The 72,089-nt window shown below is 38.9% G+C and overlaps 1 protein-coding gene across 7 annotated transcripts; it reads left to right on the top strand.

Annotated features, from left to right (window-relative positions):
- The first annotated feature begins 23,791 nt into the window (after window positions 1–23,791).
- Window positions 23,792–62,123, top strand: NAP1L1 (nucleosome assembly protein 1 like 1). Of its 7 annotated transcripts, none has more exons than XM_050748544.1 (16): window positions 23,792–24,156; window positions 34,755–34,791; window positions 40,001–40,086; window positions 41,511–41,613; window positions 48,704–48,845; window positions 49,104–49,184; window positions 52,079–52,207; window positions 53,165–53,236; window positions 54,373–54,512; window positions 54,936–55,081; window positions 55,176–55,195; window positions 57,692–57,814; window positions 58,546–58,575; window positions 59,081–59,131; window positions 59,857–59,900; window positions 60,609–62,123. In XM_050748544.1, exons 1-15 carry the CDS (start codon window positions 24,090–24,092, stop codon window positions 59,890–59,892), a joined length of 1,263 nt encoding a protein of 420 aa, XP_050604501.1. In that variant the 5' UTR covers window positions 23,792–24,089; the 3' UTR covers window positions 59,893–59,900; window positions 60,609–62,123. The 7 variants fall into 7 exon arrangements, with proteins under 7 accessions (XP_050604501.1, XP_050604500.1, XP_050604498.1 ...); XM_050748543.1 differs by having other exon boundaries at window positions 59,857–59,928; XM_050748545.1 differs by lacking the exon at window positions 23,792–24,156 and adding an exon at window positions 24,362–24,528 and having other exon boundaries at window positions 59,857–59,928.
- The last annotated feature ends 9,966 nt before the right edge of the window (window positions 62,124–72,089 follow it).

Below are 72,089 nucleotides of genomic sequence, written 5' to 3'. Positions count from 1 at the left end.
CAGGAAGACAGGAGAACAAAACCCTAATTCTGGCAGGAGCAGGACTTGAATTAGTGGGCTAAGCATAAGGAAGGAATTATTTCAGAGACAGAGAAACATTAAACACCAGTTGTAAGCAGTAAATTTTATCATTGAGGTGATGCCAATGTATAATCACTGTTAACAGTCTATCATCCAAGTCTAAGGCTCCTTGGATGTTTTTTGCCATAGTTGGTTACTCTTTGCAGAATTTACACATTTTGAGGGCGTTTTCTTTTAACCAGCTTGGGAGGTAGGGGCTGGGGGAGTTGCTGATGAGAAAAACAAAGACATGAGCCAAAACCAAATGTGCAAATAAGTGCAATGGGAATGATTGGATAGACTCACCTCTCAAGAAGACAGAAGAGAAACTATTGAGAAGTGGTTCTGGTAGACAATGCTCAAATGGCACAGGAAGTACTTGACTTTTTTTTTTTTTATGAAACAAAGTCTTGCTCTATCACCCAGGCTGAAGTGCAGTGGTGTGATCTCAGTTCATTGTAATCTCCACTTCTCAGGTTTGAGTGATCCTCCTATCTCAACCTCCCAAGTAGCTGGGGCTACAGGTGCATATCACCATTTCCAGATGGTTTTTGTAGAGATGGGATCTCCCTATGTTGCCCAGGCTGGTCTCGAACTCCTGGGCTCAAGTGATCTGCCCACCTCAGCTTCCCAAAGTGCTGTGATTACAGGCACGAGCCACTGTGCCCAGCCAGGAGTTACTTTAATGTGAACACTCCATAGGTATGCTGTGAGAAGTTATTAATTGACCTTGTGAGAAAAGCAGTGACTAATTCAGACTGTGCTTTGAAAATAATGGCTGGAAATCTTTTTGCTTCAAAGCAAGCAAAGCAAGAACACAGATTAATGAAAGAGTTTTGGCTATCTTGAAAATAGGAAAGAATAAATAAATAATAAATAAATAAATAAAAATAAATAAAAGAAAGAATAATAAATAAATAAAATGTTTTTAGCAGTTGGTACCATACTTTTGCTTCTAGTATTCTTGAAAACACATTTCTCTGACTTAATTTTAGATTATAGAAGCATTCAGCCAGGCACGGTGGCTCACACCTGTAATACCAGCACTTTGGGAGGCCGAGGCAGGTGGATCACCTGAGGTCAGGAGTTTGAGACCAGCCTGGCCAACATGGCGAAACCTTGTCATGGTGAAAAATTACCCGGGTGTGGTGCTGCGTGCCTGTAATCTCAGCTCCCTGGGAGGCTGAGGCGGGAGAATCACTGGAACCTGGGAGGCGGAGGCTGCAGTGAACCAAGATCCTGCCACGGCACTCCAGGTTGGGTGACAGAGTGAGACTCCATCTCAAAAAAAAAGCACTCACTAGTTAACCTTCCCAGGCATCTAACTCTCCTCCAGTTTAATCAATTAGTGATTATTAGATTATTAGAATTCCTGAATTTTTCTTAGATGAGATTGATTTTACCTTTGTTTCTGATGTTCAACTTTCACCACATTCTGATGATCTTGGCTCAGTGACCAATTACAAAGCCAAGAACATGTTCCGTCTATGAGATTTCTCTTTCTCTCTCTCTTTTCTTTTCTCCTTTCCTTTTCTCTTTCTCTCTCTCTCTCTTTTTCTTTCTCTTTCTCTTTCTTTCTCTTTCTTTCTTTCTTTCTGTCTCCTCTCTCTCTTTCTTCCCTCCCTCCCTCCTTCCCTCCCTCCCTCCCTCCCTTCCTTCCTTCCTTCCCTCCTTCCCCTTCCTTTCCCTTCTTTCCCTTCCTTCCTTTCTTTTCTTTTAAGACAGGGTCTCACTGTGTTGCCCAGGCTGAGTGTAGCAGCACAAACACAGCTCACTGCACACTCAACCTCCCAGTCTTGAGTGATCCTCCCACCTCAGCCTCCCAAGTAGCTGGGACTACAGGGACTATATGTACATGCCACCATACTTGATTAACTCTTTTGTGGTTTTTTTTTTTTTTTTTTAGAGATGGGGTTTTGCCATGTTGCCTAGGCTGATCTTAACCTCCTGGCCTCAAGTCCTCAAGTGACTGCCAGCTTTGGCCCCCCAAAGTGCTGGGATTATAGGCACAAGATCTTTTTTTTTTTTTTTTTTTTTTTTTTTTTTTTTTTTTTTTTTTTTTGAGATGGAGTCTCCCTCTGTCACCCAGACTGGAGTGCAGTATGGTGCAATCTCAGCTAACTGCAACCTCTGCCTCCCAGATTCAAGTGATTCTCCTGCCTCAGACTCCTGAGTGGCTGGGATTATAGGCGTGGGCCACCATGCCTGGCTAATTTTTGTATTTTTAGTAGAGACAGGGTTTTACCATGTTGGTTAGGCTGGTCTCGAACTCCTGACCTCATGATCTGCCCACCTTGGCCCCTCAAAGTTCTGGGATTGCAGGTATGAGCCACCATGCCCGGCATGCCCAGTGAGATTTTTAATTGTCCCTGGCTCTCTAGGTATTGGTCATTTGTACCTCACGTACCATGCTCAACCTGTTCATTACCGCAAGTCTTCATGACACCACCTGTTTTCTGCCTAGATGGATCATAAAAAGGTGTTAGGGCCTTTTTATAGTTTAAAGTCAAGTCTTATTGCTCAGCTCATACTTTCCTACTTACCCCCTCTCTTCTCTGCTTGCTCAAAAGTAGTAACAACAAAACCCATAGGTACTTCTCATTTTCCTCCACTCAAACATTGAGCTCGTTCAAGTCTCCAAGTCTGCTCCCAGATTCAGCTCCAGGACCCCAGTGAGGCCTCTAAACGTCCGTCTAATTCAGTTTTTATACAAGGGGTATTTTTCTCCAGCCTGTCCGAGGTGAGGGTGTCCAATTCTTTAACTTTCAATAGAACATATTAAGTCAGATAAAATCACAAACTTTAACACAATTATCACTTGCAAGGGCTCACAAACCTTCCTTGTTCAATTCTAAAGAGCTAAATAAAAATGCCTTCAATATATAAGGAGCACTCAAACTATAAATAGGATCCATTCCCAAGTATATATTGGTTGTTTAGAATGCTAAACACGTTTTTCTTTAAACAAAGATTTATTGAGAGCCTAATGTGTGCTAGTCACTTTTTCCATCAAAACAATAGAATGAGTATTATTTGGGTTCCAGGGCCAGCTGATTAAAGCCGTTTTACCTAACATGGAATTAAACTATACCACAAATTGTGCAACTCATATTTTTATTTTATTTTATTTTATTATTTTATTGAAGCAAGGTCTTGCTCTGTCACCCAGTCTGGAATGCAGTGGTGCTATCACAGTTAACTGCAGCATCAACCTCCAGGGCTCAAGTAGTCCTCCTACCTCAGCCTCCAGAGTAGCTGGGAATACAGGTGTGAGCTCCTACCACACTACCACCAACCCCCATGACAACTCTGCCTCCCACCCCCAGTGGCAAGTAATATCTTTGAGTCTTGGAAACAGCAGACTATGTGATAAGAAAGGAGGGAGAAGAAGGAGAAGAATAGAACTTTCTCTCCCTGTTGTGGCAACTTACTAGCCCTAGGACCATTGATTAGTAAATACTTATTTGGGTCTAGGTGCTATTCTAAATGCTTTATATAAGCAGCTGTTTAAACATATTAAGCATATGTTTTGGTTTGTGTTGTCATTCGTCTTCCTTCTGTACCCCTTCTCTACTCTTTGAGAGCCTCTCTGTAAGGTACAGGGCACACCTGTGGACCTGGGCACTCCCTCTGCCTCTTGCCCTGGCCAGTTCTACCCACCAAAGTGTTCCATGCTCTCAATGTCCTATTCTCCAACCTCTGCTCATCAAAATCCCCATTTCCTCAGTGTAGCTAATCTCAGGTGCTAGGAAGAAACTTTCCAGAGATGTATGTATGTATGTATGTATGTATGTATGTATGTATGTATGTATGTATTTGGAGATGCAGTCTCACTCTGTCGCCCAGGCTGGAGTGCAATGGCACGATCTCGGCTCACTGCAACCTCCGCCTCCTGGGTTCAAGTGATTCTCTTGCCTCAACCTCCGGAGTAGCTGGGATTCCAGGCACCCGCCACCATGCCTGGCTAATTTTTTTGTATTTATTTTTTAGTAGAGATGGGTTTCACCATGCTGGTCAGGCTGGTCTTGAGCTCCTGACCTCAGGTGATCTACCTGCCTCGGCCTTCCAAAGTGCTGGGATTACAAGCATCAGGCACTGTGCCCAGCTGAGATGCTTTTATTTTTAAAGAGGATACCTCAGAAATCAAATGCATTTCTTTTTCTTTCCTTTTTGAGACAGGGTCTCACTCTGTAGCACAGTGCAGTGACACAATCACAGCTCACTATAGCCTTGAACTCCTAAGCTCAAGCAATATTCTCGCCTCAGCCTCCCGAGTAGCTGGAGCTACAAGCATGTGCCACTATGCCCAGCTAAATTTTATTTTTAAAATTTTTTGGGCCGGGCTTGGTGGCTCAAGCCTGTAATCCCAGCACTTTGGGAGGCCGAGACGGGCAGATCACGAGGTCAGGAGATCGAGACCATCCTGGCTAACACAGTGAAACCCCGTCTCTACTAAAAATACAAAAGACTAGCCGGGCGAGGTGGCGGGCGCCTGTAGTCCCAGCTACTCGGGAGACTGAGGCAGGAGAATGGCGTAAACCTGGGAGGCGGAGCTTGCAGTGAGCTGAGATCCGGCCACTGTACTCCAACCTGGGCGGCAGAGCAAGACTCCGTCTCAAAAAAAAAAAAAAAAAAAAAAAAAAAAATTTTTTTGTAGAGACGGGATCTCGCTATGTTGCCCAGGTTGATATTGAACTCCTGACCTCAAGCAATCCTCCCACGTCAGCCTCCCAGAGTATTGGGATTATAGGCAAGAGCCACTGCACCCAGCATCAAATGCATTTCTGGTGGCATTCAGGCAGATGGATCTGGCAGTGAAGGACTGGCAAGGGAGTCCTGGTTACTGGGTGGAAGGGTTGATTCTTCTTAAGAGTCAGTCCTGGCCAGGTGTGATGACATGGACCTGTAATTCCAGCTACTCAGAAGGCTGAGGCGGGAGGATCGCTTGAGCCTGGAAGGTGCAGGCTGCAGTGAGCTATGATAGCACCACTGCATGCCAGCCTGGGTGACAGAGCAAGACCTCATCTGTATAAAAAACCAGTCAGTCCTTGGAGGCCACACCTCAGAGCCATTTCTATTTTTATAGCCTCTTCCCTTCTCCACTTTGAACATAAAGGAAGCACAGGGGGAAAGTACCAGCAAGGGTAAATTAGCACCCTCAGCTTCTCAAATTCTGTAGAACACAGCAAGGCAGGGGCAGCGAAGACAGTGTTGTGAAGGAGATGGAGTCGTCTTTGTGACCAGTTTCCTATTCTTGTTGTTAATGTGCTGACACCTGTATCTGCTGATTACTGACTGACCCATATGAAAATTAATTCACATTTACCCCATTTCAGGGGACCTATGGGAAAATAAAGTCTTTTTTTTTTTTTTTTTTTTTTTTTTTTTTGAGATAGGGTCTCACTCTGTCGCCCAGGCTGGAGTACAATGGTTACAATGGTGTAATGTCGGCTCACAGCAACCTCTGCCTCCTGGGTTCAAGCGATTCTCCTGCCTCAACCTCCTGAGTAGCTGGGATAACAGGCGTGCACCACCATGCCCAGCTAATTTTTTATTTTTAGTTTCACCATGTTGGCTAGGCTGGTCTCAAACTCCTGGCCTCAAGTGATACACCGGCCTCAGCCTCCCAAAGTGCTGGGATTACAGGTGCGAGCCGCCATGCCTGGCCAGAAAAGAAAGTCTTAAAATTAATTTCAACAAATTCTTAGTCCCTGATGGTATTTTTTTATATCAGCTTTTAATGATGACAATGGACTAAAGCTTTCAAAGGCAGGAACTGCTGGTTTATCTTCATCATCTTTTGAGTATAACTTTCTGATGTAAGAATTAATTATTTCACAAATCTTTGCTTGTCAATCTTAACTTCTACACAGGTTAAGACTCTATTAGTCTTTATCTTTTCCAAATTAATAATGTAGATGTCAAAAGAAAAGACATCTTTTTAACTCAATTTTCATTTTTATTATAGCAAAACTACTTTATATATTTAAGAGATGAATTTTTTAAATTATAGTCATACTGAAAGAAAAAAAATGAGAGCAAGAATACTTATTAGGTGCTCCCTTATAAGTAAAAGGGATATTTATGCCTCTTATTTATTTTAATTTTTTTCTAATATACTTACTATGAAATTATATACAATGAGATATAAGCATATAATAGAATTACCGACTGAATCACAAAGTTTGCTTCCAGAGGTTCTTTTTATTAACCAGTTCATTAAACCAGGCCTGTTTCCTGCACAGATCATGCTAACATTTATTTACCATTTGTGGCTCTTGTCACATTATGATCAATCATTTCTGTTATTTATGTACTTTTTCTCTCCCCTGTTAGACTGTGGGCTACCTGAGGAGATTTCTGTTATGTTTCACCATATTCTATATCCCCAGAGAGTTTATACTCCTGGCAAAAAATAGACCTCATAAATATAATAATCGTATGTTGAGTAAACAAATGATACCACTAAGCACCTGAGATAAGTTCACTGCGATAGCTGAACAATGAATTTGGCAAGGTTTCTAGGCAGTTAAGGATTAAGGAAAAACATATTGGTTTATGTAACTTTTCTTCTAACTAAAAACAGCATGTGCGTAGAGACGGTTTTTCTTGAACTAAACTCAAAGACATCGAGTAACAGAAATGACCACATCTGTGGTTTCGCAGGACAACCAAATGGCTATTCAAATGAATTATTTTATAGACCCTCTGTAAAAGTTTGTTACATTTAACTAATAAGAATGTTGTAGCAGATAACAAATTATGTGGCCCAGGTGCGTTGATAGCAGTTAACCAAGACCATTTAGTGTTTAATTGCTTAAGCTTTGAGTAAGAAAGATCTGGGTTTGCATCCTGGCTGTACCATTTAGAAGCTGTGTGATATGGGCAATTGACTCACTCCCTCTGAGCCTGTTTCCATGTCTGTCAACTGTGACACTAATCCCTAATCATAAATGTATGAATTAACGAGATAATTTGTGTTATCCTCCTAACAATAAGTAAATGCTCAAGTATTATTCGCCAGCAATATCGAAACAAAACTAGAGGAATTTGAAAGGATCAATAATAACCATAATGATAAATCAGTTTTTTCCAATCTCAAGTCCTTAAATAAGCATTATGTGAGTGGTATCTCTCAGTCAATTCTTAATTAAATTTTTCTGGTCAGTATGGGAAATGAAGAAATTTTATGTTGATAGCTAAGGAGAGAGTATGTTTTAGATACCACGTAGTAGGGAGCAAATTTGTTCTACTAGGAAAGAAAAATATCCAGACTTATCTTTTGATCCAAACAGGATTTTCATTCAATCAGAAGTACAGGCAGCAAGAGTGCTTGGGGATATAATCAAACCCTTTTATCAAAACTTAAACAAGGCTGGGAGCAGTTGCTTACACCTGTAATCCCAGCACTTTGGGAGGCCGAGGTAGTTGGATCACGAGGTGAGGAGCCAGCCAGTTCAAGACCAGCCAGTTTGAGATGAGCCTGGCCAACACGGTGAAACCCCATCTCTACTAAAATTACAAAAATTAGCAGGGCGTGGTGGTGCGCACCTGTAATCCCAGCTACTTGGGATGCTGAGGCAGAACTGCTTGAACCTGGGAGGCAGAGATTGCAATAGCTGAGATCTCGCCATTGCACTCTAGCATGGGCAACAGAGCAAGACTATCTCAGAAAAAAAAGAAAAAAAAAACCTTAAATAACTACTTGATTGACGTTCCAAATGCCACCTAACAAGAAAGAGCAGCAGAAAACTATGAAAACTATGTCATCCTGATGGACTGCCAGATGAGTCAAGTAAAAAAAATGCATCTCCCAAGGTGGTGAATAAATTGAGGTGCCTTTTAGATCTGCTTAAGGGCTCTGTTAAAATGTTGCAAACTTGGCTAGATACAGTGGCTCATGCCTGTAATCCCAGCACTTTGGGAGGCCAAGGTGGGTGAATCACCTGAAGTCAGGGGTTCGAGACCAGCCTGACCAACATGGTGAAACCCTGTCTCTACTAAAACACAACATTGGGCATGATGGTGCGTGTCTGTTATCCCAGCTATTTGGGAGGCTGAGGCAGGAGAATCACTTGAACCCTGGAGATGGAGGTTGCAGTGAGTCAAGATCACTCCATTGCACTCTAGCCTGGGCAACAAGAGCAAAACTCCATCTCAAAAAAAAAAAAAAAAAAAAAAAAAAATGGCCAGGCGTGCATGGTAATCCCAGCACTTTGGGAGGCTGAAGTAGGCGAATCACCTGAGGTCAGGAGTTCGAGACCAACCTGGCCAACATGGTGAAACCCCATCTCTACTGAAAATACAAAATTAGCCAGGCATGGTGGTACGCACCTGTAGTCTCAGCTACTCAAGAGGCTGAGGCAGGAGAATCGCCTGAACCTAGGAGGCGGAGGTTACAGTGAGCTGAGATTGTGCCACTGCACTCCAGCCTGGGCAACAGGAGTGAAACCCTGTCTCAGGAAAAAAAAAAAAAAAAAATGTTGCAAACTACCTACAGAGTACAACTCTTCAAGTTTGGGAGTAATGACCAGCAAGACATTTGTCAGCAACTCTTCAATGGGTCTGATTGTTTCTTAGGACAACATTTATTATAAGAAACCACAGAGGCTTGGACAGTGGTTTCGAATTTGAATGGCGGTGGGGTGAGGGGCAGGTCTCAGACCCATCAGAAATGGAATAGCCTATCACAGTAGACCATTAGTGGAGGGGAGAATTTCAGAAAGTTGGAATCTTTTGGCAAATCTAAAGTAACATTTCATTTTCATGGAGGACTAGTCTTCATTATTCTATTCCTTCTGCAGATCGAGATGTCACAGACAGGAGTACAGGAAGACAGGATCAAAAACATCAGCCAATAGCAAAGGAACCATTTATTATTACACAACCTGATTGAATATATATATTTTTTTCTTTTTTAAAAATTCTTTTTCCTTTTCTTGTTTTTAAAAATACATGGGGTCTCATCATGTTGCCCAGGCTGGTCTTGGACTCCTGAGCTCAGGTTATCCTCCCTCCTCGATCTCCTAAAGTGCTGGGATTACATCACTCCCTGGGGCATGTCCTCATCCGCACTTTTGAAGACTGTTAGCCACAAAGCCAGGCTATATAGTGGGAAAAGCAGTGAGGACATGGAGAAGGCATTATCAACTGTTAAAACCCAAGCTTAGGAGCATACACATCATTTCTACTCATGCTCTGTTGGCAAGAGCTTAGTAATACAGCCACAGCTCAATGTTCAGAAGACTGGGGACCGTATTGCAGGAAGGCAGCCACGTGCCCAGGAAGGAGAAGATAATGAATTTTGGTGGGTAAATAATAGTCTCTGCCAAGGGGTATTCTCCTTCCTGGACTGACTGGGCTTTATCCCTAGGGCAGAAGGAATGATATATCTGCTTGGGGAGTTTGGGGGAAAAAATGGGCAAGAAAGCCCAGTCCCTTCTTGGATTTCCTTTTCTTCAAACTTGCCTGTCCAGGTCTGCATTCTGATTTGCTGTAGGAGAGGGAGAGGCATGTGCCTGCCCAGGAGGGCTTTGTTAGTCAGAGGTGAAGTTCACTGCAGATACAAAGACAAGTTCTCCAACCTTTCTTATCTGTAAGAAAGGTGATATTCCATATGTCTGTCCCCTGAATCTCTTCTCCAATTGGTTTCAAACTCAGGCAGGAAAAATAGGTTTTATTTACCAGTTCCCTGGAACCCAACAAGTAAATAGAATCCTTCACCTTCTTTGCTCATGAAAGTATCCTACACTCATTGTAAAACTGTGTCTGAACCAGGTGAGGTGGCTTATGCCAACAATCCCATCATTTTGGGAAGCTGACATGTAAGGGTCGCTTGAGGCTGGGAGTTTGAGACTAGCCTGGGCAACATGGCAAAATCCATCTCTACAAAAAATTTAAAATATTAGCCAGGCTTGGTGGCTCAAGCCTGTAGTCCCAGCTACTTGGGAGGCTGAGGTGGAAGGATCGCTTGATCCTGGGGGTCCAGGATGCAGTGAGCCCTGATCATGCCATTGCACTGAAGCCTAGGTTACACAGTGAGACTCTGCTCAAAAAAAGAAAAACAAGGCTGAGGCAGTGGCTCACACCTGTAATCCCAGCACTTTGGGAGGCTGAGGCGGGTGGATCACCTGAGGTCCAAGACCAGCCTGGCCAACATGGTGAAACCCCATCTCTAGCAAAGATACAAAAATTAGCTGGGCATGGTGGCAAGTGCCTATAATCCCAGCTACTTGGGAAGCTGAGGCAGGAGAAATGCTTGAACCCAGGAGGCGGATGTTGCAGTGAGCCGAGATTGTGCCACTGCACTCCAGCCTGGGTGACAGTGAGGCTTGGTATCAAAAAAAAAAAAAAAAAAAAAGAAAAGAAAAGAAAAAAGAAAAACAAATTGTGTCTGAGCTAAGCTATAAATTATTATTATTATTTGAGATGAGGTCTGACTATGTTGCCGAGGCTGCTCTTTTAACTCTTGGGCTTAAGGGATCCTCATGCCTCAACCTCCTGAGAAGCTGGGACTATAGGCACATGCCACCTAAATCATTTTTGATATGTGAACCAAGTTTTACCTTGTAGATATGAAGAATTCTGCTTTGTATATAATTATGAACCTAATTATTGCTTTTCCATAAAAATTATAGTTTTTGTTATTGGTGATTCTGATGAAATTTGTTAACTATCCCAGAAGTTTCAAAACATCCTAAGAGCAAACGATACCAAAAAAGAACACCTGAAGAGATAACATAATAATTATAATGGTAATAAAATACCACTGAAGTTGGAAAAATGGAATTAAAACACTTCTTTTTGCTTGTTTGCTTCTGAGACAAAGTCTTGCTCTGTAGCCCAGGCTGGAGTGCAGTGGTGTGATCTCGGCTCACTGCAACCTCCACAAGTGATGCTCCTGCCTCAGTCTCCGAGTAGCTGGGACTACAGGCACCTGCCACACACTTGGCTAATTTTTCTGTATTTTTAGTAGAGACGGGTTTTCACCATGTTGGCCAGGCTGGTCTTGAACTCCCAACCTCAGGTGATCCGTCTGCCTCAGCCTCCCAAAGTGCTAGGATTATAGGTGTGAACCACCGCACCCAGCCCTCTTATTTTCTTCTTAATTTACACCTTTTCCATGAATAGCTCTCCTTTCTGCATGCACACTAAAGATTTCTGAATCTGTGCTTGCCCCACAAGTAATTTTCTTGAACCATACAGTCAAATTTCTAACTGCTGAACATTCTACAGCTAGCGAAAATGTAGCATGTCCAGAACAGGGCTCATTTTATACACTCTCCCAAATTGGAAGATTTCATATAAAAATATATTTTTCCAGTATCTCTTGAAAAATTGGAAAATGTGAGAATACTGTCCCCATGTAACAACAACTAAGGTTGGTAGCTGCCCCCTTTATTTATTTATTTATTTATTTATTTATTCATTTTATTTTTTTTTAGAGCCAGGGTCTTGCTCTCTCAGGCTAGAGTACAGTGGTGAGATCATAGCTGGGATTACAGGCGTCCACCACTGTGCCCTGCCCAGCTTCCCTCTTTAAACAAAGCCTGTGGTCTCCTGTTATTCATAATTCTTATTGCTCCCCACTGTCTTACACTTGGCTGACTTCACACAATACGTTTCTGGAATGGCCCCTATAGGTATTTGCGTCTGTAATCACCGATCTAGGCCATACTAGACCATCTGTTGAATTAATAAATTAATTAAAGTACAAATAGCATCTTTTCTGTGAAAGCTGGAATTTGGCCAGGCGCGGTGGCTCACACCTGTAATCCCAACACTTTGGGAGGCCAAGGCGGGTAGATCACCTGAGGTCAGGAGTTTGAGGACCAGACTGGCCAATATGGTGAAACCCCATCTCTACTAAAAATACAAAATTAGTCAGGCATGGTGGTGGGTGCCTGTTTTCCAGCTACTGGGGAGGCTGAGGCAGGAGAATCGCATGAACTCAGGAGGCAGAGGTTGCAGTGAGCTGAGATTGCACCACTGCCCTCCACCCTAGGTGACCACCCTGGGTGACACCCTGTATCAAAGAACACAGAAAAGAAAACTGGAGTTCCCTGATGTCATTGAACCCTGGATCCGGCAGTTGCTAAACTGATTGCAACTTTGTGTAAGTTACTCAACCTCTCTGTACCTCAGTTGCCTCATCTATAAAATAGAACAATACAGTAGTCTCCCTTTATCTGTGATTTCAGTTACTTGTGGTCAACTGCAGTCGGAAAATACTAAATAGAAAATTCCTGGCTGGGTGCGGTGGCTCAGGCCTATAATCCTAGCACTTTGGGAGTCCAAGGTGGGCAGATCACGAGGTCAGGAGCTCAAGACCAGCCTGACCAATGTGGTGAAACCCTGTCTCTACTAAAAATACAAAATTAGCCAGCATGGTTGGCACGCGCCTGTAATCCCAGCTACTAAGGAGGCTGAGGCAGGAGAATAGCTTGAACCCAGGAGGCTGAAGTTGCAGTGAGCCACGACTGCACCTAGGCAACAGAGCGAGACTCAATCTCAAAAAAAAAGAAAAAAAGAAAAGAAAATTCCAGAAAGAAACAACTCATAAATTTTAAATTGTGCATCATTCTGAATAGGATGATGAATTCTCATGCTTCCCCACCCTGTCCCACCCAAGATGTAAATCATCCCTTTGTCCAGCATATCCCCACTGTGGAGTCTGCCCTCCCCACTAGGCTGTAGCTTAATTGTAGTAGATTGTTGTGGTATTGCAGTGCTTTTGTTCTAGTATCCCTATTTGACTTAAATATGGCCCCAAAGTGCAAGAATAGTGATGCAATTCAGATATGCCAAAGAGAAGTTGTAAAATGAAAAGGTGAAAGTTTTCAAATTAATGAGTAAAAGAATCGTATGTTAAAAAAATGTTTGTTTTAGTAAGAATGAATCTAAACGTGAAATTCTGAAGAAGGAAAAAAGAATTTGTGCTTGTTTTGCTGTCGCACCTCAAACTACAAAAGTTTATCACAATGCATAACTGCTTAGTTAAGATGGAGAAGGCATTAAATGTATGGGGTTGAAAACATGAATAGAAAACATGTTGTGCCAGAAAGTTTTGAGGCTGTATAAAGACTTCAGCATGGGATCCCCTGAAGCAAGTGACATTTAGCCATTTACTATAAGTAATGCATAGTGTTTTTGTTTGTTTGTTTGTTTGTTTTTTAGACAGTCTCGCTCTGTCGCCCAGGCTGGAGTGCAGTGGCGCTGTCTCGGCTCATTGCAACCTCTGCCTCCTGGGTTCAAGCCATTCTCCTGCTGCAGACTCCTGAGTAGCTGGGATTATAGGTGTGCACCAACACAACTGGCTGATTTTTGTATTTTTAGTTGAGACGGGGTTTCATCATGTTGGTCAGGCTGATCTCGAACTCCTGACCTTGTGATCCTCCCACCTTGGTCTCCCAAAGTGCTGGGATTACAGGTGTGAGCCTCCGTGCCCGGCTGTTATTATTGTTAATCCCTTACTCTAATGTATAAATTAATTTATCAGAGGTATGTACACATAGGAAAAAACAGTATATATAGGGTTCGGTACTATTCATTGGTTTTAGGCATTCACTGAAGGTCTTGGAAGATTTCCCCCGCAGACAAGGGGGGATTACTGTAGTAGTTACTTCACAGGGTTGTTATGAGAGTTAAATGAGATAAAGCATACAGGCAATTTAGAACAGTGCTCAACAGATAGTTAATGGTAGCTGTTCTTGTATTGCTATAAAGAAAAACCTGGCCAGGTGCCGTGTCTCATGCCTGTAATACCAGCACTTTGGGAGGCCGAAGCAGGCAGATCATGAGGTCAAGAGATCAAGATCATCCTGGCCAACATGGTGAAACCCTATCTCTAATAAAAATCCAAACATACAAAAATTAGCCAGGCACGGTGGTGCGCGCTGTAGTCCCAGCTACTCGGGAGGCTGAGGCAGGAGAATCGCTTGCACCCCAGAGGCGGAGGTTGCAGTGAGCTGAGATCGTGTCACTGCACTCCAGCTTGGCGACAGAGTGAGACTCCATCTCAAAAATAAAGAAAAAAAAAAAAACCACCTGAGGCTGGTTTTATAAAGAAAAGAGGTTTAATTGTACACATGGTTCTGCAGGCTGTACAGGAAGCATAATGTTGGCAGAGTGGAGTGGGGGAGGTACCACAGTTTATAACAACCAGATCTCATGAGAAATCATTCCTCACTCACTATGGTGAGGACGGCCTCAAGCCACGAAGGATTCTATCCCATGACCCAAACATTTTCCACCAGGCCCCGCCTCCAACACTGGGAATTATATTTCAACATGAGATTTGAGCAGGGACAAATATCCAAACTATATCACACTGCCTCTAGGCTTCCTCAGTGGGCAAAGCTAGGAAATATATTAGCCTATGTATATGTACATCTTTATTGTCCATCTATTTATCATCCATCTATCATCTATCTATCTATAAACATGACTTCATTCATACTTCTATCTCTGACCCTAATCTAGCACCACATGGTTCATTCTAGCCTTCTCTCCTTGCTTATTTGTGACTTGTTCCCTGGTAGCAAGAGACCTGGCTCCCATTATCTACAATTATTTAGTCATTTGCCAGACCCTAGTGTTAGGAGTTGAATTGTTATCCTAAAATTCATACATTGAAATTCTAACCCCCAGTACCTCATAATGTGACCTTATTTGGAGATAGCATCTTTACAGAGATAATCAAGTTAAAATGAGGTAATTAGGATGGGCCCTAATCTGACTGATGTCCTTATACAAAAGGAAAATTCAAACAGACACACACATAGAGGGAGGCACAGGGAGAGGACAGCTATTTACAAGCCAGTGAGAGAGATCTGGAACAGATCCTTCCTCCACAGCCCTCAGAAGGGACCAACTCTGCCAACAACTTGATTTTGGATTTCCATCCTCCAGGACTATGAGAAAATACATCGTATTGCTTAAGCCACCCAGTTTGTTATGGTAGCCCTAGCAAACGAATAGAGGTATCTTAGGATACAGGGAAATTAGTTTCCAAATTGCTAATGCTTATTATCCCTTTGATAAATAAATTTATCAACTATAGTGCAATGCTTATGTGTAGCTCTTTTTGCCTTTAGCTTTATAGTGTCCAGTCAAAATACTGTTTTCAAAAGTCAACTCCTTTTTCACTCACCCCCTTGTGAGATTATATGTTTATAACTCAGTTAGATGAATTTGTCACAGTCTGCGTTTTATCCTAGTATTTCCCCAACATCTGGTTGACTTTCTGAGAAACTGAATATAGCAAATGGATTTTGCTCAATGTATGTAGTCATATATGCACTACCTATAGAATATAGAACAATTCCATTATCTTTAAAAAATCCCCCTACAACCCCTTTGGAGTCAACTCTGCACCTCTCACCCAACCCTTGGCAATCACTGATGTTTTCTCTCTTCATAGTTTTGCCTTTTACATATGCTGTAGAAAATGGAATTGTAACATATAGAGTTTTGAGTCTGACTTCTTTCACTTAGCAAAAATGCATTTGAGTTTCATCCATGTTGTTGAGTGAATTAATGCAGGACAGGTGAGCTCCAGAATTGAGGCTTAGCCCTGGAGGGTTCTTGGCTTTGCCCAGGAAAGAATTCAAGGGTGAGTGGCAGTGTTAAATAGCAACTTTTATTGAAGTGGCAGTGCACAGCAGCAGCAAATGTACTCCTCCTGCCAGAGCAGAGTTACCCCATAGGCAGTGTGCCAGAGTAGCAGCACAGAGGCACTTCTACAGTCCTATTTATACCCACTTTTAATTATATGTAAATTAAGAGGTGGTTATGCAGAAGTTTCTAGAATGAGGGTGGTAACTTTCAGGTCATTGCCATGGAAAGGGGTGGTAACTTTCAGGTGTTGCCATGGCAATGGTAAACTGACAAGCACACTGGTGGGCATGTCTTATGGAGAGGCGCTTCCACCTTAGACTTGTTTTAGCTAGTCCTCAATTTGATCCTAATGTCCAAGCCCTACCTTTGGAGCCAAGTCCTGCCTCCTACCTCAGAATCAGTAGCTTTTTTCTTTTCATTTCCATCATATGAATGCGCCAGTTTGCTTATTCACTCACCTGCAGAGGGAGATCTTGGCTGTTTCCTGGTTTTGCCAATTAGAAATAAAGTTGTATATGTGTGTGTGTTTGTGTGTGTACATAAATTTTCAATTCATTTGGATAACTACTCAGTAGAAAGATTACTGTGTCATATAGTAAATGTATATTCAACTTTATTTCATTTATTATTTATTAAAATTTTTTGTTCATTTTTGTTGTTGTTTTGTTTTGTTTTGAGACGGAGTCTTGCTCTGTCACCCAGGCTGGAGTGCAATTGCGTCATCTCAGCTCAGTGTGACTTCCACCTCCCAAGTTCAAGTGATTCTCTTGCCTCTCAGCCTCCTGAGTAGCTGGGATTACAGGTGCGGGTCACCACGCCAGGCTAATTTTCTATTTTTAGTAGAGATGGGGTTTTGCCATGTTGGCCAAGCTGATCTGGAACTCCTGACCTCAGGTGATCTACCTGCCTTAGCCTCCCAAAGTGCTGGGATTACAGGCGTGAGCCACTGTGCCTGCCAGCCTATTTTTAAATTTTTTTTTTTTTTTTTTTTTTTTGAGACGGAGTCTCGCTCTGTCGCCCAGGCTGGAGTGCAGTGGCCGGATCTCAGCTCACTGCAAGCTCCGCCTCCCGGGTTCGGGCCATTCTCCTGTCTCAGCCTCCTGAGTAGCTGGGACTACAGGCGGGTCCACCTCGCCCGGCTAGTTTTTTGTATTTTTTAGTAGAGATGGGGTTTTGCCGTGTTGGCCAAGATGGTCTCGAACTCCTGACCTAGTGATCTACCTGCCTTAGCCTCCCAAAGTGCTGGGATTACAGGCTTGAGCCACTGTGCGCTGCCAGCCTATTTTTAAATTTTTTTGAGACAGGGTCATGCTCTGTCACCCAGGCTGTAGAACAGTGGCACGACTGCTCACTGCAGCCTCGACCCCCCCCCCCGCCCCGGCATACACACACCCCCTCCCCCCGGCTCAAGTGAACATCCCATCTCAGTCTCCTGAGTAGCTGGGACTACCGGCATGCACCACCATGCCTGGCTAATTTTTAAATTTTTTGTAGAGACAAGATGTTGCTGCGTTGCCCAGGCTGGTCTGAAACTCCTAAGCTCAAGCGAAACTCCCACCTCAGCCTCCCACCTCAGCCTCCCACAGTGCTAGGATTACAGGCGTAAGCCACTAAAGAAACTGCCAAACAGTCTTCTGAAACGATTGAACCATTTTGCATTCCCACCAGCAGAGTTAAGAGTTCCTGTTGTTTTATGTCTTTGTCAGCATTTTGTACTGTTATATTTTTTAAAATTTAAGCAATTGTAATAGGTGTGTAAGAGTATCTCATTGTGGCTTTATTTTGCAACCGCTACATTTTAAAGATTCAATATTGCCATATTACATTCAATGTTCTGCTACATAATACTCCATGTTGTGCGTATAGGACATTTCACTCTCAATTGTCCCAGTAATGGACTCTGATCGTCTCCAAATTATACCATGTAATTTGTTTTATTTATTCATTATGATCTAAAATATATCAACATTTCTTTACTTTCTTTTTACCAGCAAATGGATGAGGGAAAATAATATCCTAACAAATACCCAAATAATATTCAAATGAAAACCCAGACAATGTCCAAACCATATCCAAAATCTTCTTGTGCAGATTAGTCAAATTTGTCTACTATAGACTCTATGATAAATGTAGAATTGATGTAATTGACTTCAAAAAAGGATTATTTACATAAAATATTGTGACTTCCTGATTGTTTTCAATAGGTTCTTTATTTCCTTTCTCCATCCTTCCCTTCCTTTCTTCCTTGAATCTTTCCTTTCATTTCATTTTTTCAAGCAAATAAATATTTACTGAAAGCCCTTCACAGCCAGTCACTGTTTAAACCAAGGGTATGTAAAAAACAATAACACTGCCCTGCAGCAGTTAACAGTCTAGAGTAGTGCATGTTGTGGGAGAAGGAAACATGGGCTCAGGAATGAATGAATACATATCTACATAAATACCCACATACAAGTGTTGTCCACAAACAGAAGGGTTTGCAGCCAGCTTTGTCTTGACGAGTCAGAGAACCTTCTCTGACTTGATTAGACTTACATTTTAGAGCAATAACTTTCGTAGATTGAAGTGGAATAACAGATTGGTATTAGGGAGACCAACTGTGAGGCTATTGCAAATGGTTTAGGGCAGAAATATTGAAGGCCCGCACAAAACAATGGCATATTTTCTTTTTTTTTTTGAGATGGAGTTTTGCTGTTGTTGCCCAGGCTGGCGTGCAATGGCACGATCTTGACTTACTGCAATCTCCGCCTCCCAGGTTCAATCAATTCTCCTGCCTCAGCTTCTCAAGTAGCTGGGATTACAGGCATGTGCCACCATGCCCAGCTACTTTTGTATTTTTAGTAGAGACAGGGTTTCTCCATGTTGGTCAGGCTGGTCTCGAACTCCCGACCACAGGTGATCCCCGCCCCCTGCCTCGGCCTCCCAAAGTGCTGGGATTACAGGCATGAGCCACTGCGCCCAGCCTAACAATGGCATATTTTCTACCTAAGTGGTCTATGTGTGAGAAACAAAATAAAATCTAGGAATGCAGAACATTGTGTGGCATATAAAAAAACAAAAAAACAAAAAACCCTGACCGTAACAAAAGGTCAACATACACTGCAATAATCCTGTCCAGGAAAAAAAAGAACTAAAATTTAAAAATAAATGAATGAATAAAAGGGCAACATAAAGGATCCTTGGGGTGATATAGCTGATCTGTATCTTCTTGGTGATAGATACACAAACCCACAAATGGTAATATTGTATAGAACTAAATCCATAAACACACAAATGGATACAAGTGAAACTGGGAAAATCTGAATAAGATGGTGGATTGTTACCATTATGGTAAACTGGGGAAAGTTTTCATGGATCTCTCTGTAGTTATTTCTCAAAACTTCATGTGAATCTATAATCATTTCAATAAAAAGTTCAGTTAAGTAATGACAGCAAAATAAAAATATTCTTAAACAAGGCAGGCACAGTGGCTCATGCCTGTAATCCCAACATTTTGGGAGGCTAAGGTGGGAGGACTGCCTGGGCAACATAGTGAGAGCCCCAAAATAAAAAAAAAATAGTCAGGCATGGTAGTGTACATCTGTAGTCCCAGCTACGTGGGAGGCTGAAGCGGGAGGATTACTTGAGCCAGGGAGGTCAAGCTGTAGTTGCACCACTGCACGCCAGCCTGCGTGACAGAGTGAGACCTTGTCTCCAAAAAAAAAAAAAAAAAACCAAAAAACAAAATACAGGTGCCGTGGCTCACTCCTGTAATCCCAGCACTTTGGGAGGCAAAGGAGGGAGGATCACCTGAGGTCAGGAGTTTGAGACTAGCCTGACCAACGTGGAGAAATCCCATCTCTACTAAAAATACAAAATTAGCCAGGCGTGGTGGCGCATGCCTGTAATCCCAGCTATTTGGGAGGCTGAGGCAGGAGAATTGCTTGAACCCCGGAGGTGGAGGTTGCAGTGAGCCGAGATCGTGCCATTGCACTCCAGCCTGGGCAGCAAGAGCAAAACTATGTCTCAAAGAAAAAAAAAGATTTTTTTAAACAAAAAAACTATTAATCCTTTTTTTTTGGATGTAGAGAGAAAAATTTAAGGCATCTTGTTCCTAATTTTCCACTTGGAATTTGATTACATTGCAGCTATAAATTAATTTGGGGAAAAGTAGGAAAAAATAAAAAAATCCAGATCTAACCAAGGTAACTGTTATTTAAATGTATCTTGTGCAGTTTTTAGATGATAATTATTATTAGTTCCTTTGGATGTTTTACCTACAGATTAATTCAGAGGGAAGAAAATAAATATTGAGTACTTAAAGGGCAAGTCATTGCTCTGGGAACTTACAGACATTTCTTTATTTTATGCTAATAAAGAGACAGGTTTTATTATAATTATTAATGCATTTTTCAGATAGGGAAGCTTGAAGATCAGAGTGGGTAAGTACTTTCACAAGGTCACAAAGTGTTGGAGGGAGCCTATACCTGTCTGATGTTAAGGCCTATGCTTTTTTCCTACTACATAGGGGCTGAAATACAGACACAAGCACAGGTGAAATACCATCTTTGTCATCAACTTTCTTGTTGATCTCTATAGTTCTTATCCAATATTGAGAAACGTTGACTATAATATTTTTATTGTAATTGGTGTGGATTATTGCAGCTCAGGAAAATGTCTTTTAAAAGTTGTGACTAGATAGCTTTTAATAAAATATTTCACAAAAAGTGTCAGATACTATCAGAAGGCTTTGGGGTACTTCCTTAAACCTTTAAATAAAACAAAAATAAAAACAAAACTTTGGTAAGAGGTTGAAAATGGTTACCTTTTATTGAGCATTCACTATATATGTCAGGCATTATGTTAAGCAACTTAAATGTGTTATTTAAAGTTTCACAGCTAAGCCAGGCACAGCAGCTCACACCTGTAATCCTAGCACTTTGGGAGGCCGAGGCAGGTGGATTGTCTAAGCTCAGGAGTTTGAGACCAGCCTGGGCATTGTGAAACCCCGTCTCAACTAAAATACAAAAAATTAGCAGAATGTGGTGGCACACACCTGCAGTCTCAGCTACTTGGGAGGCTGAGGCACAAGAATTGCTTGAATATGGGAGGCAGAGGTTGCAGTAAACCAAGATTGTGCCACTGCACCTCAGCCTGGGTGACACAGTGAGACTCTGTCTCCAAAAGTTTCACAACTGGGCAAGGTGGCTCAGGCCTGTAATCCCAGCACTTTGGGAGGCTGAAGTGGGAGGATCTCTTGAGTTCAGGAGTTCAAGACCAGCCTGGGTAATACACCAAGACCACTCTTGATTAAAAAAAAAAAAATTTTTTTTCTTTTTTTTTAAGTTTCACAACAACCTTGTGAGAAATACATGCTTATTTTCCTCATTTTACAGATGTGGAAAGTGAAACCTGGGATGGCTAAGTGACTTAGCCAACGTTACACAGTTATTAAGTGGTAGAAAAATAGGGACAAAACAGGCTGTTTGACTCCAGAGCCACACCTCTAAGCCTCTAGGCTACAATGCTATAAAAATCTACCAAATGAAAATCATGGGAGATAGAGAAAAAAGAAACTTTATTTTAGTATATACGCTGCCAAAGAGAGCATGAGAAAAGGAACCATAACAGAAAATTTGGCATTGCCCCAGATCAGTGACCAGGGTCACCATTTATTGCAATTAAATTAGATGAGTTAACTACATTGTGTGATTTGGGGGTATAAGAGGGGCCAATGTAAAAAGCTCAAAGGTGGCCAGGTGCAGTGGCTCACACCTGTAATCTCAGCACTTTGGGAGGCTGAGGCAGGCGGATCATTTGAGGTCAGGAGCTCGAAACTAGCCTGACCAACATGGTGAAACCCCATTTCTACTAAAAATACGAAAAAAATAGCTGGGCGTGGTTGTGCATGCCTGTAGTCACAGCTAATCAGGAGGCTGAGGCAGGACAATCGCTTGAAACCCGGAGGCAGAGGTTGCAGTGAGCCGAGATCGGTGCCACTGCACTCCAGCCTGGGCAACAGAAAGAGAATCCGTCTAAAAAAAAATAAAAAAGCTCAAAGGTATCTTCAAGTCAGTCACTTTCTATCCCTTTTCTCATTATATTTTCTTTATAGCTTTCACTTATCAATTATTTATTATTGATAAGTGAAATTGTTTTATTACTAATAAAATATTTTATTAGTAAAATTATTTTATTGCTAATCATTTGCCTCACCTCACTAGACCATAACTTCAATAAAATCAAGAACCTTGTCTTTCTTACTAAATGCTGTATTTCTACAGTCCAAAGTTGTGCCTGACATAAATATTTGTTGAATGAATGCATAAATGTCTGCCCTTCCCTGGACTTTAATTCAAAAGACTATATAAAAAAGGCATGCATTATTAGAAATATTTTATTGTTTTAGTTTCTTAGATTGGCTAGGATACACTGAAAAAAGAAAAGGAAGCTGGAGAAAAGGGGGAAAGAGCATATCCACTGGTAATGATAACACCTAAGTTATAGGGGTTGGCAGGGAGTGGTGGTGAAACCTAAAAAATCAAGAGCCTTCATGGGTGAAGTGCCAAAAATTGGTGAGGCTCTCTGGTGTAGGATAAAAACCATCACAAAAGCTAACTTCTCAATTTTGTCTCAGAAATTCTGCTACCATAAAGATTTATGGAAAGTGAAAGTTATTTAGTTCATTTTAATATGCTAATTACCTTGCATTGTGCAAAGCTTTGATTAAAATGCAACATTCCTGAAGTTCTCATTGAAATTAACGTGTCAAATTTATGTTCAAACTGAGCACTGATCTACATTGTTTATGTATAGTGGGTTCTTCCTGAAGATCCATTATTGATGCTATTACGCTCCTTGTTAGCATTACATCAGTGTTGAGAAGGGTGTATAGGAACAGGCTCTGAGAACAACAAAGGAATTGTATATGAAAAACTAAAATGAATGAATAAACAGAGGCATCTGCAGTGTAGAGTGGGAAAGGCAATTAATTTCAATGAGGTTCTGGAGCGCCAAGGAAAACATCGTATCCCCTCAAATGGAAGATACAGCTGTTAAATGTGTGGATTACAACAGGGCATTCTAGGCAGTTTGAAGTTTCAAGAAATGTAAGATTTAGAGAACAGGTTCTCAAACTTTGTAGTCTTAGGATTCCTTTACACTCCTTTAAAAGTTGAGGACCCCAAAGAACTTTTATGTGCATTATTGATACTGATACTTATGTCAGAAATTAAAAGTGAGAAATTTTAAGAGTATTTCATTTAAAAACAATAAAGCAATCAAATATTAACAAAAATAATTTTTTATATGAAAAATAGGCCCGGTGAGGTGGCTCACACCTGTAATCTCAGCACTTTGGGAGGCTGAGCCGGGCGGATCACGAGGTCAGGAGATCGAGACCATCGTGGCTAACACGGTGAAACCCTGTTTCTACTAAAAATACGAAAAATTAGCCAGGCGTGGTGGCGGGTGCCTGTAGTCCCAGCTACTTGGGAGGCTGAGGCAGGAGAATGGCTTGAACCCAGGAGGCGGAGCTTGCAGCGAGCCGTGATCGTGCTACTGCACTCCAGCCTGGGCGACAGAGCGAGACTCCCTCTCAAAAAAAAAAAAAAAAAGAAAAAAAAGAAAAAAGAAAAATAACTACCCCCTCTTGCCCCCAAATCGAGTTTTTGCAAATCTCTTTAACGTCTGGTTTAACCGCAGATGACTGGATTCTCCTATCTTCTTCTATTTTCAGTCTGTTTCCTTATCACATGTCACATAGCCTCCGGAAAACCCCACTGTACACTTGTGAGAGAATGAGAATGCAAAAGACAGTCTCGACATTAATATGGAAATAGTTTTGACCTTCCTCTTGAAAGGGTCTGGGGACCCTCAGACCATATTCTGAGAACAACTTTTTGAGTTAATGTTAGTCAATTCATCATCACTTGAAAATTAGTTATGAGGTTTTACAAGCCTGAGGATTTAATGCGATTTACTTTTTCAGAAAGATGAAACAACAGACATACTGCATGTCCTCATTACGACGCATCCAGAGAATGCACAAATATGCCATTTTCATCCGTCAAAAGAACTGAAGGGACTGTACATCAGGTACAAGTACGTGGCGGGGGGATGGGGAGCTAAGGATGACGAGCACCCCCTAAAGGCACGAAGACCCGCTGGCATAGTTCGAAGCAAAACAGGCAGAAGAGGCCGCCGAAGTGGTCTAGAGGAAAAAACTGTTTTTCTTAGGCGGGGAGGGAAAATAGTTACCGGGGGCCGGCGAGTTGCAGGAATTAGGCCCTGACAGGGAGCGCCCGCCGTCTAGGCTGCGGCGAGAGAGGGACCAGGCGACTAGCGCCCGCCCTCAGCATTCCCAGCACAACGCCGAAGGGGGCGGAGCGGGCCGGGCGCCGGGCACGCGGGCCAGGCCTTCCCCACAACTGATGGGGTTGAGATTTCCTTTCCGGCTCAGCGGGGAGAAAAGAGATGGTGGGGTGCTTAACAGAGAAGGTTAGACACCGGCGGGAACCAGAGGAGCCCAAGCGCGGCGCTGGGCCTCGGGGCTGCAGGAGTCCTAGGGTCTGCAGGAGTCCTCGGCTGCGGTATGGAGGTCGCCGGGGAAGAAGGACGGTTCAGTTGCTAGGCAACCCGGCCTGGACCCGCCTCTCGCTCGCGTTGCTGGGAGACTACAAGGCCGGGGGGAGGGCGGCGAGAGGGCCCTACGTGCTGACGCTAATTGTATATGAGCGCGAGCGGCGGGCTCTTGGGTCTTTTTTAGCGCCATCTGCTCGCGGCGCCGCCTCCTGCTCCTCCCGCCGCCGCTGCCGCCCTGAGTCACTGCCTGCGCAGCTCCGGCCGCCTGGCTCCCCATACTAGCCGCCGGTAACGGATGGGGGCCTGGAAGGGAAGGGGGAACGTAGTTTTCGCTGGGCGGCCTGCGCAGATGGGAGGGCCGGAGGGATAGAGGGACTGGGAGCGGGGAGTCGGGGCCGCTGGCCGCCCAGGGCCTCCGGGGTCGTCCTGTGAGGTCGGACAGGACCGCGGAGTCTGGACCCCGGAGTCTGAGAGGGGCCCTAGGGCCGACCAGCGCTTTTATCTGGGACGGCTGAGGCGACGTAGGGGTTGGCGCGGCCTGGCGGCGTGAGGTTCTCTGAGCTCCACCGTCTTCTCCGCGTGTACCGGAGCGAGGCCGCGGTGACGCCCGGGTGCCCTGAGAGTCGACTGCGCCGCGGGGACCGGGAGGCCCCCGGCGTACGGGCCGGGCCGAGTGCAGAGCCGGCCGCCTTTTCGACACCCCCCTGCTTTTCCCTCAAAATACCAGGAGGGAGGCCGCTGGGAGATGAAAGAACGGCGGAGGCTGCGAATTCCGACGGGAGGGAGGGGCTGTGGAGGACGAGGCCCCGAGGCGGGGAGGGGGCGGGGGAGACTGCGACGCTCCCGGGCTCTCCGCCCATTGGGGGCGGCCGCGCGGGGAGGGGAAACCCCCCGGCGGCTTCCCTCCACACGTGGTAATGGGCTTCGTGGCCACCAGCTGGGCCTGGTTGGAGACCCTTGCCCTCGGGCTATCCTTACTTTGAAAGTTGTGGAGACGGTGGAACGTGAAAAGGGAGAGTAAGCTAGTAAGCCCTGTCCCTGGGTTTCAAACTCTTCCCTGCTTCTCTTTGGTCTTAATCTTTTTATTGGTACCGGAGATTGTGGATGTTAGCTGATGAGGAAGGGCCTCCACTGCTAGTATTTTAAAAAGTTAACGCGTATATAGCGCTTATGTTAACTTATTAGCAAAAGGTTGTTGTTGTGTTTCCCAGGTACAGTTAGATGGGTGTCTTGATCAGGATTTTTTATTTGGGGGGTATTGACCCTAATCGATCTAAACCCCTAAACCAAGCTTGTCCAACCCGCGGCCCAGGACGGCTTTAAATGTGGCCCAACACAAATTCATAAGCTTCATTATTATTATTTTGAAAAAGCTCATCAACTAATGTATTTTACGTGTGGCCCAAGACAGTTCTAATGTGGCACAGGGAAGCCAAAAGATCAGACCACCCCTGCAAACGGTTCTTAGATGAAAATAAAAAGTTTGGCCCTTTGTGACTTTAATTGTTCTTGGCTTTCTTATAAATTAGTTCGTTTATTGAAATCACTAGAATAAGATACTTAAACTGTTTCCTTTTTAAGATAGGAGGTAGGATGGAATGAGGTGTTAGTATAAACTTAGCCAAGTTTGTAGCCTGCAACCTTGTCAATGAACCCCACTCCCCTAAAGATCTCGGGGATGGCAGTGTAGGGAGGCTGGGACTGAGGTCCTATCTTGGAAGGCTAGACTTTGAGAGTACAAAAAGGATGAACCAGGCACAGGATGTCCTCAAGGAGCCCCTATTTTAGACGGTCACTGATCAGTTCTGAAACAACTACATTTTAAAAATATCACTGCTAACATTTTAAGGTATCTCACTGCTGCAATTAAAAATTCACACTGCTTCCCTGGTTTCAGAAGAGCTGTAAAATGAAATTTGGCCTTTTGAAAATAGGTGGATTCAAAACATCTTTGGAAACGGGTATCTGGGTCCTCTTTTTTTGGTCAGCTTAAATTAATACTCACTTTGGAGTTAATGGAATTAACTCACTTAATATTTACTTTGGAAGTAATACACATGACCTGTGATTGAATAAGGGAAAAACCTTTTACGTATGGGTTACCATTTAAAAATCAAAGGGAAATAAATGACATTTACAGTTATTTTCAAGGCACTCTTGTGTTTCAAGCTTGTTCGAATTGCCCAAGTTTAAATAAATGGCCTAAATCTATAGTTTAGTTCTAAGAATACTATCCTTTGGAGAATATGTGGAACTAAACCCTAGTAGGTGGACTTGGACATCTTCTATCATAAAACCTGACTTTCATAGATTCTCCTTCCAAGTCAACATTATGTTAATAAATAGAAATTTAAAAGTTTTCAGTATACCGATTTGAATATTTTTCTAAATTTTATCTGCTAGAAAGTACCTGTTTTCATATTAGGCCCATTGATTTGCAGAATTATAAAGCTAATACCGAATATGGTAAATTACTGCACTTGGCCTTTAACGAGATTTTTGAAAAGAATACCTGTACCATGACGAGTGTAATCCAAAGTGCCATCTCTTTTTATTCAGCTTGCTCCTGTTGGCTCCTGGTAACTGAGTTGATTCTAAGTTGCTGAAAATATGTTAAAAACTAAGGGTCTTTTTGTAGAAGGGGCTACAGAAGCAGTATCTGTTGGACTTAAAAGGTCTGAAGATGTCAAAATACAGTATTTTATTTGTTTACTTCTTGGTTGTAAATTTGAAACGAAGGATTAGAATGAAACCTCATCAATATCAAAATATTAATGATCAGTGTATTCAGATCTTCAAGTTTAATCAAACCTGTAATTACTTGTGTTCTCAGTTTATTTTTTGGGTAACTATCTGGCACCTGTATGGACATGTATCTCATGAGCAAAAGAGGCAAATTGGTTGCTTAGATGTGAAATGTCAAATTGTGATGAGAGCTGTGAAGGAAGAAAAAGGTAAAGGGGGCATAGGGTAATACAACGTTTGCACGAAGGAACCTGTTATAATTGATGATTTTAAATTCCGTTTCAAACTGGTTTCATCTAAATAAGTTTTTGGGCAGTATAGGGGTTAGAAGGAGACTTGTTACTTTACACCTATCCATATGTAAGTTGTTTAGCTCAGTGACTGCAGAACATTAGAGTACATTACTGGGCTTGCCATAGAAATTGGCTTCTATACCTTTGGTTACCAACTCTGCCTTTTACTTCCTGCATATTTGTATACATTTTTACTTATTCAGAAGTTTTGTACATTTTGATTTTTATTGGGAAACAGGGTTATATATATTTTTTCCTTGTGGAGACAGGCTTTTGCTGTGTTGCCCTGACTGGTCTTAAATGCCTCAAGTCAAGTGATCTTGTCTTGGCTTCCCAAAGTGCTGAGTTTACAGGTGTGAGCCACCACACCTGTCTAGAGTTATAATTTTGGTCTTGGAATTACTTCCTGAAGAGGGTACAGAAGGGCATAACAGGGGTAAAAATAATGTGGTAGGCAACACTTACTGATTGATTATTCAGGCATTGTTTTAAATTCTGTGTGTATTATTAGCTCATTTAATGCACTTAGAGATAGGTAGCATCAACATTTTAACAAGGAAATAGGTATGGAGTGGTTAAATAACCCGTCCATGGTTATGTACGTGAGCAATGATAACTTATGATGAGATAATTTTTGTCCTGGTTTTGAAAGAATATTGACTTACACTGTTCTACTGTAAATCAGCATGAATAAAGAATTTATTTCTTGAAGTTATAGAGGCTGAGAAATCCAAGATCGAGGGGCCCCATGTGGTGAGCACCTTACTTGTGGGGACTCTGAAGGTTCCCAAGGCAGTGCAGGGTATCACATGGGGAGGGGGCTGAGTGTGCTAACTGGGTAGCTCGGATCTCCAGTTCCCCTGGTGGGAAACTGTGTAATTTATAAAGAAATACGTTAATCCACTAATGGATTAATTCATTTGTGAGGGTGGAACCCTCATGATCCAATCACTTCTTAAAGCCCCCACCTCTCAGTGCTGCCACATAGGGGATTAAATTTCAATATGAGTTTTAGAGGGGACAGATACTCAAACCATAGCAGCATGGAATTCAAAAGCACTCCACCTTGTATCTCGCTGTGCTCTAGGGAAAAGCTGTATAGCAGTTATGGTCATTAAGTCTTCTAACATAGAATTTGTTTACATATACAGTCATGCATGGTTAATAATGGGGATATGTTCTGGAGAAATGCATCATTAGGCCGTTTCATCCTTTTATGAATGTCATAGAATGTATTTACACAAACCTAGATGGTACAGCCTACTACACACCTAGGCTATATGGTATAGCCTGTTTGTTGTTCCTAGGCTACAAACCTGTGTAGCATGTTGCTGTGTTGAATACCATAGACAGTTTTAACTTTTTAAAAAATAAGTTAAAGTGTACTCTAACCACCAAAAGCATAGTAAATACATAAACCAATAAGTCATTTATTGCCCTTATCAAGTATTATGTACTGTACATAATTGTAAGTGCCATACTTTTATATGAATCAGCTCCATTATAATCTTATGGGACCACCGTTGTATATGCAGTCCTGGGTTGACTAAAATGTTATGTGACTGCAGTTGGGTAATGGTTTCTTAGCCTTATGTCAGCTCTATGTATCTAGTTCAGTCAGTTGCCTCCCCGCTTCGGTGGAAGATTTTCTTTGTTTTTGGTTCAGTTTAGGAAGGAAGATTTGCTTTCGGGAGGCCAGGCGTGGTGGCTCACACCTGTAATCACAGCACTTTGGGAGGCCAAGGCGGGAGCACAGGATTTCCAGACCAGTCTAGGCAACATAGTGAGACACTCTGTCTTTACAAAAAAAATTTTTAAAAATTAGCTGAGTGTGGTGGTGCATGCATACCTGTAGTCCCAGCTACTCAGGAGGCTGAGGTGAGAGAGTGAGAGGATCACTTGAGCCTGTGAGGTCAAGGCTGCAGTGAGCTGTATCACGCCTAGGCAACAGAGCAAGGCCTTGTCTCCAAAAAAAAAAAAAAAAAAAAAAAAGAAAAAATGCCTTCAAGCATGTTTTTAGGGTCAGTTATGTCTTTTGAGATCTTATATACACCATATATGTATGAACCTTTTATTATAAAGTGACCTTTTTATCTCTTAATGTTTTTCCTTGAAGTCTATTTTTTCCTGACAATACATGCTACCTTGGTTAGTGTTTTATTCTGAAACTGTCTTTTACTTTTTTTTTTTAAGGAGATATGTTGAAGTGCAGCAGCATGATCATAGCTCACTGTAACCTCAAACTCCTGGGTTCAAGTGATCTTCCTGCCTCAGTCTTCCAAGTAGCTAGGACTACAACAGGCATTTTAATTTTTTGTAGAGATGATCTATATTGCCCAGGCCGGCCTTGAACTCCTGGCCTCAAGCGATCCTCCTGACCCAGCCTTCCAAAGTGCTGAGACTATAGATGTGAGCTACTGCACATGGCCTCACCTTCGTTCTTAAAAGATGTTTTGGTTGGGGATAGTATTCTAAGAGCCTTAGTTATTTTCAACATATAGAGGATTCTGTTGTCTTTTGGTGTCTTATTGAAGAGAAGACAGCTGTCAGTCTTTTTGTGGCTTTGAAGTTAATCTCCCTTTTCTGTGTGTGCTTTTGAGATGAATTTGTTTTTGCTATCTTGCCTTTTTACTGATATATCCTGAGCTGGATAAATAAACCATATATATATATATAAATAACCCATATATATATATATAAATAACCCATATATATATATATATATATATATATATATATATATATATATGGGTTCTTTATTTTATGGTTTTGATTTGTAGGGCTACCTGAATCTGTGGATTAGTGTCTTTCATCACTTAAAGAAATGGAAAATTCTTGCATATTAACGTCTTCAAATATTCCATCCTTCTGCTCTTGGAACTTGTATGAAGTCTTTTAGGCTTTTTTGGATCCTAAAATGTCTTTTCTTTTCAGTATTTTCAGTCCTTCAGATTCTGTGGCTCTACCATATTTTGAAAGTTTTCTTCTAAGCTTCATTTCAGGTCACTTAATTCTTCAGCTGTTTATCTTACTCTTAAGCCAGCCCATTTAGTTTGATTCCAGTTATTTTTATTTCTGGAAGTTCTAGTTTTACAAATTTGTTATATCACCTTTAATAGATGACTTCCTTGCAGACAGTGTATTTTCAAACTTAGATCAAAGATAGCCAGGCTTACTATGCCTATAGGTATATATTTGTTTGTAGTCTGTATGACAGTATTTAAGTCTTTGTGTAGGATTGATTTCTGTTTTATTTTGTTTCTCCTGTTGGCTGTGAAAATTACTTGTATGAATTTTTTAAGGTCTAGAAGGAAGCTTTCATTTATATTTGGATGTGCAGGTGTCTAAATATACCAGGGACAGGTCATTTTAAGTACATAGGTTGGGGTTTGGAGGGCAATACAGATGAGGTAAATTGGCGCTGTTTGTCCATTAGAATGAATTTATTCTTGAGGATATAGCATTTTGGGGTTCCTGCTTAATTTGGGAGAGTTGCCATAAAGATACCCATCTTGGACAGGCCCAGAATTTTAACTGGTTAAAACCAAAGTTCACATTGCTGATAATTGGCAGTTGACCTTAGTGTGCAAGTGCCTTCCTTCTGCTTCCTGTTTTGCCTTCAGTTTTGGACTGGTAATTCCTTACTATCTTGTTAGTATTTCGGTGCTTTTAAGATTTTTAACAAAATGTTTTTGTTAAAAAAGTCTCTACTTTTAATTATTTTTCTTTCTTTCTTTCTTTCTTTCTTTTTTTAATTTGACACAGGGTCTCGCTCTCACCCAGGCTGGGGTGCAGTGGTGTGATCTCGGCTCACTGAAGCCTCCTCCTCCTGGGTTTAAGCAATTCTCCTGCCTCAGCCTCCCAAGTAGCTGGGACTACAGGTGTGCGCAATCATGCCTGGCTAATTTTTTGTGTTTTAGTAGAGGCTGGGTTTCACCATGTTGCTCAGGCTGGTCTTGAACTCCTAAGCTCAGGCAATTTGCCTGCCTTGGCCTTTCAAAGTGCTAGGATTACAGGTATGAGCCACTGCGTCCAGCCGTATTTTTCATTGGTAGAATTGATCTGCATAATCTAGTTTGTTGCTTTCAGGAATGAAAGTTTTTCACAGAGATCTTGGAATGCAATTTGTCTAACAACTAAGATTCTCACTGATTTTATTTAATGTCAACTACAGAAAAAAATTAACACAGGTATTAACCTAAACTTGTGTTTGTCAGTGTGGTCTAACTGAGAACCACCTCTCAGAAGCTGAGTTTTTTGTTTAGACTTCAGATTTTTGGGTCCTACTCCCTCAGATATTTTTCTACTTTATATAGGTGATGAAATAGAGCCAGAAGTTGTTTGCCTTAGTTTGTGGATTGCTACAAAGTTGATGTCAGCCCAAATGATCTGACTACAACTGACTAGAAAATTAGGTCTATCTTACAACCAAGAAATACAATGTAGCCAGAATGGGCAGGTTAGAGCAGCCTTCTCTGGAGGAGTAAATGCCTCCTGTTAATGTTCTTTAAATGTTCTGTCTTGGATCCTCTTTACTAAAGATAAAGTTTCATTTTAAGAATTTAAACTATAAATATAATGCTGCAAATGGACATTGAGGTTAACAGTGTAGCCATTCTTCTGTGAGCACATTAGAATGTTATAAAAATTAAATTTGGAAGTTTTGGGTTTTGTTTCTATTTTTGACAATTGCTGGGTTTACTAGACACTATATATTAAACCCAGAAAATTTCAGAATACATTTGTGTATTGGAAATTATTATATAAATCTGTGTATTGGAAAACCAAATGCAGTCATGCACCACATAAATACTTAGCCATTACATTAAAGTTGCCTACTGTGTTCAGTACAGTCACATGCTGTATAGGTTTGTAGCCTGGGAGCAATAGTCTGTATCATAGCCTAGGTGTGTAGTAGGGTATACCATCTCGGTTTGTGTAAGTATACTCTGATGTTTGAACAACAATAAAATCACTTAAAGACACATTTCTCAGAACATATAATCCACACATGACCGTAATAGTGAATGGGAAATTAGTTCTCATTACCCCCAGTCCCTTCTTTCTCGTTAGGTTACTCTGGTTGGGTTTTTGGTGTATGTTTTTAAAAAGGTTTTATTTATATTAAAGCATGTGCATATATGAGTGGAGATTTTATATATATATATATATATATATATATTTTTTTTTCCCCCCATATCCAAATGGGATTTTGGCATACATTCTCTACCTTGCTTTGGTGTTCCTTCATATCAACTCAGATATGTTTCATTTGTGACTACAAAGCATTCCATTTATGCACATTCCATTATAGTACTAAGTTTATAATAAGCTTTGTGTGCTACCCCAAAGAAGACAACACTGTGATTGGCAAGATCAGATTTAATTCTTGTAATCATGAATCTTGTCAGTTGGAAGAGACAGACCATAGGTCACCCTAATTTATAATTACAAACTGAGACATCTTATGGTGGAAAGAAAGCTTTACAGGAGTGTGTGTACAACCAAGAAATCTTACTTAACCAGAATCTGCAGGTTGGAGAAAGCATCTCTGGGGAGTGAAACTTTGAACTGAGAGCCAAAGGATGTGCAAGACTTGTTCAGAGCTGTGGAAGAACCTTCTAGGTGAACATGGAAAGCAAAGGCATTAGATTCTTTGTAATTTTTTCATGGTAGATCTCATAAGTGAATAAATCTGGAGATGGACATACTTTGTTTTTTTAATTTTTATTTTTTAAGAGATAGCGTCTCATTGTGTTGCCAAGGCTTGGCTTGAACTCCTGTCCTCAAGCGGTCCTTCTACCTTGGTCTCCCAAAGTACTGGGATTGCAGGTGTGAGCCACGGTGCCTGGCTGAGATGGACATGTTCAAGACTTTTGATATTCCTATTGTCAGATTGCTCTCCAGAAAGAACAATAGCCAGAAATAAGGATACATGTGCACCACAAGTTTCTTGGTATTAAAAGGAAATTACTGATGATGTGATAGACAAACTGGAATCCTACTTGCATTTCTTTGATGTCAGAGATTCAATGTTTTTCTTATTTTTGATTAGTATTCATAATTGCTAAACACTTTGTAAATGCTGAATCATTACCCAGCATCACTAGAAAAATTCATCAGTACTATTAGGAATTATTTACAACAAATACAAAATATTTACAAAGTTAAATACATTAGGAAGAAAAATTTTCTTTATAATTACTCTAAAGGATAAGTACTAGGTCAGTAATACTGTTTCCCCCAAATATTAGCACTTAACTGCTAAAATCAGGATCTTTTCCATTTGCAACTCTTTGTTCATAGGCATAATACGTTGCTGTGAAAGTAAACACATGCAGGATTTTGTGGATTAAATATGTACTAAGATTTTTTTTTACCAGATAGCTTGATTCTATTTATTTATTATCACTTTTTTAGAGATAGGGTCTTGCTGTGTTTCCCAGGCAGGCCTTGAACTCCTGTGCTCAAATGATCTTGCCTCTTGGGCTGCTGGGACTACAGGCTCGTGCCACTGTGCCTGGCTAAGAAGATAAACTTGATTTTAATGTGGATTCTATCAAAACTTGGTTTAGTTTTTTTTGTAATTTGTAGATTACCTGTGGCATTCTACCATTGTTTGCTGCCTGAATATAGCACATCTACTTTTAAGATTTTTCTAAAAGCAGTATTCTCCAGGTTCATACTAATCTTTTAGTGAGAAGGAACTTAGGATACCCTCTGGTCAGTCTTAACAGTAAACTTACTCAGGTCTGGTAACCACAAGTCTTGACAATGTCCCCAGCATATCTAGGGGAAGCTGGAGGTTGGTGGTTATCAGTTATCTAACATGAGGTACATGTACGTTTGAAGAGATAGGGAAGGCTTACCTGACATTAAGATTGGGACCCACAGCTTTTGAAATAGTCTAAATGGCTATTTGATCCAAGGATTAAATCTTCTTTAAAAAGAGATCTAGGGGGCATAGTGAGTACAGTAGCCGTCAGGTTTTGGTTTTCTTAAACATGAATTACATAAAAATGAATATTGCTAAATACAAAATGGATTTGTTTAAGATGCTAAGTAGTCTAAAAATTTAAGCAGAAATTGACCTTTCTTGGTTATTGAAAGAATTTGAATGAAGATCCTTTTTACTGTTCCTTTCCTATGAGTCTAGCAAATGTTAGTTTTTTTTTTTTTTAACCAATGGTGCTATTATCATAGTCTATATACAACAGATTCTAAAAGCTTAATGGTAACTTTTCTTGTTTTAAATAATATCCTTTGAAAAATTACTTTTGGTACTAGTAAGGAAGAATTTGCATGTTCCGTGAGTTTTTCTTCTTAACACCGATGGTATTTTAAAGGAAATAGACATTTCTTGGGATAGTTTTCAGCATGGTATTGATTTAAAGGGTTTTGGTTTCTTTTTTTTTTTTTTTTTTTTTTTTAAATAAATCATATACTTTTTTTTAACATTAATGTTTCTCTCCATAGATATTTGGAGTTCTTACAACATGGCAGACATTGACAAGTAAGTGGCAGAAAGTTGGTTCTTTTTCCAAGATTTGGCATCACTTTGTACTCTGTTACTAACAGCAAGTAGCATGAATTATATATCATGAAAATGTAGTTACTAATGCTTACTACCTACTTTTACAAAAGGGTAGTGCAGTGTATTCAAGATAAAATACAGAATATATGATCATTAGTATATTTATGATCATATATTCAAAACCATCATATATACTGAACCATTTGTCACTGTTTTTAAGAAAGTGCAGAGCATGATAATGGATTATAAATACTTGCAGAATTCATTTTTATATTATATATATTTCCCAAAGATTTTACTGCTTGCATTGTAATGTACCAAACACCCAAAATATGTATAAAATGTATTTATATGTAGAGCTTAAGGAATATTAAGACAAGTTAAAAATAGAACATTACTATCAGAAGCCTTGTGTGCCCCTTCTCATTTGCACCTTTCCCTTGCAGACATATAAGTGCTATCCAGGCTTTTGCTAATTCCTTTCTTTGCTTTCCTTTAGAGCTTTACCACCTATAAATTCTCAACCAGTGTTTAATTTTGAAAATCTGAATAGTGATCACCAAATTAGCTGTGTAAAGCAACATTGCCACTTTGCCACTGTTAATTGAAGGCTCTAAGATAGGATAACAAGGAAAAAAAGACTATCTGGGTCATAGTCTGGCCTCAAGTGTTCTGAGGCTTTATAAAGACTTATGGAGAAGTATTGGGCAAGGTCATGTGTCCTGGGAAGCATAGGTTTAATCAATTTGGCATGTGGCAGAATTCTAATGTGGATGGATGTTTTACAGAAACAGGGTCAGGAAGAATGGGATGAGGTGCACAGGATTTGTTGTGTGTAATTTTACAGTAGCCCGTGTTAAAATAGAGCACTTGGGAGTGAGGGGTTGCTAAATGATTTTCCATAGCTGTTGTAGGCATCAGCGAATGATAGTGGGAGGGCTGGAAACTTCAGTACAAGATCAACACATAGAAGTACAAATAAGAATTTGGGCCATTGTTATGCATTCTGTCTTCAGCATTAAACAAACCAGAAGAGTGGAAACAGCATTTTTAGTGATAGTAGTTCTCAAAATGATCGTCTCCTGTGTCACACTTCTAATTTGGATTGCTTAACCTTGGTGACATAGCTGTCATTGGATCTATTTTACTATCTTCCTGAGTTTTCACCTTGTTTCTCCTCTTGGGTTTGTTGTTTGCCAAATCTCCCATTGCTTTCTTGGTGTGTTAGTACCTTCTTGGAATAGTACAAGGGAGGTAAATTATTTTAAGACATGTCATCACACAAAATGACTATTCTACCTTTATGCCGGATAGTTTGGGTGTAGGATAGTAAGATGGGAATCATTTTTCTTCAGAATTTTGAAGGCATTGCTCCATTGTCACCTTGCTTCCAGTGTTGCTGTGTTGAAGTTCAGAGTCATTGTAATTAACTATTTGTGTATGATAATTAAGAAATAGATACAGTTACAGTTTATATACATTTCTTTCTGGAAGCTACTATGGCTTCAGAGTTCTGAAATTTTCACATTATTGTTTTTTTTCTTTTAACATTACATGTTCAGTGGTGGACCCTTTCAGTGCAGCAATTCAGGGGCTTTTAGTTTCAGGGATATTCTTGATTTAACTTTGTGATTGCTTCATTTATTTTTTCTCTTTCTGGAGCTATTATTAGGTGTTGTGTGTTGGATTGGTCTTCTCATGATCTTTTGTCCTATTTTCCATCTTTGTCTCTTTGCTCTTCTTTCTGGGCAGAACTGAAGACTTTCAGCTCGTGTTGAGTTTTAAGATTTCTGTTGTTTTAGTTTCCAAGACCTGCTTTATTCTTCCTGTTTTTTTTGTTGTTGTTGTTTTGTTTTTTAAAATAGCATCCTGTCCTTGTTTCAGTGATGATAATCTCATTTGTCTGGATATTTCTTCCATCTTTATAGTCCATTTGCTCTTACATTTTCTTTCCCTCATTTGGTCTCAATCTAAGACGCTTTCCTAAAATATAAATCAATACTTGGTTGGCTGCTCATTAAGATTGGGTTGGGTGGGGTGCAGGGACAATTCAGAGATGATTAAAAAAGAAAATTGATTGGAAAATTTGAGTGTTGAAGGGGGAGGCTCGTTAATTTGGGATTTCAGTGTAGGGTCACCAGAGTGGGCATTTGTTAGAAACCCCAGTGTTAGAATGTTTTTTTTTTTTTTTCCTCTGGGCTAGTCAGATTAATCATTGAACAGTGTCTGGGTAAAGATCTGGCCTCTGGTGTTTCTTGAAATGTAGAGGAGGCTCTACATTTAGCATTCTAATGTGTACATAGTCCTATATCTTTGATACTGTTAACTGTGTCTGTTGTCTTCCAGTCCAAGTTCTGAATTTTACCCTTTCCGAGAGGAAACTGAATATGTCTGCTAGTGTAGAAGAGAAGATGTAATGATTTAACTGCTTATCAGTTTTTACTTTCTTGTTTTAGCCACCTTCTCTCCTGCCCCACCTCTTGCCCTAGTTCTAGAAATGTACCTGGTACCACCAGTTCTTATCCTTTTGAAGACTGTGATTGGGCTGCTTCTCAGCTTTCCCCACTGCTAATCTTAGATTTCAGTTCTCTCAATGAAATTATCACCTGTCTGGTTTCCAGCTTCCAAAATGTTGCTGCCCTTGTTTCTTTGATTTCAGTGTTAGTCTGCTAACAAAACAAAACAAAAAAACCCTTTATCATAATTTTAGTGTAGATTTTAGGGATTAAGATCAGATGAGTTTGTGGTATCTGCCATCTTAACTTTGAAATTCTCATTTTAAACTTTAAAAAGAGCAAATTGGTTGTGACAGCTTGATTTCCCTCTTCCTTATTATTTAATTTTGGATGCTTGTTAGTCCTGGGAGGGTGGAAGTCAGAAGGGATTCTTGTTCTTGAAAACCAGAGTCAGTAAACCTTCCTCTGTCAAAGACTTGGTGGTAGACATTTTCAGCATTTTGGGCCACATGATTCTCTTAACTGCACTTGGCCCTCTGTGTCTGTGGTTTCAGTTTGCATCTATGAATTCAACCAACTGCAGATAGAAAATATTAGGGTAAAAAACAATAAAATATAATAGCACAATAATAAATGCAAATAAACAGTAGAACATAACAACTGTTGTTTGTTTTGTTTTTAATAGAGAATTCTCACTGTGTTGTTCAGGCTGGTCTTGAACTCCTGGCCTCCAGTGATCCTCTTGCTTTGGCTCCCAGAATGTTGGGATTGTAGGCATGAGCCACTTTGTCTGGCCCAGCATAATACAACTATTTACATAATGTTTACATTGTATGTAGTATTATTACAAGTAATCTAGAGGTGATTTAAAGTATGCAGGAGGATGTGCACAGGTTAGTTGCAGTTACTGTGCCATTTTATATAAGGGACTTGAACATCCCAGGATTTTGGTAGGGAAGTTTCCTGGAACCAGTCTACCATAGAATCTGAGGGATGACTGTACTCAACTCTGCTGATGTAGTGTGAAAGCAGATAATACATACATGTAGTACATCTGTGTTCCAATAAAATTTTATCTACAATAGTAGGGTGGGCTGGGTTTGGCCACATGGACATAGTTTGTGGACAGCTGTTTTAAAGCCTTTGCATATAGATGTTCAATAAATGATTAAAGACACTAGAGGAGGAGTTGCTCCAATTATCTGTAACCAGTGGCCCTTAAGTGTGTATACTTATGAAACACTTAAAGTTTATACTAAATCAAAGTTCTTCCAGAAATAGGCTGGGCGTGGTAGCTCATGCCTGTAATCCCAGGATTTTGGAAGGTCGACGTGGGAGGATCACCTGAGGCCAGCCCAGCCAACGTGGTGTAACCGTGTCTCTACTAAAAATACAAAAATTAGCCATGTGCAGTGGCGCACTCCTGTAGTCCCAGCTATTCAGGAAGTTGAGGCGCAAGAATTGCTTGAGTTTGGGGGACAGAGGTTGTGGTGAGCCGAGATTGTGCCACTGCGCTCCATCCAGCCTGGGTGGAGCGAGACTCTGTCTCAAAAAAGAAAAAAAAAGCTTTCAGAAATAATATGTATCATTTCTGAAGACTGAATTCTTTCCCTCAGTTGACAGGAACTTAAATTATGCTGGCAGAGTACAGTTGATTTTTTTCTGTAGTTGTATGAAAATTAAGTCATCATTTGTCCCTATGGAAAATTAATTTTTCAAATGCTGTTTAAACACAAAAGCAACTGTATTTCTAATCCAAATGTTAAAAAAAAAATTCACACAGGAATTGTACGATGACCTTTTATATTGACTTTGGAATCCTTATTTTCCTTTCTAATGCTAGATGTAATCTCATTTTCAAAAATTTGATTTTTGGTGATTTTTTTTTTTTTTTTTTTAAGATGAAATGAGAAGGATGCTATCTAACTGCTTTTTAACTTTCTCTTTGAATGGTGCTGTCATCTTGGCTTTGTTCTAAACAAGAGCTAGACTCTGAAGTCTTCACTTTATTCTTTCTTAACCTCCACTATGAAGTAAAGAAAAGGAAAGTCCAAAGATAGTATAGGCTGGTATAGTTGCTCCACTTCCATAAGGGATCCAGGATTCTTCTGTTTTTCCTTACTCCTTTTTCTTTAGCTGGTGGCTTTCATTCCCTAGGATGCCTCCTAGTCCAGTGTGGCTGCTGGAGCTCGAGCCACCACATTAATACTCTTAAGTGGGAGGGGGAGAAGGGATTAAGATAAAGGCTTCCCAGCTGTCTGCTTTCCTGTTAAGGATACTTCCTCAAAGAAATGCAGCACTTCTGTTTTTCTATCTTGCTGCCAAAATAGTCTAGCTGAAGGTAGGCTAGGAAATGTAGACTTTTAGGTTGGTGTGTTGCCATCTCATATAAAATGAGGATGTTGTTACTAAAAAGAAAAAGTAAAATCAGTAGATACTGGGTTGAATGCACATACTTGTTGACATCACATTCCCCAAAAACCTACAAAACCAATTTCATAAAGTTTGAAAAGTATAAACTTCACATTTGACCAGATGCTTTTAATGAAAGTTTAAACACTTCCAGTTTGTACTTGTTTACATCTGAAGTTAGAAAATGGAATTACCTTTTGAATTTTGTATTTCATGTCTTTGAAAGAGATACTAATTTTGAAAATGAATTTTAAGTTTTTCTGTAATTTTTTTTGGTAATTGGTACATTTGAACCTTGGTGTGATACTATGATATTATAGCAAAGAACAGTCTGAACTTGATCAAGATTTGGATGATGTTGAAGAAGTAGAAGAAGAGGAAACTGGTGAAGAAACAAAAATCAAAGGTATTACTTTAAATTACTTCAGGAGCCAATGATTGCTGGCACATGTCTACTAGAGGGTAGTTATAAGTACCAGTCTGTTTTTTTGGACCCTTCTCATTGTCCCATTTTATCTACTGGTCCATACCTCTAGAAACTTTGTGTGTGTGTGTGTGTGTGTGTGTGTTTTGTTCGAGAGAGAGAAAGGAGAGGTTACGTATAGATACAGTGACTCAAAAGTCATTGTTTGCATCCTGCACTGTTGGAGCGACTTGGTGTACCTGTGTCAAACAGCTGCCCATGAGTTCTGTCTGAATTTAAAAATGTTACAGGTTGTGATGTGGTGCTTATAATAGTATGTTTAGTGTTTAATTTTGTAGAGAACATGTAGTGTGTGTCTTCTTAAAAATCCACTCCTTCAAGCAGAAAAGCCATTTATTAAATGTAGGTAATATTCACAATTTATTTTAGCAGATACTTTTTAAAAGGAGTGGTGGTGGGGGCTTGTACTGCTTAGGGTATGTCCTGTAGATCTGGGCCAAGAATATTAAGGTACCTGATGACTCAGCTTTTCATTTTTAAGCCAGATGGAAGTTAATTGTGAAAAGACTTCAGAACTTGTATTAATAGCTTCAGCTTTCATTTTGTAACATTTTCTTAACAGATATAGAACTGTATCCTCATTGACCAATATTGATATTTAAAAATCTATATTGGTTATCCTGGCTGTACATCATCCAATAATTGAATTATTATCAGAAGTAAATTGACCTCCAAAAACATAATTGGGAAAATTAAGTTTATGGCACTTTGTGTAATAACTGTATTGATGATGAAGAGAAGATTAGTAGCGTAATTTGTTTTGTAAAAATCTAGTGTATATTTGGATTATGTTTTCAAAAAGCCATTTATAACCACATTTTGTTTGGCTTCATTTGCAACTGTTGACTGTCTCAACTATTAACTTTATTCATACACATAGAAATACATTACACAAGCATCAAACATAAACATTCAGATCACTCCACCTTTCTCCTGGGCTTAAAACTGTCAATATATTTGCAGTTTTTCTGATATGTGTTGTCTGCATTCAAAGGACTGTCAAGAGTCATAGATAGGCATCTGAATGAAGCTTTAAGCTTCCTAAAATGCAAGGTGGGTGAAACACAAGATACCAGGAAGAGGAAGGATATTGTTCATAGTAGTTGTGGCAATGACCTTGAGAAATGCCTTGACTAGGGATAGATTAGGAATCTGAATTATTCCTGAACATTGGGTTTTCCTAGAGTATATTCTCTTTAGCTTGCCCTGCCCGTCTCTACTCATTAGATACACCAGCAATTTATGGGCCAGTTAGGAAAACTTCATGAGATTGGATTGTCCTATTAAAAAAGCATAATACATTTTCATAAAATCCTTCTTTCGATGCCCCCTTTTTTTTTTTAAAGCACGTCAGCTAACTGTTCAGATGATGCAAAATCCTCAGATTCTTGCAGCCCTTCAAGAAAGACTTGATGGTCTGGTAGAAACACCAACAGGATACATTGAAAGGTACAAGTTCTCCTTTTCCATGGTCCTTATTTATCTTTCTATAATCAATCAACGTTGCAGGCGTATCTGTTTTTAAGACCATCTAGGATTTAGGTATGCAGTAGTGGAAACCTGTTGTCTGTTAGTATCCAGTATAGGATTATTGGAAGTCTAAAATTGTGCTTAGTACCACCTGTTTACATTGGTCTTTTAAAGTTTATTGTGGTTCAAGTTTATAGGAAGTATACTGATCTTAAGCATTTCAGAGATTTGTTTAGAGGTATGTTAGAAATGCACAGAATTAGAAGAAATACAGATTTCTTATTTCACTGGTGACATAAATCATTACTAATAGCATGAATATCTTATGCAGCTTACACGTTAAAAAAGCTTTTTTGTGATTTTAAGATCCGTTCAGGTTACTATCTATATGTTAATTATAGTTAGTAGCTTCTGAATGTTGCCTAGTTCTGTGTGGTGTGTGTTCGCTGTGTTTTATTATCTGCTTTTCCTACAATGGACTCCTTTATCAACACAAATTTAATTACATAGCCTGTAAAGGAACTGTGTGAGAATTTCTTTGAGATGTGTACTCAGCAGTGGGAGTGCCACTTACATAGAGTATGCAAGCCTTTAAGCATTACGCTTCTAGCATGATTTCCAGAAATACTGTACCCAGTGCAAGAAGATGGATTCATCTTCATGTCTGCCAACAATTGGCACCATCCAGCTTTGTAGTGTTTTTGTTTATATTTTTAAATCAGTCTAAGAGGTACAGACTCATTTTGTCTTATTTGTGTTTTATGATTTCAAATGAGTTTTTAGCTTTTCTTCATAATGCTTGAACCTTTTTGGTTGCCCATGTTGGGATTGCAATTTTTTTTTTTTAATGCTTTGCAAAAGTCTTTGTATTCCAAATATTATTCCCTTATCAGTTTTTAGACATTCTAAATAATGTGTCATTTCTACTAATTTAGCCATGGAGTCCTCTGGTAAACAGTTAAGTTTTATTTTAGTAAAATATTTTGCCCTAGGGCTTGTGCTTTTGAAACTGTTTAAGAAGTCCCTCCTGGATTCTGCTACGTTTCCTATTGAATAGTTTTACCTTTTACATTTAGGTCTTAAATCCCTCTAGAGTCTACCTTTCTATTTGGTGTATGTAAACTTCCAGTTCCTTTTTTTTCTGCCTCATTTTTTAATGAGCAAGGTTTATTTATTTGTTTATTTTGGGTCTTCCTCCAGTGACATGAGCTAGTTTTTTTTCTCACTATTCACTAATCAATCCATTCTTCCCCCATTTAGGTGTACCACCTACCTTCATTGCATATCAAGTTGTAAACACCTGTGTTTGTCTTTGAGCAGCACTCTTCTGTTTTATTGGTCTTTGTCTCTTGTCATTGTAACACTTAATTACTATGACTTTATAGTTGTCTTAATATTTGGCAGGGCAGGTTGCATCCTTCCACACTTTTCCCCCAAACACAATCATCCACATTTTTGACAGTTATGTTTATCAGGGTTGTCAACAAGCAAAAAAAAAAATTAAAACTCTGATAGGAATTGTATTGCATTTATAGATTTACAGAATTATATCTTTTAATATTGTCTCATCCACATACTTCTAATTATTCAGGTCACATTCTGTGTCTTTAGTTTCAAAGTTATCTTCATAGAGTCTGTTGGTTAAGTTAATTTCTGTGTATTTTGTGTGGCGTTGTGAATAGCATTTTTTTTATTGTATTTTCTGTTTGGCTGTTCTTGATTTACAGAGGATTGCTGTTGTTTTTTTTTAAGTTGCCCTTGTATCCGGTAACTTTGCTAAATTTATTGTAGTAATGTGTTCTGTTTTGCCCCCTTAGTCACAAGATTTTTATCTGCAAATAATGGCAGTTTTAGCTCTGTTCTTCCACATTACATTATACCACGTATTTTTCTTTACAACATTACCAGGACTTTCACTACTGTGTTAAACATTAGTATTAAAAAAGGACATCTTTGTCTTATTTCTGTTCATATTGGGAATGAATATAAAATCTCTATTAAATTCAGGCCTATTTACTGTTTTTTAATCTGACCTTTGTTTTTTTCTATCAATTAAGATGCTCTATTGAACTTTTTCCTTCAATATATTAAGTATATAGTAAATACATGTTTTGGAAATACTTATTTTGGATATCAAACTAGCCTTGCATTCCTGTAGTAAATTGAATCATGATGTGTTATTGATACATTGTTGAGTAATTGAATTTTACAGTTCTTACTTGTTAGTGAAATGAGCTTGTGTTGTGTGCATGCATGTAGGTATGTGCATAAAGAAACTTTCAGGAAGTGGTAATGCTTAACTGGTTTTTGGAGTCAAATTTCAGTTGCCTACTCTAATGAATGGCTGCTTTTTTTTTATTTTTCCTATTTCCTGAAACAACTTGTATAAGATAGGAATTAGCTGTTCTTAGGGTAGAACTCTTCTAAAAATTTAGTTTGTACCTTTGGAGTTTGGGAAGTAGAGGTCCTGGGGAGTTTTGGAGAATTTTTTTTTTTTGGTTTGACATACTAATTTATTCAAGTTCTCTCATCAGTTTTGGAGTTTCATATTTTAAACATGTACACATTTAGGTTTAAAATTGATTAGTACATAGTTGACAATAGTTTTAAAAATCTGGTTTTCATATTCTGTATTTTGCATCTTAATTCTGCTAGTTGTCTTGATCTTATTAATTTTTTAGAATATTAATTTGGCTTTTGATTTTCCTTTTTTCCAGACTGTCTTTCGTTATTGTGGCTGTCTGATTTCTGGCATTAATGTTATTTCTTTTTTAGGTTTGCTTTATGGTACTCTCTCTTTCCAGTTTTTTAAATTGAATGCTTAATTCATTTGATTTTATTTTTTAATTTGTGTTTTTTATGGCCTTAATACTCTTACTTTTGTAAATGTTGACTGTGAAGATCTGTATGCTGAAATTAATAGCTCAAGCTTATTGTATTGTTCACAGCTTCTCTTTATTTCTGCTTATTGGTTGTCTGTTTGACTTGACAGTTTTTTCTGTCATTTGTAGATTGAAATATTTTGAAGCCATATTAGGTGTATAATATTTGTGATAAACATTTCTTCTCTTGTTTCATTTTACTGATACGTGTCTTCCTTTGTATTTTATAATTTTTTTGGGGGGGCCATAATTTTTATTTGTCTGATATTACAATAACGACCCCCAGCTTTTATGACAAGGCCTCACTCAGTGATCCACACTGGAGTGCAGTGGCACACTCATGGATCACTGTGATCCTCCCACCCCAACCTCACAAGTAGCTGGGACCCACAGGTACATACCATTGTGCCTGGCTATTATTTTTGTAGAGATGGGGTCTCCCTGTGTTGCCCAGACTGGTCTCGAACTCTTGGGTTCAGTTTGGTGTTCCAAAGTCCTGGGAATACAGGCATAAGCCATCACCCACAGCCTCTTTTTTTTTTTTTTTTAGACTTTTAACCTAGTATGTCTTTTTTCATCTTTTCATCTTTGTTTCTTCCTGTAGATCAATGTTTGCTTCTTTTATTTTTTGGATATAGTGTCTCTCTTTGTCTCCAGGCTGGAGTGCCATAGCACAATGACGGCTCACTGCAGCCTTAGCCTTGGGCTCAAGCGATTCTCCTGCCTCAGCCTCCCAAGTAGCTGAGACTATAGGCACGCACCACCATGCCTGGCTAATTTTTTTATTTTTGTAGAGATGGGGTTTCACCATGTTGCCAAGCTGGTCTCAAACTTCTGAGCTAAAGCAATTCAGCCACCTGGGCTTCCCAGAGTGCTGGGATTACAGGCATGAGCCACCACACTTGGCCTCAATGTTTGCTTCTTTATTATTAGTAAGGCTGACTTTGCATTTCTTAAAAGTTATATTGTTTTTGGATTTATTGCTGCCATCTTTCTCTTTTTTAATTTATTTTACTTTGGGTCTTTCTTCTTTTCGGCTTCCCATTGGATAAATCAAGTCGTCTTCTGCTGGTTCCAAAGTTAATGCATTGATTTTTGTTACTATGGTAGTGGCTTATAACCTAGTATCTAAGTTTATTTACCCCTATTGATATCTTAAATTTACCAATATTTATATTGTTTATAAACGTGCTTTCTCTGGCCCTCTATTTTTCCCTTCAAGGCAAGAAATTTACCAAGATATTTGACTGCACCCATACCTTACATAGAATCTGCTGGATTTTTTTTTAACTTCCTCCAAAGTTGCTTTTAGTAATATATAGTGAGTATCTGTGGCAAACCTGAAGCCTGGTATACCTGATACAATTTTTGTCTTGCTTTTATATCTGAGTAATAGTTTGGCTATGAAGTAGTAAATTCAGAGTTCTTAAAAACTACAATTTATTTTTTCTTTATTTCAGCGTTTCTTTTAATGCCTGTTGTTAGTCTGATTTCTTTTTCTTTGTAGGTTATTCTTTTTCATTGGATACCTTTAGAAATTTCTTGTCTTTGATATTCATAAATCTCATTAACATGTCTAGGAAGCAGAGTAAGGATTTTTATATTGCTTTAATTCTGAGAAATGTATCATTCTCATATGTTAAGATTTTGTACCCCTTCTCTGTTTGTCAGCTGTTGCTACTTTTGTCATCCATATCTCAGAGCTTTTCTATTTTCCATCTGTCTTTCATGCTGCCTTCTGGTAGAACTTTTCAACATCATGGACTTTATCTTCAGTTTAATCTATCCTGTTTCTCTTATTTGTTGCCTATTTTAGTTATTGTATTTTTCATACTTAACATTCCCTCTCTGTTTTAGATTTCTTGGTCTTGTTGCATGTTGTTAATCTTCCTCATCTCTAAGTATATTTACATTCTTGTTTAAATTCTCTAATTATGCTGCTTCAGATGATAATCATTTCACTCTTTCATAGAAATTGTACCCTTGAAGTGTCTAGTTATTCTTCAAGCTCTGGCACATTAGGCAATACCAGTTACCCTAATAATGAATATTTGGGGAGAAATGAAGGTTTGTGACAAGGAGAAGGGCACAGGGTGAGCCTAAGTAGTGCAGCACTAGTTGCCTTAGACTGAAAGTTTGCTGCCAGTCCAGGCAATTTTTATGGTGTGCTTTGTAGGGGTGGGGGACTAGTCTTCTTTGGTTGTCAATTCATTATTCCTAGATTGGAGCAAATACATGTTTGAGGGCTTTGAACCAGTGCAGCTTTCATCAACCCTGGCGTTTGGCTCTTGCGAAGGGTGAAGATGACAGACAATGATTGTTGCAAGGCAGGAGCAGAACTTAAAAAGTTTTCTTGCGGAATTGCTATCTTCCAGCCTGTCCGCATGGCTACCTACTGTGGCCATTCTCTCCCGAAGTTGTTGGTCACCCTGTACCAGTTAAACACAACCTCCAGTCTTACCTGAAATTGCTTATGGTGTGTGTGTGCCTCAGTAGTTGCTTCATTCTTGTTCTAAAGTTTCTGGGATTAGCTTTTTGGGGGAGCAAGAAAAGCCAGAAGCCCATGCTGGTTCACCACCTTGGCAGAGTAGTGCTTTTTACTTAAAATTAGCAGAAATAGAAAGTTGGTATCTTGAAGGGTTTGTTTTTTATTTCTAATAATATTAAATAAACTAGTGACTAAGTGAATTATTTGATTCACAAAAGTTTGTGGCAGGAAATTTTAACCTGGATTTTGTATCTGTTGCATAGATTCCCTGAAGTTAGCTACATTTTAAGTGTGAACATTTATTATTAGAGAGGTTTAATCATTCTTTAGGAGACTCAAAACCTAGTGTGTATAACCTGTTAAAAATCAGTGCCCCCATTCACAGTAGCAGACATGGAATCAACCTAAATGCTCATCAATGACAGATCTGATACAGAAAATGTATACATCACATAATACTATGCAGCCATACAAAGAACGAGATCATGTCTTTTGTGAGAACATGGATGGAGCTAGAGGCTATTATCCTTAGCAAACTCACACATGAACAGAGAACCAAATACCACACATTCTTACTTATAAGTAGGAGCTAAATGATGAGAACTCATGAACACAAAGAAGGAAACAACAGACACTGGGGTTACTTGAGGGTGGAGTGTGGGAGGAGGGAGAGGAGCAGAAAATTAAGTATTGGGTACTGGGCTTAATACCTGGGTGATAAAATAATCTGTACAGCAGACCTTCACATATACCCATATTTTAGGGTATACATATATATAGGGTATACACATATATTTTAGGTTGACCTAAAATAAAAATTAAAATAGTGCTTCACAGTGCATTGTATGGTGTATGTATTTTATCTCATCAAAGCTGTTATTTATTTTTGAGACAGGGTCTCATTCTGTCAGCCAGGCTGGAGTGCAGTGGTGGTGCAATCTTGTTCAATTCGGCCTCGACATCCCAGGCTCAGGTGATCCTCTCATCTTAGCCTTCCAAGTAGCTGGGACCACAGGCATGCACCACCACACCCAGCTAATTTTTGTATTTTTTGTAGAGACAGGGTTTTGCCGTGTTGCCCAGGCTGGTCTTGAACTTTTGGGCTCAAACAGTCCACCCGCCTTGGCTTCCCAAGGTGCTGGGACTACAGTTGTGAGCCATAGCACCTGGCCTAAAGCTGTTATTTTAAAAATACATGTCTGCTCTTTATAGTATGTTACACTCTTATTTAATAATGTGATTACTAATTCCTAATTAAATATGGAGACTAAAATAAAATAATGGTGTGTGGAATCTTGTCCTTTTTCCTGATATACATATGCTCCCCTCCTTTTCCTAATAACTAGTATAGGTGAGATATATGTAAAAGAAAAATCTAAGTAATCATTATTCTCAGAATTAAAATGATTAGTCCATGACTTCAGCAATGACAAGTCTAGCACTTAACTTGGGTAAAGATTTAGGGTTGACAATATGATGTACATTTTATCAATTTACCTAGTTACATTTCTACTTTTGAAATATAGCCAGTGGGTCAGTATATTTATATCTATTTGATTTTTATTTACTTTGACTCTACCTTTTGCTTCAGATAAAAAACCTATCATTCACTAACTCCAATGCTTCAGTTTCAGTATGACAAAAGAAGTGTGACTTCCGTTTTAGTGTGATGCTATGTAACTGATTTCTAACCTTTCAGCCTGCCTAGGGTAGTTAAAAGACGAGTGAATGCTCTCAAAAACCTGCAAGTTAAATGTGCACAGATAGAAGCCAAATTCTATGAGGAAGTTCACGATCTTGAAAGGAAGTATGCTGTTCTCTATCAGCCTCTGTTTGATAAGGTAATGCTTTCTCCTACTTTGTTTAATTTAACATTCTAGAAGATGAAGTGTGGAAATATAAGCAGACTTGGAAGAGGTTAGTCTTTAGAACTCTCATTGAAATTGTTATTAGAGGCACTTGGAGGAACTATCAATAATAGTTAAAGTTGTGGTATGCATTTGTTAAATTTATAAGACTTCTTAGTGAGAAACCACTGGTTTTACCTTGGATGCCAGTGATTTTATACAGCCTTTTTTTTTTTTTTTAAATCATTTTAGCGATTTGAGATTATTAATGCAATTTATGAACCTACGGAAGAAGAATGTGAATGGAAACCAGATGAAGAAGATGAGATTTCGGTTAGTACCAACTTTATTTTAGTATGTTTTATAGATGGTAAAATCTTAGGACTTGTCAGAAATGTTAGCATTTAATGATGGAGTACAATATTATATAACTAGTTGTATTTTTTTCATTTTTTAATTTTACATCTTACATTTTTCTAATACTTTATATTAAAAAAACAGTCATTCAAGATTGTAATTTGCATGGCAATAAGCAGTGGTTTCATGGATTCTTTCTTAAAAGTGTCCACAGCATTAAAACTACAAGTCTTCTATCCAATTTGCAGCACCTGACTTAAAGTTTAAATTCATCTAATGCATCATTAAAACTGTCATTTTCTCTTGTGAGAAGACATATTTCAATTGCTATTTCCAGGACTATATATTGAGCATGGGTGTACATTATTTTTAATTGGTTAGCAGAATTTTACTCATGTGATTTATGGCCAGAATAAGAACCTCTAGCATCTCTGAATGGCCTTCCACTCAGAATGATGATGATAAATGTCTAAGATGTATCTGGTGTGCCCCCACTTGGCATTACCAAACATGTTTCCAAATAATCTTAGAAAATATGATTCTTTAAACATATATGCAAACCACATCTTTAAACATAAACATACCACACAGTGTGCACCATCAGTTCCTTAACCATTTTCCAATTGTTCATTTATAACATTTGCAATTTTTTATTATAAATCATATTGTGAAGAATACTTTCATCCATAAGTTTTATTGCAAGGCTTATTGTTTCTTCTAATGTCTTCTAATGTCAAAGAAGTAGCTTATTGGTTCAAACAGTGCACATACATGGTTTTAGGGCTTTTAGTATACTTTACCAAATAATCTCCAGAATAGCTTGAACACCTCCTACCAACAGTATGTTATTGTGCCCATAGGGTGGACTTCATAACAACGAAGCAGATTCTGCCACAAATCTATTAGATTCTCACCCATCTCAAAACTATCACATCAAAGAAGAAAGGAGACATATTATTGGTGAGGGAGCCAAATTCAATTTCTTTTAAAAAATCACTCAGCTTTAGGTCAATAAAATAATCAACAAAAATGCTCCCCACAAAAAGTCTGCTGGGTTTTTTCAAAAAATAAAAAGAGAAAGAGAAAGGCTAGGCACAGTGGCTCATGCCTGTAATCCCAGCACTTTGGGAGGCCGAGGGGGCCAATCATGAGGTCAGGAGTTTGAGACCAGCCTGGCGAACACGGTGAAACCCTGTCTCTACTAAAAATACAAATTATTAGCTGGGCGTGGAGGCAGGCGCCTGTAATCCCGCCTACTCAGGAGGCTGAGGCAGGAGAATCACTTGAACCCGGGAGGCAGAGGTTGCAGTGAGCCAAGATCACGCCACTGCACTACGGCCCAGGCAACAGTGCGAGACTCCATCTCAAAAAAAAAAAAAGTCAGTACCAAATGACCAAATTTTTTTATTTGACTAAATTGTATTCATGCATGAACATGATAGTCTCCCCTGTTTATTTGACTTTGGCAATAAAACCAAGCAGCCTTGTACAGAACAGTGAAAATGCCAAGGATGAGGGAGGGCAGTCTACAGTTTTACTGTAGAAAATATATATATATGTTTATAAAGGCCTCTCTCCCTTTGGCCATATCAACTCTAAGTTCAGGCCATTAACTACAGACAAATTTTCAAATTCACTTCTCCAAGATCTTCGATGCTGTCATCATGTACTTCTGGCCATTTTTCCTGAATGACATCAGTTGTGTCATCTGTAAAGTCTCCTTGAATGATAATTTCATCCTCCCCTGTTACTGAGGCACCACAGGAGAATTTTTGAGCAATAAATCTTTGTGTGTTTTAAGATCAATTTCAAAAGTTACAAGGCTACACACACTTGTCACATATTTCTTTGCTCTGGGAATTTTGGCTATAGTAATCTTTTGTGGTAAGGTCTTTGTTTTTTGTTTTATTTGACCCCTTCCACCTCTCTTCTGTTTTTTCTTCTCCTCTTCTTCCCCTGCTGTTCCTTGACCCTGACTAATTCCAGCTTCTTGTTTGGGTGAATTTTCTACAGTAAGTTTTGCAAATTCATTTGGAAAATTCTTCTCTAATCATTGTCTACATTTAGCAACATCACCTCCTGGGTTCAAGCAATTCTCCTGCCTCCTCCTCCCAGTAACTGGATGACAGGCATGCGCCACCATGCCTGACTAATTTTTTGTACTTTTAGTAGAGGTGGGGTTTGGCCATGTTGGCTAGACTGGTCTCCAACTCCTAATGTTAAGTGATCCACATGCCTCAGCCTCCCAGAGTGCTGGGATTACAGGTGTGAGCCACCATGCCTGGTTAACAGTTTTTAGTTTGTAGATTCATTATATATATATATTTTTTAACTTCATGATAGGCTGAGGATTGTTGCCATTTTCAAGTGAAGACATGGAGGCTTCTAAGTGACCTGCCCACAGTGAATAATGGCAGAGCTGTGACACACATTCAGTGCTGTGTTAAGTGATCCAACTCTCTAGCATTGCTATTTTATGTTGTTTGGTAAAGAGAATATAATGTTTTGATTAATAACACCATGGGGTGAGGCATTGGACCAAGTTAGTATTTCTGTTGCTTTTCTTGTTTACTATGCTTAAGTCTTCATTTTTAATTAGTTAAAAAAAATTTTTTTTTTTTTTTTTTTAAACTAAAATGGTTTTTCCTACAGATCTTGGTCACTTTAGTGGCTCTCTTTGGAGGGGTGTGGTAGCAGTAATTTTGAAGGGATTAATTAAGGTTTGTCACGGACAATGGCAGTGTTTACACAGATAGACTAGAACTTTGAAGGTAATATCTGGTGACTGTGCGTTTTGGTTTTTATACCTTTGTTACTTAATCAAGAGGTCTAATCTATGTATTACGTAATGTTTGCTGTCACTTATCAAGGAGGAGTTGAAAGAAAAGGCCAAGATCGAAGATGAGAAAAAGGATGAAGAAAAAGAAGACCCCAAAGGAATTCCTGAATTTTGGTTAACTGTTTTTAAGAATGTTGACTTGCTCAGTGATATGGTTCAGGTAATTTTATTCATAAACGTGCCAGTTTACTTTGAAGGGTAAACTTTTGAAGTTTAAATGGCTGTGATGACTGTTCTCTTCAGTGTTGATCTTTCTAGAATGATTGCTTACTTTTTAAACAGTTAATATCTGTAGAAGGGAAATTATAGCTTTGATTAATGTCATCAAATAAATTACAGTTTATTTTAAAAAATGAGATGATGAAATGGTCCCATTGATAATTGCTCATTATGGACTGGTGTTTTCTCATTACCCTGTGCCTTCTGTCTTTACATACTTAGTATGGAAGTATGATGGGAAGGTTATTCTTACAGCTGCAATTATACAATTCCCTTAACTCTTCCAGGAGAAATTTGCATTTTAAAAGAATGCTATAAAGATGTTAAACTCATTCACAGTGGTTACATTGTCTGGCAAACCATAATAGTTGTCACCTTTGGGAAACTTTGCTTCAAGCATTTCTTGAGTGAGCCCCTACCCCTACTGTCTACATTGTAGTAGTACATGTTGCCCTGTCTTGTCGTCCTTGGAAGTTACATGGAGAAAAAGAAATGATTTCCACATAATTACTACTTAATTACAATTCTACTTTAGCAAAGTGGAAAAGGAACGACCAGGAGGAAGGAGACAAGCAGCTGGAAAAGGCAGCAGTTATAATCAGGAAACATTTTTAAAGCAGATATGCCTTATTTAGACTTGATTTTGAATTTTTCAGCCTATATAATGATTTAGTTGTCTACTTGGACACTTTTTCTCTACCAGTGGCAGTAGAACTACAGTATAAATTAGCTTTAGTGTATAAGCCATAACCTGGAGAGTAAGTCTTAAGGTTCGTAATTGCTGTACAAAACTACTTTAAAATATATTATGTCTCAGTCAGCTAGTGTCTGTGTAGTAATAGAAGACAATCCTCAAATGCCATGTTACTCATTTTTATTATTATTTTTTAATTTGAAGGAACATGATGAACCTATTCTGAAACACTTGAAAGATATTAAAGTGAAGTTCTCAGATGCTGGCCAGCCTATGGTAAGAGAACTTTGAAATATTTATAATTTTGTAACATGCTTACAGATAGATAGAAACTTACAGGTAGATAAATAGAAACTTTTAAAAAGATAACATTCAAGGGTAAGGTTGGTGCTCTTGGTTGTAGTGAATAAGTATTTGGATGCTGCTAATTGTGAGGCAGTATTTTTTCCTTTTCCTCCTTCTGAACATAAACTGTGTTTGAAACACAGATAATCCTTATTCTTGGATAAGTGGATAAAAATAATGCCAAGGGAACGTGAATAAGTACTTTTTCTGCATTAATGAAATTGGGAATTACATGAAACTGATGTTAGAGGACACCCACCCCTTAATAAGGAAAGATCAGCGAACAACCTGTCCACCAAACCACCAGTGTTAATGTCAACTATGGGCAAAACTACTAAGAATATAGGCTGTAGATGCTTAAGGTTGGGCTTTTTCTGTGTCAAGTTCACGTTTAGTATGCTATTTAAAAGCCTGATTCCTCCGGTAGTTGGGGAGTAAGGGAGACAACATGGTCACTTTATTCAGGTGTGCCTAGCCTGTTGTGTAAACATGTTAATTATTTAGTAGTTGTAAATTGAAACTAAGCTTTATTCAGTTCAATTTGTACCTCATTTTGATTTTAACATAATTTTTTTGATTTTAGCATAATTTGGGGCTTATCTGACAGTCTGTCCCATTCTTAAATATTTCAGGGCTGGGCGCGGTGGCTCACGCCTGTAATCCCAGCACTTTGGGAGGCCAAGGCAGGTGGATCACTTGAGGTCAGGAGTTCAAGACCAGCCTGTCCAACCTGGTGAAACCCTGTCTGTACTAAAAATACAAAAATTAACTGGGTGTGGTGGCACACACCTGTAATCCCAGATAATTGGGAGGATGGGGCACAAGAATTACTTGAATCTAGAAGGCACAGGTTGCAGTGAGCTGAAATTGTGCCACTGCACTCCGGCCTGGGCAACAATGCAAGACTCTTTCTCAAAAAGAAAAAGATTGTATTTCAGAGTAGAAAAAAAATTACCATTTAGAATATTATACATGTTTATTAAAAAACACAGATTAAGCTGTATTTACTAACGTATTGAAATGTATGAGGTAGGTATTTAACTGATTTTTATGCTTCCTCTCCTCAGAGTTTTGTCTTAGAATTTCACTTTGAACCCAATGAATATTTTACAAATGAAGTGCTGACAAAGACATATAGGATGAGGTCAGAACCAGATGATTCTGATCCCTTTTCTTTTGATGGACCAGAAATTATGGGTTGTACAGGGTGAGTTTAATTTTACTACCTTAACAAAATGGTTTTTTTCTGTTTTTGTTATACTTGATTTGTATACTCGGTTATTTTCAGTTTCATATATGTACATAGTCTGTCTCTGAACATTTTGGTAATATGTTTTCTGAAAAGTGCTTATCAATTTTCCTGTAATTCTCCTTGGGCCCACGACTGTCTCACATATATTTCTGCAAAGGAATGCTTCTTTAAATTATACTATGTGTTTATGCTAGTTGTAAATATGTTTATTTTAAATATTTGATTAGAAATAAAATTTTTCCCTTTATACTGCTATAGAAAACATTTGAAGCAATTCACCCTTCTAAAATTTGAAATCTAAATAGAACATTTACTTCTAGAAGTTCAGCAGTTGAAAGATTGTCAATTGTAATAGATTTTTCTTCTTTGTTTTGCAAGGTGCCAGATAGATTGGAAAAAAGGAAAGAATGTCACTTTGAAAACCATTAAGAAGAAGCAGAAACACAAGGGACGTGGGACAGTTCGTACTGTGACTAAAACAGTTTCCAATGACTCTTTCTTTAATTTTTTTGCCCCTCCTGAAGGTAAATAATGTTTTAGCGTGAGTATTAGTGGTTATTTTATAATAAGCGTTGTTTAGCTTCTTATTCATTGTAATTTCTTTTCTGAATTTTGCAGTTCCTGAGAGTGGAGATCTGGTAAGTTGAATTGTTATTTATTTATTGAATTGTTAACTATATTTGAAATTAAAGCACCGAATTTCAAGTGGAGAGTGGGATGGTTGTTACATTGAGTTCTGAGGCCTACAATGCATGGGGCAGACATTTTGGATCTGAAAAGTAATTCCATTCAGAATGATATCAGTGCCTCTACTGAGAAACACTGAGATAAAAAGCTTAAGGTTTTCTTTTCTTTTGAAACTTAAAAAGCTGTGAGAGATTTAACTTTTCTTTTTTTTTTTTTTTTTTTTTTTTTTGAGACGGAGTCTCGCTCTGTCGCCCAGGCTGGAGTGCAGTGGCTGGATCTCAGCTCACTGCAAGCTCCGCCTCCCGAGTTTACACCATTCTCCTGCCTCAGTCTCCCAAGTAGCTGGGACTACAGGCGCCCGCCACCTCGCCCGGCTAGTTTTTTGTATTTTTTAGTAGAGATGGGGTTTCACCGTGTTAGCCAGGATGGTCTCGATCTCCTAACCTCATGATCCGCCCGTCTCGGCCTCCCAAAGTGCTGGGACTACAGGCTTGAGTCACCACGCCCGGCTGAGATTTAACTTTTCAAAACTATTGTCTTCCTTAGTAAAACCAGAATGTATTAAGTCATTTATACTGTTATATTCCTAACTACATTATGGTTAGAATGCATTCCTGAATTTGTTACCCCAATGTAAATATGATTTCATATTGTGACTATGTATGTTCATATATATGGCATATGGCAGAGAACCATGAAATGTTCCTGCCATATAGCCTGAACTGAGGAACAACCTTAAAGAAAGTCTATACACGCAAGGTATGGCAGGTATGTTTTGAATTTGGTTTTCTTTTGGGCATGTTTTTGAATTTAAATTAACTGAGATAGTTTAAATAGTTTGTCCATATATGGAATTAGAAATTAACCTTAACTGAATACTTTTGAATTGGAATACTCTTGGCTAAGGCTTAGAACAAATCTGTAAAAGGCAAAAGTAAGTATTTCTGGCTTGGCTTATAGGACAAAAAAAGAGAACATAAAGCAGTGTTGAGTTTCAGGTGAGAAAAACTACTTTAGTAAGATAGAGCATCACACTATTTTCGTATCAGTGGATGTGTTGGAGTTTGTATTCAAGTTCTATTTTTTTTTTTTTGTTACTAAATATTGATGATGACAAAACAGTCTAGTTAAGGATAGAAAACCTCCACCTGTGGTTTGAATTCCTCCCCACCCCCTTTTTGGACTTTTTTATTTATTAGATTATGTTGTTGACTCAAACATTCATGGAATTCACAGAGGGCGTGCTCATTGTTTAGTATCATAGAACTTAAAGTGAGATTATTTATTTTATTATTATTATTATTATTATTGAGATGGAATATGGCTCTGTTGTCCAGGCTGGAGTGCAGTGGCGCAATCTCCACTCACCGGAACCTCTGTCTCCTGGGTTCAGGCAGTTCTCCTGTCTCAGCCTCCCAAGTAGCTGGGATTACAGGCGCGCACCACTGAACCTGCTAATTTTTTGTATTTTTAGTAGAGATGGGGTTTCACTATGTTGGCCAGGCTAGTCTTGAACTCCTGACCTCAGGTAATCCGCCTGCCTTGGCCTCCCAAAGTGCTAGGATTACAGGCGCTAGCCACCACGCCCTGCCGAAGTGGAATTATTTTAATTGTAAATAATGCCAGACCCACTTTTACCCTGTGCTTTGCCATTAAATAGAAATCCTAAGCCAGGTACAGCTTCATGCACCTGTAGTCCCAGCGGCTTTGGTGGCGGAGGTGGAAGGATCACATGAGACCAGCCTGGGCAACATAGCGAGACCCTGTCTCTAAAAAAGCAAAGTGCTAGGGGCAAAGGAAAATTGCAGACATATGTAACAATTGCTTTTGTGTATTTCTGTTTAAACCAGCAAAAACTAAGTAAACAGTTCTAATTTTTTATTCTTCACAATTTCTTAGTATGCATACTGGCCTGCTAGCTTTTCTTTTTGTTAAAAACTTGGAAAAGTTATTAAGGAAATTTAAAAATGACAAATTGTTTGTTAATATGGTGTGAGAAAAATCATGGAAAGTAAAGAGTAAAGTTGAGCATTTCTTTCCTTCATCATGTAATTTAAACTGAAGAGGTTTTTTTTTGTTTGTTTGTTTTTTGTTTTTTTTCCCGGTTGCCCAGGCTAGAGTGCAGTGGTGCGATCACAGCTCATTTCGGCCTCAAGCTGCTGGGCTCCAGCAATCCTCCCACCTCAGCCTCTCAAGTAGCTGAGACTACAGGCATGTGCCACCCTGCCCAGCTAATTGTTTATTTTTTGTAGAGACGTGGGGGTCTCACTGTGTTGCCTAGGCTGCTCTCGAACTTCTGGGCTCAAGTGATCCTCCTACTTTGGCCTCCTGAAGTGTTGGGACTACCGGTGTGAGCCATAACACCCAGCCTCTAAGAGTCTTACATTGCCACGTTAAGTAACACAGTTATTCCTAAATTTTCTGCTTTTGTTTTCCTTTAAAAATAGGATGATGATGCTGAAGCTATCCTTGCTGCAGACTTCGAAATTGGTCACTTTTTACGTGAGCGTATAATCCCGAGATCAGTGTTATATTTTACTGGAGAAGCTATTGAAGATGATGATGATGATGTAAGTGAATTTGAATCCTGCAAAGAAATAATTGGGTGAGGGTATGGTGGTCAGAATTGGTAATAGATGAGTTTAGTTTTTAAGAAACAGGACATAATATAATTCAAAATTAGGCTAATTACTGATGTTCTGGATATAGCTTTTCTGGGTTTTCAGTATGTCTCCTTAGGATTTTTGGATTCATTTAGCTTTTGATTCTCTGCTAATAAGGTTGTTCTGAGTTTGTGAAACTTTTTTATGTTTGGTTAGTGCTATAGATGTATTATGCCCTTGCCTTGACTTCACAGAACTAGGACTTTTCTTAGTGCACAAGAAAACATTTACTGGGAGGCATAGAATTTCTATTCAAGGTAGTATTGAGTGATGATTAGGTTAAGATTAGGCTGCATATAGATGTTTTGGATATGTTTATTGCTAAACGGCCATTGTTAGAGTAGGCTTTAGGTCCTTTTCGTACAGTGCATTCCACACTTAAGTGTGGGTGAGTAATATTTACAGTAATACTTGTCTGATCACCCATTTTATCCACATGATTGTACTCTGTTCTTTATTATAAATTGGCAGTGAGCTGAGTGATTATTGCAGCCACTGTGTTAATTTATAATCAGCCTCTTGATAGGAAAGTAGGTTTTCTCTTTTAAGACACTAGTTATACAGTGATGAATGTTACTAATGCTACTCTGAAATGTGTGTTACATTCACTCAACACATATGCTGTTTTTGCTTTTCAGTATGATGAAGAAGGTGAAGAAGCGGATGAGGTAATGTTTACCAAATGAGCAAATAATTCTCTGTGGTTAACACATTGAGAAGCAAATTGAATGACTTATGTATTCCTTTGCTATAATCATTCTGTGATTTGGGATAAAAACATTTTGGAAAACATGATTTTAGAATTCTACAGCCAAACAATGTATGTATAAGGTTTCAATAAATAAATTGCAAAACTCAGCAACATTTTTTTATTTCAAATAATTTTGTTCTGCTGCAGGGTTATCAGCTCTTTGAAGAAGTCAAAAGCTGCAGTAAACTTTTCCAACGTTGGCTGCAGTAACTATTTTCAATAAAAGCTGTCTGGATGTCTCAAGTTGTGTTGGGAAATTTTTCATATTAGAAGCTTTCAGATTAAATTGTATTATCGTCAAACTCTGTAATCATGAAAATCTGTTGACCCATAGAGTAACTTGTATTAAATTTTCCCTACATTATGAGCCAATTTACCTACTATGTACATACTTCATGGATGCATTTTGAACTTTAATATAGGAAGGGGAAGAAGAAGGAGATGAGGAAAATGATCCAGACTATGACCCAAAGGTGAGCAAAATTAGTGCTGCTTTCTATTAAATTTAAGACAGCTAAAGTAAGAGTTGGTGTTTCTGAATATCAAGTTTCTCTCCGTTAAAGTCTTTAATCAGTAAAGCCTACTGACTGGATAACTTTCTTTTTTCAGTCCCACTGGCATTTTGAACAGTACACATAATTTCAGTGGACCTTTTTCTAAGAAACGTTTTTTGTTTGGACTTTGTACTTTTTATAGTTTCAGGTACAGTGCACCCTAGGATTCTATTTTAATGGGATAAATTATAACAGTTCTTAAGCATTAGAAAATAAACAAAGGTTTTTAAAAGATCTGGTGGTAGGAGTGTTCGGGAACTGGGGAGCAGTGCAGTTTGTTAGATCCTTCCAACTACTCTTACTCAGTCACTGAGAGTCCTTGTCTATTATTCCTTAAAATTTGTTATATTAGGATTAGCAAAAGCAAAGCTGATTGATAATATAACATAAATTGCTTGGTAACTTTATTTTTTAAGATTATGGTTTAGTGTGTGTCATTTTATGGAATTAATTGTACAGTGTAAAGTTTGAGCTTGATTTTAGCATTTCAGTGACTTGCTAATAAAATAATTTACCATCATTGTCCTATACCATTTCTTTTGACAACAGTGAGCTACTGTTATAATTAAGGCAGTAATTACTATTGAGAAATTCACTGAAGCAGGTAGAAGAAGATAGATTGACTTCTTGTTTTCCTTTAACAGAAGGATCAAAACCCAGCAGAGTGCAAGCAGCAGTGAAGCAGGATGTATGTGGCCTTGAGGATAACCTGCACTGTAATAGCCTAAACACAACTCTTATTTACTTACAGCCTTATGTTTTTGTATTTTCTTGGTAGACTAGGTAATTTTTTTTTAAAGGACAGGAAACTGATATTTTAAAGACCAATTTGTTCTACCTAGCATTTTAGCTAGTTTTTCTGCCAGATATGTTGAATGCACAAATTCTGTCACGCATGTTCATTCATTGCTACATAATTTGGTTCTTCTGGAATATTTTTATGTAGCTCTTGGAGTACAGCTATGAAAATTAACAACTGTTAAAGGAAATACCTTTTTTTTTTTTTTTTTTTTCATGATTTTTTCCTTGAAGAACCAAAGTATTTTTTCAGCTGGTTGTTGAATAGGGTTAAGTCCGCTTGGATTAGCTGTGCCTTTCATTACTTTGTTACAGAAATGCAGTGACTTATACTAAGATAATGTATCGTTAAAAAAAAAAATTGGCAAGACAACGATATGGTTAAGAATTTCCAGTATGACCACACCCAATAACTGTATTAGATTGTTAGTGGATTATTGTGTTTTAGGTGACATAGTTAACTGTAAAGTAACCTGGCTCAGTGTAGTTACTGGTACCACAGTGAGGTGAATAAAACGGGATTTTCAGAAGTTAGCCTGAATTTACCTGTACTTTTAAATTTAACCTCTATTAACTAAGCATCTTTTCTTTGTGGTAGGGTCTACCTTCTGCTTCCCTGGAAAGGATGAATTTACATCATTTGACAAGCCTATTTTCAAGTTATTTGTTGTTTGTTTGCTTGTTTCTGTTTTTGCAGCCTAAAATAAAAATTTCAAATACAATTTTAGTTCTTACAAGATAATGTCTTAATTTTGTACCAATTCAGGTAGAAGCAGAGACCTTCCTTGAATTAAGGGTTATACTCAGTTTTTACCACATTATTGAAGAAAAGGGTAACAGCTTTGGCATGAGATACTATACTAATAAGCAAGTGTAAAAAGAGAAAAAAGAAAATCTTAAGTGATTTGATGCATTTTTTTTTTAAATTCATTTTCTTTGGGTTAGAGCTAGAGAGAAGGCCCCAAGCTTCTGTGGTTTCTTCTAATTCTTACTGCTTAAAGTATGAATATGTCACTTAAACCCATGCTTCTGTTTACTGTGTATTAAAATGGGTAGTACTGTTTACCTAACTACCTCATGGATGTGTTAAGGCATATTGAGTTAAATCTCATATAATGTTTCTCAATCTTGTTAAAAGCTCAAAATTTTGGGCCTATTTGTAACGCCAGTGTGACACTCAGCATTTTGTTCACACCACGCTTTGATAACTAAACTGGAAAACAAAGGTTAAGTACCTCTGTTCTGGATCTGGGCAGTCAGCACTCTTTTAGATCTTTGCGTGGCTCCTATTTTTATAGAAGTGGATGGATGCACTATTTCACAAGGTCCAAGATTTTTTTTCAGATATTTTTGATGACTGTATTGTAGTAAATACTACAGGGATAGCACTATAGTATTGTCATGAGACTTAAAGTGGAAATAAGACTATTTTTGACAAAAGATGCCATTAAATTTCAGACTGTAGAGCCACATTTATAATACCTCAGGCTAATTACTGTTAATTTGGGGGTTGAACTTTTGATGACAGCGAGGGTGGATTATTGGATTGTCATTAGAGGAAGGTCTAGATTTCCTGCTCTTAATAAAATTACATTGAATTCATTTTTAGAGGTAGTGAAAACTTCCTTTTTGAGATGTTAGTGTTAAGGTCTTGGAATGTGAACACATTGTTTGTAGTGCTATCCATTCCTCTCCTGAGATTTTAACTTACTACTGGAAATCCTTAACCAATTGTAATAGCTTTTTTCTCTTTATTTTCAAAATTATTTCCTTTGCTTTGATTAGACACTATGTGCTTTTTTTTTTTTTTAACCTATAGTTCATCGAAATGCAGCTTTTTCTGAACTTTAAAGATAGAATCCCATTTTTAATGAACTGAAGTAGCAAAATCATCTTTTTCATTCTTTAGGAAATAGCTATTGCCAAAGTGAAGGTGTAGATAATACCTAGTCTTGTTACATAATGGGGATGTGGTTTGCAGAAGAATTTTCTTAAGGGATGTCAGTGTTTATGCCATTTTTCCAGTTCCAAAATGATTCCATTCCATTCTAGAAATTTGAAGTATGTAACTTGAAATCCTTAATAAAATTTGGATTTAATTTTATAAAATGTACTGGTGATATTTTGGGTGTTTTTTTTTTAATGAATATATATACTTTTTTTTTGAAGAGTGGAGAGTAGTGATGTCTAGAGTGAGCTATTTTGTGCTGAGGCCACTGTGTTCTGTAAATCCATAATTTTAAGAGCAATCTCACAATCCCTGCTAAGTGGAGTTTATTATTTGAAGACTAAAATGGAATTCCATAGTTCCCGATAGATTATATTCTGAGTTACTATTCTGAGTTATCTACAAACATTTTTGAGACACTTGAAGATTTGTCTTTTACACTGGTTTCCAGCAGCCCATGCAGACTGCCAAGTAAGTCTCATTTTTTTTCCTGTTAGAAATGGTGAAGTGTCATATAGTCACTTAACAAAGAACACTGATTAGAAAAAATTTTAGCGTTGTTTGCTTTATGGTCACTCAAATATGGTAAGTGTTCCACATATTCCACAAATTGATTAGTTGATAGTTTAACATGGATATCTGAAAGCCACATATATAATTTCTTAGGATTCTTAAATTAGCAAATCTAGCTTACTGAAGCAGTATTAGCATCACTATTTTAGGTTGCAAAAATAATTGTGTGGAATTGGCTAATAGAGTGGTACTTAAGAAAAATGGGATTCTACCTCTATTTCTGTTTTGGCACACTTAAACATGAAAGGATATATTAACTTTCATAGAAATATTTTTGTTGTGTGAATAGGTTAATGATATGGTAAGGCCCCTAAGATAACTGAATTAACTGTTTATTGTAATTGTAGGCCATTCCCATTATTAAAAATAAAGACAAAACTTTGATAAACTGTGAAAATCTTATCGTGCTATGTAGAAACATTGAACTAATATTCAAATAGTTGAATGCTTTGGTTTCAGGGATTGGTTTAAAATTTGCGTCCTTTTTCATGGGTTAGTCTTATAAAAATTTAAGCCTTTATATTTTTGACTTTAAATCAAAACAAATGTTATTTTAAATGTACAGAATAGATTGATAGTGCAGAAGAGCGTAAGTTCTTCATAGGAGCTTTAGAAAAGAGAAATATATGCCAATTCAGTTTTTTTTTTTAATCTTCTGCACTGTACATATACACTTGGTAATTATGAGCTCAATTTTGTTTTTGGAAATAGTGTTCATAATTTAGGTAATTTGCTACTTAAAGCACTAAGTCTCTGATACCTGAAAAGTAAATGTAAATGGTGATGGTGAAATAATACTGCAATTAACTTAATAGATGTATACTGCTGATTTTTGTATGCTGGATTAAAACTCCAGATATTAAAATATAACCTGGATAAAAAAGTTCTTGGACTGATTGAGGATCACTTACATGACTTTACATAAATGGAAACATCCTTGTTGGTATATGATATTATTTTACTCAAGGATAAGTGTTTATTCATAAGAAATTTTGATTGATGTATTACATTTTCAAAAATACAGTGTGCTTTGTATCTTGTGTTTCTTCCTTTTGACCTCATATTGTCAGGTTTTCCAGTTTACAAAAATTAAGCTATTCACTAAAATCTTAGTACAGACAGTCCCTGACTTATAATGGTTTGACTTAAGACTTTATATTAAACGCATCTTCGACTTACGATATTTTTGACTTACAGTGGGTATATTGAGGCCTGACCACATCATCCTCAACAGTCTGAATAAAAGAATAAATGGGGTATTTAGAAATAATAGATTGCTGACGGGAAATAAGTCAGTCTGGTTGTTTAATTTTTGTATGGGAAATTGGGCGTTTTAAGTTTTGTGGATCCTAGAACAAATTGAGTTTTATTATTTTGAAACTCAGGATAAAATATTGCATAAAATAAAAGCATTGCTTTTTAGTTTCTTACATGTTTTATTTATTTTTATTTTTGAGATAGAGTCTCGCTCTGTTGCCCAGGCTGCAGTGCAGTGGCATGATCTCGGCTCACTGCAGCCGCTGCCTCCCGGGTTCAAGCCTCCCAAGTAGTTGGGATTACAGGCGTGCGCCACTGAGCCCAGCTGATTTTTGTATTTTTAGTAGAGATGGGGTTTCACCACTTTGGCCAGGCTGGTCTCGAACTCCTGACCTCCTGTGATCTTCCCACCTCAGCCTCTCAAAGTGCTGGGATTATAAGCGTGAGCCACCACGCCCAGCCAGTTTCTTACATGTTTTAAATTTAAAGCCAAAAAGAAGGAACTGGGAATGTGTGATAAACATGTGAGTGCCAGAAGTTCGACAGCAACTTGGAGATCAACAGCCCAGCGTATTTAACCTGCATTTGTACTGTTTCAGCTCTGCTTGGCTACCTTTTCTTTTACTTCTGCCACTGGACTTTTTTGTGCATGTGTTTTACTAGTTCAGCATAGAATCTCCTTTTCATTCATACCTACTCTGTTTCTATAAGTCTGAACTGTTCCATACCAGTTCAAAATGTACTCTAGAAATACTTGCTCATTAATGAGTTTCCTAATTTCCAGCACTGGGCTTGGAACATGGTAAGTGTACAGTAAAGTTTTGTATGTGTAGGTCTGTTAGGATTTATCTAGACCTATTCGATGTACCAACCATAATCCCGTATGGGACTGTGTAGCAAGTCAAATGATTGGTTCTCAGTAGTTCAGTCTCCTAAGGTCTTTTGTAGTTGTTACATTCGTGCAGATTGAGAAAACCAATGAAACAAAGCTGGATTGTGTATACAGTTGGTCCTTTAATAATGCAGGGACTAGGGGCCCCAGCTTCCCTCAATTGAATCTGTGTATAAACTGTTTCCCCAAAAACTTGATTGATAGCCTACTGTGGAAACCTTACCAATAAGACATTTAACACACACTTTGTATGTTACGTGTATTATATACTGTAAAAAGTTAGCTAGAGAAAATGTTAAGGAATCGAAAATATGTTATCATGGCCAGGTGCGGTGGCTCATGCCTGTAATCCCAACACTTAGGGAGGCTGAGGCGTGCCAGTCACTTGAGGTTAGGAGTTCAAGACCAGCCTGACCAACATGACGAAACCCTGTCTCTACTAAAAATACAAAACTTAGCTGTACGTGGTGGTGGTGCGCGCCTGTAGTCTGAGATACTTGGGAGGTTGAGGCACAAGAATTGACTGAACTTGGGAGGTTGGAGGTTGCAGTGAGCTGAGATGGTGCCACTGCACTCTAGCCTGGGCAACAGAATCTGTATCTGTGTGTGTGTGTGTGTGTGTGTGTGTGTGTGTGTGTATTTACTCTCAGGTGGAACTGGATTATAAAGGTCTCAATCCTCATTGCCTTCATGAGTAGCTGAGGAGGGGAGTCTTGCTGTCTGAGGGGTGGTAGAGACAGAAGTAAACCTGTGTGTAAGTGGACCCTTTTAGTTCAAGTTTGATATTCAAGAGTCAGCTGTTCAGGGGAAGGCATATCAATAGTTGCAGTTACCTAGTACTGCATAACAAAACCTCCAAAACTTATTACATATTGTAATAAATTACATATTGTATGCCTCCTTTAGGGAAAAAAACATAAACTTTTTCCCATCATTTTGGAATATTTTACTTGAATTATAGCTGGACGATTGAGATTTCCAGATAAATACATAGTGAACTCACTCAGACAAAAATGTCAAGCTTGATTGGTAAAGGAACCTCAAGTGGTATGTATAAGGTGACCATTAAGTACACGTGTTTACAAAAGTTGGGTATAATGTAACTAGACTGAGAGGTTTTGAGAAAAAAAACTTCACTGCTATTCCATGTATAGTTTAAACTAGTGAGATTTCAGTTGACAGTATTAATCAGCAATTTTGGGAGAACTAAATGTTCATTTAACATTAAGATAATAAAAATAATGCCTTAATCATACTTGATTGAGGATATTCCCTTTTTATGCGTAAGGATAGAAGTTAAGTAACTTTAACAAGGACACAATTGATTTGTGTTGGAGCCAGCATTTGGATGAACACTGCACTGCCTTGTAGATATTTCTATCACACAACTAGTGGTTAAATAAGCATGTTCTTTAGGCTAGAGCTTTCAGAATATGAAATATTTTAGAGACCCGAGTTAATCTACATTTAAACAACATTCAGATATTTTTTCCTTTTTCTCTCCCCTGCCCTGAAGAGTTTGTATTTGTTATAATGTATAACACAGCCCCAATACAATGTGGCTTATATAGGTTTTTCTGAGTCTAGGCTTAGACATAGACTCTGGGACTGATAGGGGAGCTTCATGGTTCTCAGACTGACTTTCATTATTTTTGTTGCAAGTTGGTTTATTATCAGGTGACTGCTGGGGCTCTATACATCTTGTCCAGGTTCAAGGTACAAGATGGGCTGAAGGAGGAGGCTAAAGGCTACTGGCATCCAGCCTCTCCTGTAAAAAGAAGAACCTATGGTTTATGCTCACAGTGCCAAAAGTAGGGTAGTAAATAAAGGAGAGCTGGGTGTGAATGCCAGGAGAGGTTAGGATGACAGCCACATTGGCCACATATGTTGAAATAAGTTGATTTAGAAAAGGATTATTTGATCAAGGATATCCTGGAACATAAGGCAAATGACTGCATTTCAGAAATAAGTGAACAGGGCTGAGAAAAGTAATTTTCTTTAAATACTGCCCAAAAGGATTAATTATGATTGGAGTCCTACTTTGCCCAAGGCTTTTTATTTCATTTTGCATGATAACCTTTCTCAGAACCATGCATGCACAAATGAGGTTGAGACAATGCCTTAATAGTAAATGAAATCTCATTAGAAATAAAAACTATTATGTGTTTTCTGGTTTCTGACCTGTTTAAGGGGTGCTCATTGTTACTCAACAGTGATTTACTTAAATCAGATAGTTATAAATTGTGATGGGGGTTTCTAATGGGATTTGCTTTTTCTGGTAGGTTTAGTGGCAACGTACAAGCTTGCCATAAACGTTTCCTGGGTTTTATCTTTTATAAAAGTGTTATTCCACCTTTCTGAGTCTGGCTACCCCACAGAATTCTTTTATCACTTTTACTCTTAGATTACCTTGTCTGTAATGAAACCTACCCTCTCTGAAGCCTGAGTTCCTCTTCTAAGGTAACACCACTACCACCTTTTTTCTTTATTCTCATATTTTTTGGGAGAATTGTCTACACTCACTGCTATATGTCCTCTATCACCTAAGAAAGGTATTTGCCCATTACTGGATATATATATATATTTTTCTTACAGAGATAATAGTGATCAAATTGAACAGCCTATGACCTCAGGCTGTGTGTTCTGTGGCAATGGAAAAATGATAGCAAAAGAGGGAAATATCCTTGGAATCTAGTTCCTTAAATGGAAGTATTTGCCCAAGTGACCGTCAATTAGATATTTGAGTTGCAAACAATGGGTGCATTTATCTGGTTTCAGAGTAGAAACACACTTAGGAAAGGGGATAGGTGTTCTTGGGCTCTTAGGAGGGGACCGAGGATTGCTATTCAGCCAGAGCAATGCTTCCACTGTTAGTTACTGGGGTATCTTGTCACCCCAAAGACCCAGAGCCAGAATATCAACACTTTTGAGTGATTGCAGTTTTGTGACGATGTAATACTGGGTCTCAGCCTCCTTCATTGGATTACCTTCCTCTCTGCTCCACTTCATTCAGTTCCATATTTTCGTTTGTCATTTCAAAGCTAATATTACCATAACAAGTTTACAAATCATCAGACTCCCTGGTTACTTGTTAATAATATTCAATAAGATAGCCTGCTTGCCCGTTTTGAATAACAACATTTCCAGACAAAACATTAGTCATTTCCCCTCATAAGTGCTGTCAATCAGCTCTCCGTTAGGTACAATGGTGAAAACACTTATCCAGGATCTTAGATGCTTAGGGAAGTAGACATGTGCTTTGGGAGGCCGAGGCGGGTGGATCACAAGGTTAGGAGATCAAGACCATCCTGGCTAACACGGTGAAACCCCGTTTTGTAATTTTTGTAAAAATACAAAAAAATTAGCTGGGTGTGGTGGTGGGTGCCTGTAGTCCTAGCTACTCTGGCTGAGGCCGGAGAATGGCGTGAACCCGGGAGGCAGAGCTTGCAGTGAGCCAAGATGGTACCACTGCACTCCAGCCTGGGCGACAGAGCGAGACTCAGTCTCAAAAAAAAAAAAAAAAAAAAGTGAAAATCTGGTAACTACTCATCAGAGTTTGAAGTGATTAGAAAGGAATTAGCCAGAAGAAATCTAAGAGGTAGGAGTTGAACTGGGCTTTGAAGAATGAAAGCTTACAGAGGATTCGGGAAAGCAAATTGGAGGCAGTGAGGACAAGTAGATATATGCATGGCACTCACTCAAGGTTGAGCCGAAAGAGAGTCGAAATAAGGCAAGCAGGACCCATTCTGTGGAGGACTTGCCATGCAAGGGTAAGGAATTGGAATGTTATATACAATGGGAGGTGAATAGAAGTTTTCTGTCATATTTTAGGAGTAAAACTGAAGACCATGTGTATGAGAGTATGGATCAGGTGGTTGGGCCACCCAAAAACTTAGATGAGAAATGAGAACTGAATTAGGCTGCTGGCAGAACAGAAAGGATGGAGACAGCTGATGGACGGTGCTTGGATCCACAAGGAGGTTGTACTATGGTTAAAAAAAACAGCACAAAGCACTCTTATAAAGCACTTTAAGCTGTTACACAGATTGATCACTAGGAGGCATCCGTTCATCAACTAGTAAGGCGAAAAGGAAGGCAGCTCTGGACACCCACCTAAGAAGTCTGGATAGTTCCGTGTTAATGTTTAACCTTTTCAACTCAAGGACTTCTGAAAACCAGAATCTAGAATATTTCTTCTGAATAGTACTTCAAAGATTAAATAAGGCCAAGAAGTCTAAACTGCACTCTGAATGTGGGACTATTTGATTATTTATTTTGAGACAGAGTCTCACTCTGTTGCCCAGGCTGGAGTGCAGTGGCACTATCTTGGCTCACTGTAACCTTCACCTCCCTGATTCAAGCAATTCCCTTGCCTCAGCCTCCCGAGTAGCTGGGATTACGGGCGCATTTTTTTGCGTTTTTAGCAGAGACGGGGTTTCACTATGTTGGCCAGACTTGTCTCGAACATCTGACCTCAGGCAATCTGCCTGCCTCAGCCTCCCGAAGTGCTGGGATTGCAGGCGTGAGCCACTACGCCCAGCCTTGGTTATCTTTTATACACTGATGAGGGCAATGTGACATGTTCATAATTTACTGGGTTTTAACTATTTTTTGAAAGATGTTTGACTTTTGGACTATCCAAATCTTTAATAATGATCATTGTCAGGAGTTTCTACTGTATATTGCAAATTAGTTTACATATCAGAATTTTGTAATCATTATGAATTAAACACTTCATAACTTTCCAAGTTCTGTTACATGTCTTTAAGCTAGTATTGATTAATGGACTTTTAATCAAGTGTTTGACTATGTAACTGCCAAGTAAGAAACTTACCAACTCAGTTCCATTACTGTGTTTCTCGTGCTTCTAAATACTCTTACTAGAAAACAGTAGGATGCTAGTTTATATAAACACCTCTCACAATATTAAATTGCATGTTGCTTGGGAAAAGATTTGTGGGATTTATTTTATATGATGTCTGGACTATGAAAGCATTTAAGATTCAGAGAGGCCTAGCATGTAGTTATCCATTTAAAAATTATAGCAGAGATATTTGTAGGGCACATTTCAAGTCCTTACATTTCAAATTTTAGGATGCATCATGAAAAATCTGTCAGAAGCATTTGAAAAAATTGATATTCTTTTAATGATGGGTATGGACTTCTGACTCAAGTCAAGATTTCTACCTATGTTGAGCATCTACTTTGTATCAGTACTTTTTCTAGGTGATTGGGACACATCAGAAATAATGGTCCTTGCCCTCTTGAATAGCTTGCATACTATTCTAGTAGGAAGGGGAACAGAAATAAGCAATAGGTACAATAAATTATTGAGTAGCATGTTAGAATATATGCTATGGGAAAAATTAAGGGGAATTGGGTGGCTACCATTTGAGAGTGATCAGGATAGGCCTGTTGAGCCAAGACTTGAAGAAAGGATGACCCTGGGTGCTATGCTGAAAATAGATAAGGATAGAATCAGGGAGACAGGTTAGGAGGCCATTGTAGTAATCCAGCGGGGGGATATGATGGTGATTTGGATCAGGGTGGTAATTAAGGAAGTAGACAGAATCCAGATGTAGTTGAAGGCATAACCAATGGGATTTCCTGCCTAAATGTGTAGATTAAATATTGGGAAAGAAAAAAATCAGAAGGCAGGCATGCTTCTATGCCCTTGAAGGCCTGGGGCAAGAGTACAATGGAGATACCATATGTTTAAATATTTAAAAGTTCTGTTTAATGAAAATATGCCCAATGTGCCTGTCTTGACAAACTTTCATTAGAACTGGGAAGCCAGGTTTTATTTATGCCAGAACATAACTTGGGGACAGAGCTGACCCTCAGCCCATGTCCCACCTTACTTTTCTTCCCACTCCGGCTCTGAACTGTATGGCAAGGGGCCTCCTGCATATTTACTTGGATGCCATAACAAGTATATTCAAACCGTGCCATCCCCCTAACACATCAGTGCATGCAATGATGATGTAATGCATTTCCTGGAACAGCCGGGGCTATTCTGGGCAGGGTATTTGGGGTCCTGAGTACCTAGAGTGTAGTGCAGAATGAGTATGCCCTTTAGATGACATGTCATTTTGACTCTAAAGCGCTCAATCCTAAAGCTCAGGGCCTTGGTAAGGGCCTTTCCTGGCCTGGTGTAAGGGCAGTACTGATTTAGGGTTTTTAGTTTGAGCATCTGTACAGAGGATTGCTGTCAACTGAGAAAGGGGGCTGCAGATAGAATAGGTTAGGGTGAGGAAGATAGTTTGGGAGCTCATTCACATGTTTTATCTTAGATTACACAGGCAGTACTGTAGAGAAGTGTAAATGGAGAATTTTCAACTTATAGTAGCACTCACTGGCCTAGAATATATAAAAACCGAGGGCTGTTTTTGACTGTAGTTAATTCTAACCTATAAACTGGAGCAGTTCCATGTAGGAATTTGTTATAACCTATTGTGTATGAATTATAGACGACTCTGACCTATCCGGAGTGTTGTTTTTCAGTTTTGTTTTGTTTTTTTTCCTATGACCTAAAATCCCCTCAGACTTAAGCCTCTAGTGAACTACTCAGTAAATGGCTTTACTAGTAAGTGTTCCCTTGCCTGGTATGTCTATTATTTTTTAACTTCAGTGGTTTATTCTTCAGCAGTAAGCAGTTGGATATAAGTTGGGGGTATAAATTTGGGACTCTGGCATATGAATGTTATTAAAAGTGATGAGACTGGATATCAACAAGGGAATGAGTGTAGATAAAGAAGAGAGCCAAAGACTAAGACTTGGGGCATCCCAACATTAAAAGGTTGGAGAGAAGAGAAAGAACCTCGTAGAGGAGATACCCAGAGATGTAAAGGAAAACTGAGTGATGTCCTTGAAGCCAAGTGATAAACTTTATCCAAGAGAAGAAAATGAACTGTCCAATGTTGCTGATAGACAACTTGATATTGCCAACTGTAAAATGTACTTTGAATTAGCCATTTCGAATTTGTTTACCAAAGCAATGATTTTGTTGGCTAGTTTTCTAAACTTTAGTAACTTTTAAGTGACTTGTAGGTTTTCATTGCATATACAGCTGAATTTTTTTTTTTTTTTTTTTTTAAACAGGGTCTTGCTGTCGCCCAGGCTTGTTATAGTGGTGCGATCCTAGTTCCTGCAACCTTGAACTTCTGGGCTCAAACAGTCCTCCACCTCAGCCTCCCAAGTAGTTGGGACTACAGGCGCATGCCACCACACCTGGCTAATTTTTGTTTACTTTTGCAGAGGGAGGCCTTGCCATGTAGCCCAGGTTGGTTTCAAACTCCTAGGCTCAAGGGATCCTCTTGCCTCAGCCTCCTAGAGTGTGTATTACAGGTATGTGCCACCATGCCTGGCCCAAAGCTTTTTTATTTTTTTAAGTTCTGTAATGCATTTTC

Source organism: Macaca thibetana, chromosome 11 (genome assembly GCF_024542745.1).
Source record: "Macaca thibetana thibetana isolate TM-01 chromosome 11, ASM2454274v1, whole genome shotgun sequence".
Taxonomy (NCBI): Eukaryota; Metazoa; Chordata; class Mammalia; order Primates; family Cercopithecidae; genus Macaca; species Macaca thibetana.
Note: the sequence above shows the minus strand (reverse complement) of the source record. Positions and strands in the feature narration are given on the sequence as shown.

Excerpts from the sequence above, each read along its gene's own strand:
- NAP1L1 (XM_050748544.1), top strand. The coding sequence starts at position 24,090 with ATGGGGTTGAGATTTCCTTTCCGGCTCAGCGGGGAGAAAAGAGATGGT. Across the intron at positions 41,614-48,703 it reads CCAACAGGATACATTGAAAG|CCTGCCTAGGGTAGTTAAAA; the intron begins GTACAAGTTCTC and ends CTAACCTTTCAG. Across the intron at positions 49,185-52,078 it reads ATGAAGAAGATGAGATTTCG|GAGGAGTTGAAAGAAAAGGC; the intron begins GTTAGTACCAAC and ends TCACTTATCAAG.